This window comes from Lathamus discolor, unplaced genomic scaffold (genome assembly GCF_037157495.1).
Source record: "Lathamus discolor isolate bLatDis1 unplaced genomic scaffold, bLatDis1.hap1 Scaffold_104, whole genome shotgun sequence".
NCBI classification, from domain to species: domain Eukaryota; kingdom Metazoa; phylum Chordata; class Aves; order Psittaciformes; family Psittacidae; genus Lathamus; species Lathamus discolor.
Window position 1 is genome coordinate 13,467 of NW_027069122.1, and position 70,425 is coordinate 83,891.

The 70,425-nt window shown below is 52.8% G+C and overlaps 3 protein-coding genes across 3 annotated transcripts in view; all 3 read right to left on the reverse strand.

Moving 5' to 3' along the window:
- Positions 1 to 4,031: 4,031 nt before the first annotated feature.
- On the reverse strand, positions 4,032 to 6,547 carry LOC136006232 (acrosin-like). The gene is made up of 4 exons (XM_065664284.1): positions 6,369 to 6,547; positions 5,548 to 5,813; positions 5,011 to 5,159; positions 4,032 to 4,391 (listed from the first exon to the last, which is right to left on the reverse strand). Exons 1-4 carry the CDS (start codon positions 6,545 to 6,547, stop codon positions 4,032 to 4,034), a joined length of 954 nt encoding a protein of 317 aa, XP_065520356.1.
- An 8,339-nt stretch (positions 6,548 to 14,886) lies between these two features.
- LOC136006231 (olfactory receptor 14A16-like) lies at positions 14,887 to 35,463 on the reverse strand. Its single transcript, XM_065664283.1, has 2 exons — positions 35,429 to 35,463; positions 14,887 to 15,824 (listed from the first exon to the last, which is right to left on the reverse strand). Exons 1-2 carry the CDS (start codon positions 35,451 to 35,453, stop codon positions 14,899 to 14,901), a joined length of 951 nt encoding a protein of 316 aa, XP_065520355.1. The 5' UTR covers positions 35,454 to 35,463; the 3' UTR covers positions 14,887 to 14,898.
- A 33,724-nt stretch (positions 35,464 to 69,187) lies between these two features.
- LOC136006233 (keratin-associated protein 5-3-like) overlaps positions 69,188 to 70,425 on the reverse strand; it is a 1,953-nt gene continuing 715 nt past the window's right edge. Inside the window, exons 3-6 of the mRNA XM_065664285.1 lie at positions 70,253 to 70,373; positions 69,727 to 69,938; positions 69,501 to 69,621; positions 69,188 to 69,241 (exon numbers count right to left, since the gene is read on the reverse strand). Of these exons, the coding sequence (XP_065520357.1) occupies positions 69,188 to 69,241; positions 69,501 to 69,621; positions 69,727 to 69,938; positions 70,253 to 70,373 (508 nt within the window). The remainder of the gene's footprint in view (positions 69,242 to 69,500; positions 69,622 to 69,726; positions 69,939 to 70,252; positions 70,374 to 70,425) is intronic.

Below are 70,425 nucleotides of genomic sequence, written 5' to 3' on the forward strand. Positions count from 1 at the left end.
TGGCCTCCAGCTGGGACCTGAAGCGCTAGAGCCAGTTGTCCCCCCACTGCAGCACCATCTGCAGCGAGAAGTTTGTTCTGTTGAACCTCAAGTGGCTCTCGTAGGGGGAGCGGTGGTGCTGGCTCCATCAAAAGCATAAGTGAGGATGGCTCCCTCCTGCTGGGCAGTTTTGTATTCCCAGATGACAGCTCTGCCTCCCTGCAGCGGTGGAACCGTCAGGCACACGGTGCAGCCCATGGCCGAGACGAGTCGCTCTGACGCCGGCCTGAGGTCAGCGGAGCAGCAGGGAGGGAGCGTGTGGCCTGCAGGAGAAAGGAGACGTTAGCGCACAGCTCCTGAGGGGCAGCTCCTGCCACCCGGCAGCGCTGGGTACTTGAGGGTGTCACAGAAGCATGGAATGCTTTGGGTTGGGATGGACCTTAAAGCTCATCTAGCTCCAACCCCTGCCACAGGCACGGACACCTTCCACTAGAGCAGCTTGCTCCAAGCCCCTGTGTCCAACCGGGCCTTGAACACGGCCAGCCATGGGGCAGCCACAGCTCCTCTGGGCACCCAGTGTCCCAGATGGATTCCATTCTGGGCAGCCTGTGACAGTGTCCCACCACACTTACAGGGAAGAGCTTCCTCCTAAGGTCTCATCTTATTCACCCCCCTTTGGCAACTTAAAGCCGTTCCCACTTGTCTGATCACTACATGCCCTTGTAAAGAATCCCCCTCCAGCTTTCCTGTAGGCATCAAACAGATATTGGGAGGCAAACTCATTGTCTAAGTCATCATCTAAATTATCATTTGTATCATCTTCAAATCATTGTCAATTAACAGTTGAATTGAAAGTTAATTATTGCTAAATCACCATTGGATTCCCATTTGATTTTAATTCAGTCCCTGATTAATTACCATTGGTCATTAACAAGGCCCTTATCCCCACAAGGATGACTTCTCTGAACCATTCCCCTGTGAAGCACAGTGAGGCACAGCTCCAAGTCCATTTCCCTTCAGGTATGCAGCGTCAGATCCAGCAAGTGCCCTCGCTCCGCACTGAGGGCCATGGCAGATGGAGGTAGCCCAGTGCAACCGGACGGGGTACAAAGAGAGCTGCAGATAAGGTTCCCAACAGCAGGACAGCTCCTGGCACAAGGACTATCCCAGCTCCAGGGCCAGCCTGCACCGGACGCCCTGTGCTTCCTGCCCTTGGCGGCAGGGTCACAGCGGCGCCCTCTGTGACCCGGTCTGTGACACTCCCCGATTTGGTCACATCTCTTGTGCTGCCCTTCCCTTCCCCTGCCCGCATCCCTCTATCCTTCAGGGGGGCACAGAGACCCCACAGCCGCCCCAGGGGGAAACTGGGAGGAGTCCATCGGGAGGCCCAGATCCCTGCTCAGGGCAGGTTGGGTATCAGTTGATGGGTGGTGAGCAACTGGATTCTCCCCCCTTGTTATTCACATTAGCATTATTATTACTGGTGGCAGCAGTAGTGGTTTTGTGTTATACCTTAGCTACTGGACTGTTCTTATCTCAACCCATGGGAGTTACATTCTTTCCATTCTCCTCCCCTTTCCTCCGAGAGCCAAGGGGGGGAATAGGAAGGAGAGTGAGTGAGCGGCTGTGTGCTTCTGAGCTACCAGCTGTCCTAAACCATGACAGCACCTTTAGCTAAAGTCCCCAGGTCCCAGTGGCACGTTTGAAACCTCTGGTGTTATTAGGACATTGCTAGTGATCTGCCGCAGTACTGACTGGCATCTCTCCGTTTTTTGGGGAGGAAGGTAAAAGCAAGATAGACAGAGCTAAGGGGCAGATAAAATACATCCTTCAAGGGGTTTTAGAAGGCCACTCAAAGGAAAAATCTAGTCTCTGATGGAAACTGGAGTGACATGCCCACTCCATGTGGCAGGGCAAGCTCATGGCTGGAGCTGAGCTGGCACTGGAATTGGTTCCAAGTCTAGAACCCTTCTAGTCACAGCCAGACATTGCTGGATACCCCTACTCTGCCCCCTGATCCCCAGTGCACGAGAAAGGTCTGATCCAGGGTCTGCTTATGCCTTCCCAACAGCTCGTCATGTGTGAGCAAGTGTCAGCTTTCAATAGCTGAGCTAGTGGAGAGGCAAAGATGTGCTCCTTGGCCTCCCTCTGCTCAGCTTTGGGCCAAGGCAGGAGAGCAGGCCTGCTGTTCTGTGGCTGGTCACTGCGCTAAGGTGGTCGTGTGTTCTCAGAAGCCCCAACAGAAAGCAGGGAGGCTCAAAGGCTGGTAGTTGCAAAGCAGAGGAGGAGACATGGGCAGGCTGCCTTACCTTTCCTGGGAGGTAGTCTGCTGACCCTGGCTTCCCTGTTTTGTCTCCTCCAAGGCTGCTTTTGGTTCCATCCTGTACATGGGAGCTCCTTTATTGCAGACGTCCAGTTCCACCTTGGGGAATGCAGCAGGACCTGGTGTCTGTAAGAGTGCCAGGGAGGTTGCTGGGTACGCAAGTGTTCTGCTGACAGGCAGGCTACTCCACAAAATGATCACACATGTGGTTTAAACAAAGTCACCCATAAATCATACAGTCGCTCTCTCACTCCCCCTACTTCTTGCCCTCCCCCTGCTCCCAGAGGGACAGAAAGGAGAATCGAAAAGAATGCAACCCTCACGGGTTGAGATAAGAACAGTTTAGTATCTAAGGTATAACACAAATCACTACTGCTACCACCAATAATAATAATGATGAAGGAAATAACAAGAGGAAAGAATACAACACCTCAACACCAGCCGACCAATAACTCGCCCCACTCCCCCCAGCTGAGCACCCACCGATACTCGTCCAACCTTGCAGTCCCTGCCCTTCCGGGTAACTCCGCATTGAATCCTGCCCATGACGTGCTGTGGTATGGAACACCTCTTTGGTCAGCTTAGGTCAGGTGTCCTGTCTCTGCTTCCTCCCAGCTTCCCCTCCTCCCTGGCAGAGCAGGAGGCTCACAAAGTCCTTGGGCAGACCAAACATTTGAGCAGCAGCTGAAAACATCGGCGTTATCAGCACTGTTCCCAGGCCAAAAAATGAAAACACAGCACTGCACTAGCTACTAAGAAGGAGAAAAATGACTGCGACTGCTGAACCCAGGACAGATGGATACAGCCTTGAAGCTTGTTAGGTCCTAAGTGAAGATCCCAAGCCTGGAAGCAGGATGCTCCAGCTGGATGCAGGGATGAAACAGAAGCATGGAAGGCTGGGTTCTCCTTCATCATTTGGGCGTGGAGAGGAGCCTTCAGCATGGATTGGAGCCATAGGACAAGGGGAGATGGGTTCCAACTACAACAGGGTGTCGTGAAAGGAAGACTTGGACGACTCAATATGAGTTACCAGCAAGCTTCGTTTATTGGGCTTCTACCTTCGGTTAATATAACAGTGAATATGCAAATACTAGGCACTTGATTGGTTCTGGCACAAATAAGGCATTGTGTAAGCTCTATACTTTTGCAGCTACACTGTGCACACCCCCACCATCCTCCTTCTCATGCACTTATCACTTAGTGGCCTTGGCTGTGATTGGTCATAGTATGTTGCTGTTTGCCGGTGTCCTTCATTTCCTCATTATCTGGCGTGAGAGGTTTGCACCATGTTCTACACAGATGTCTTGTTTCAGCTCGTTGATGGGAACGTAACCTTTTGACCTTTTTTGACAAGCCAATCCTCCACAACAGGGAAGTTCAGGTTAGAGATAAGGAAGTGAGGGTGCTGGGACACTGGGATGGGTTGGATGGAGAAGGATGATGGATGGGGCTTGGAGCAATGTGGTCTAATGGAAGCTGTCCCCCCTCCTTCTTCATGCCATGGCTTAATGGTAGGGCAATGATTGGACTTGATGCTCCTGAAGGTCTTTCCGAACCTGGCTGATTCCCTGATTCCCAGCTCCTGCTTCACACTGTTCCCTGCCCTCCATCCCTCATCCCCATCCATCCCCATGGACCAGAAGAAGACGTGGGCGTGCAAAGCATCCTCTCTATGGGAAAACAAGGCAACTTTATCGAAGTTCGAGACAACTGCAAGCGATGCCGCTCCTCAAGTCTTCTTCCCCCCTAGAGCCTGCAGTAACTCCCGCACCCGAGTGGTGAATTCCACCAGCACCCGAACTGGGAAGGAGCAGAAGCCACTGATGCTGGAGGCCGTGGGCGCCGGCATTGTCTCCTGGATGGGAGTATGGGAGACGTGCTGGTGGCTCCATGTCGGGGGCGTGGCAGAGGCTCCCGCGGAGCGGAACATCCCCAGCTGGTAGAGGATCCACTCATGGAAGTGCTGCGTTGAGGTGTAGACCCCCGGATGGTTGGCCCTGGCACAGCCACGGCCCCAGCTCGTCAGCCCCACAACCCAGAAGAAGTTGGCACGCTTGTCCCGGCACATGAGGGGACCACCGCTGTCACCCTATGGAGGAGAAACAGAGAGGATGAGGATGGGGATGGGTCGACATGGGAACAGCAGAGGGGACCGCCACTGTCACCCTGTGGAGGAGAAGGAGAGAGGATGAGGATGGGGATGGGTGGCCATGGCAATGTCGGAGGGGACCACCACTGTCACCCTATGGGGATGGAAGGGCTCTCCTTCATCATTTGGGTGGGGAGAGGGTCCTTCAGCATGGATTGGAGCCATAGGACGAGGGGTGACGGGTTCCAACCGGAACAGGGGAGTTTGGGTTGGAGATAAGGAGTTGTTTCCTATGAGGGTGGTGGGACACCGGCATGGGTTGGATGGAGAAGGATGGATGGGGCTTGGAGGAACCTGGTCTAATGGAAGGCGTCCCTGTCCCTAGCTTCGAACTGGATGCTTTAAACTCCTTCCCAACCTAACCCATTCCATGAATCCATGCTCATGACATGGTTTAGTGGTGGAATCTCAATGCTCTTAAAGCTCCAACCTCCATGGTCTCCGCGCAGGGATGATGGATCAGGAGGCGGATGCGCTTCCGAAGTTAGGATAAGGGGGGATGCAGAGCAGGGCCATGCAGATGGGAGAGGAGAAGGGAGCCCCAGTGGCACATCCCTACCTGGCAGGTGTCGATGCCACCCTGCGGGTACCCAGCACAGAGGTTGTGTCTCTTGATGGCCCCTCGGTACCATTGGCTGCTGTTGCAGAGCTTGACATCGATGAGGCGGACCTTGGCCTCCTGCAGGGCTGATGGGGACGATGCCCCCGCTGTGGGGACACAAAGGGGGTCAGGACTGGGGGCACAAGGACTGGCTTTGGGGGTATTGGGGGCTGAGAAGCTCAATGGGAGCCATCAACATCCCCCCATGTCCTGGGCTGCATCCCCTTTGCTCTGTATCCTCAACAAAAGGAGGACATGGAGGGACCTTCAGCGATGGGACAAGGGGTGATGGGTTCCAACTCAACCAGGGATGCTCAGGCTGGAGAGAAGGAAGTGGTGGGACACTGGGAAGGGCTGGATGGAGAAGGCTGGGATGCTCCATCCCCAGTTGGAGCAATCTCCAATAGACCTGGATGAGCTTTACCCTCCCTTCCATCCCATTCCATGAATCCATGGCCCAGCATTCCAAGGCCAACGGGGCCATCGGGCACTCACTTCTGGCCTCCCTTGCGCCCCATCCGCTGATGAAGCACTCGGAGAGCTGGGATAACCTGAGCGTCGCATCGGGTATGCAGGCCAGCTGCACGTGGTACCCGCACTGCACTGGCTGGTCCAGCTCCACCAAGGCAATGTCGAAGCCGCCGGAGATGCCCGTGTAATATTCATGGACCACGACCTGCCGTATCCAACGCTTCTGGGTCTCGGCATTGGCCCAAGCCAGGTCCGTGATTCCAACCATCACGAACCAATCCTTGGTGAAGCTGGGAGGGAGTGGAAGAGCAGGGATTGGAGCCATAGGACAAGGGCTGATGGGTTCCCACAGGGAATTGCAGGCTGGAGATAAGGAAGGGATTCCCTAAGAGGGTGCTGGGGCACTGGGATGGCATGGATGGAGAAGGTTTGGATCTCCATCCCTGGCAGTGCTGCAGGCCAGCTTGGAGCAAGCAGCTCTATGGAAGGCATCCCTGCCCATGGCAAGGGGTTGGAAATGGATGATCTCAAGCTCCTTTCCAACCCACCCCACTCCATGATCCATAACCATTGCATTCTATTGCATTCCATTCCATCTCATTCCATAACATTCCATTTTAATCTATTCTAATCCATTTTATGGAGAAGAGGGATGGGAAGGAGCCACATTCCTGCTGCTTCCCAAAGGAAAGCACTGCGCCAGCGTGCCTTAGGCTCAAGGGCTGTCAAGCTGGAATCAGCCTTCTCCTGAGCGCTCTTCCCAGTGCATCCAGGATGGGGAACGGGACGGGATGGGAGCTGCTCCTTGGCTATTCCCTACGGCTGGAATCCCTTCTCCCCCTTACTTTTGCCCGACGAAGCAGTGAGCGGCCGTGAGGACCCATTGAGGGGTGATGAGGGACCCCCCGCAGATGTGCGAGAATCCGGTGGCTGTGGGGAACTGGATGCTGACAATCCATGGCCAGGCGCCCTGGTGCGCATCCATGCCTCCGACAATGCGCGACATCCCATAAGAATCAGCCATGGGACGGGTACCGCAGGTCCCTCTGGAAGCAGAAGCCCAACACTTGATGGTTAGGGATGCAGGGCGAGCATTGTCGTGCCCCATTGGGTGCTGCAGGGACAAGGGACCCTATGGGGTGTCCCAGAGATGAGCATCATCCTGCCTCATAGGGTGCTGCAGGACAAAGGACCCTATGGGGTGACCCATAGCTGGGCTGTGCCACCACATGGGGTGATGGCAAGCAAGTGGGGCTCCCCACATCCCACCTCCCCATTGGTGTGACCGTGGCTGGGAGCGGCAGCATCTCCCTATGGAATACCAGGAGCCCCGGAGCCTGGAGCCACTCACCCACAGCTGTCCCAGGAGCCTTGCACCAGCCAGGCCGAGGCCAGCAGGATGATGACAAGGAGCAAAGCCATCGCTGCCACCACCGCTAAGAGTGACACCAAGGAGCTGCTTCCAAGGAGCTGCAACCAAGGAGCTGCAAGCACCACTGCACCCAAAGCGCAACTGCCCCAGGGATACGGGTGCTGGATGCAGGTCCCTTGGAGCTGGGGCTGATGTCATAGAGAGGCAGGTTCCATGGGGTGAGGTCCATGGGGAGGGGGGCGGGTCGGGGGGGGGTCGATGGGGGGTTCCATGGGGAGATGGGGGCGTTCTGATGCGCGTGGGGTGATCTGAATCCCTGTGGGATGCTCTGGAGCTCTGTATGATGCTGTGGTTGTGGGATGCTGTGAATCTCTGTGGGGTGCTCTGCTTTGTGGGATGCTCTGGAGCCCTGTGGGATGCTCTGAATCCCTATGGCATGCTCTGCTTGTGGGATGCTGTGAATCCCTCTGGCATGCTCTGGAGCTCTATGGGATGTTCTGAACCCCTGTGGGATGATCTGCTTGTGGGATGCTGTGAATCCCTCTGGCATGCTCTGGAGCTCTATGGGATGCCCTGAACCGTTATGGGATGATCTGCTCATGGGATGATCTGAATCCCTATGGGATACTCTGCCTGTGGAATGCTCTGAATCCCTATGGGATGCTCTGCTTTTGGGATGCTTGGAACCCCTATGTGATGGTCTGCTTCTGGGATGCTGTGAATCCTTGTGGGATGCCCTGCTTGGGGGATGCTCTGAACACCTATGGGATGCTCTGCCTGTGGGATGATCTGAATCCCTATGGGGATTTAAGGTCCCTTCCACCCCACACCACGCTGTGACTGTCTGACTGTAAAGTACGATCTGCATTTGGCTGCAGAAGAGCTCTCAGCACTGAGTCAGGCCCAGGAGCAGGTGCAGACATTTGTGCAGAACATCCTGTCTCTGCTGCTGGCCTCGCCAGAGGCCACTGGAGACCGCTGAGGGCAGGTGAGGCCCGGAGAACAGCCAGGATCAAGGGCAGCACCGCCACCTCCTCTGAAGGAAGCCCAAGGGCTGAGGCTCTGCAGTCTCTCCTTTCCCCGGCACCACCCTTGGCTTTCAGCCCCACAGCAGAGCCCTTCTGCAGCTGCTTCTCAGCTCTTGTTGTTCGCTGGCAACTTCCAAAGGCACTTGTGCCTCTGCCGGAGCCAGAGCAATGGCCCAGCCCGTGCTGCAGTGTGTGGGGCGCTCTGATGGCACCATCAAGTGAGTGCAGGGCTCGGCAGCGCTGGCAGGAGCAGAGCTGTGGGGCCTGACCCTGCTCCCGGGGCAGACGCGGGTGAGCTCCAGCACTTGGGGTTTCTCGGCAGGAAACCGGCCCCGGCTTCCCCTCCGCCTGCACGGCCGCCATGACACCGGGCGGCGCGGGGGGATGATGTCAGAGGCGGCGCCACGGAGGGGAGGGCGGGAAGGGGGCAGGCGCGCGGCGTCTGTGGTAACCTGTGGGGGTGGAGGGATGTGGAGAGGAGAGGGCGGGATGGAGCCGGGATGGAGCCGGGATCGGGGCGGGATGGAGCTGGGATCGGGGCGGGATTGAGGCGGGCAGGAGTGGGGTGAGCGGGGCTGTGGCAGGGATTGAGTGGGAAGGGCAGGGGCTGGGCTGGGCTGGAGCCGGGGGGCAGGGGGTTGGGAGCAGGGATGCAGTGGGGGGGTCAGGGCTGTGGGGCGGGGTGGAGCGGGGTGGGCAGGGGGCACAGCAGGGGTGCAGTGGGGTGAGGTGGGCTGGGCTGGGCCAGGAGCGCACGGGAAGCGGGGCCTGACCCAGCAGGGGAAGTGCAGGCAGGGCTGGAGCCCACTTGGAATCCCTCTTCCAGGGAAGGAGAAGCATGAAGTAGGCAGGAATACTCTTGTAGAAATGAAATCAGGTCTGAATAAGAGCTTTGAATCCAGGTGAAAACTTCTCTTATGCGTTCATGTGAAACTTTGAGCCTCCAGACTTTTGTTTGCGTTTCATGACGATTTTCATGAGGGTGCATTTCAGTAAGGAACTTAGAGAATTAACCAAGATGTTTAAATACACCAACTCTACCTGCACTTAATTTGATGCAGCCAAACAACATTACTGACATGTGAGTTGTTTCATACATGGCAGCAGTCTTGATTGCTTCCAAGATCAAGCTCTTAAACCGTTGCATTTTGCTTTGACTACAAAAACCAGTGTGTGAAAGTAGAGTATATTTGATGAATTTCCCATCCACGTCCTCTGTGGATCATTGGCCTTCACCCACAGCCCAGGAGATAAACATCCAAGGCTGAGAGAGCTGGGCTTGTTCAGCCTGGAGAAGAGAAGGCTCCTTAAGGGGAGACCTTAGAGCAACTCCAGAGCCTAAAGGGTCTCCAGGAAACCTGGAGAGGGGCTTTGGACAAGGGCCTGTAGGGACAGGCCAAGGGGAATGGCTTTAACCTGCCAGAGGGGAGACTGAGCTGAGCTCTTAGGCAGAAGGTCTTCCCTGTGAGGGTGCTGAGGCGCTGGCACAGGGTGCCCAGAGGAGCTGTGGCTGCCCCATCCTCTGTGGGATTCTGTGGTTTTTGTTCAATACCTTTAGCACTGCATGTAATTGTTAGATGATGGGCAAAATGAGCCATAGATTCCTTCGAGTGCCAGATATGTTAGTAAGGGTAAGAATGGAAAAGTAAATTGTGGTTTTTTCACCAGTGTCAGGAAACATGACCAAATTCAGGTTCCTCTTCATCCTGCAACAACAACCACTGCATCCTCAGGACCTGCATATGCATCTTGTTCCAGTGCTAACTAGGGCAGTTAGCTGGTAACTACTGCTTGTGTCATAGCTGTGAAAGATCCATCACACCCGAGACCCTAAACGGTGGCAGGTGTGGGCATATATGTAAGAGCAGCAAGTTTTTACAGTGATGCCTCTTAACTGTTGTCTCTAAGCTCAGCCCAAGAGATAATAATCTGCTCTAACATGGCAGTGGTGTCATTTTTCCACAGGTACCCTCAGAAAGATGTCTTCTCTGGGGCAACGCTGTAGCTTCAAGTGATGACAGGATATTCACCACCCCCTTAGGCTGGGTTCATAATCAGGAGGATTTCAACACCTACAATTCATAGCAGCTTTTTAATTTTACTGAAAGCTAACTTAGTGCCATTCTGGCCCAGGTTTAGTTGTCGGTAGTCACTCCAGTTGTCTTCGTATCTTCTCCGTAGCCTTTGGTCTGTAAGGATTAGTACCAGCAGCTGTGGCTATCAGCTGCTGTGTTTCTAGTGACTTTGCTGCTGCAGACCCTAACCAGGAAAATACTGAAAACCTCTTGACAGTCTTAATGACATGATGTGATGTGGCTTTTTCTTCAGATGGCACCATGTCTTGAATGCAGACATCTGCTGCCAGTTTCTTAAACAGGTCCTCATTTCCCTGCTTCCCTGGGTTGATTGTAAGTTGAAAATGAATTGTCACCCAGATCCATGGATTTGTGATGGGCAGGCACTATGGCCTAACTAAAACCTGGAGCCCCCAGCACAGACTGGAATGATCTCTTCTATCTGCAGGGATGAATAAGCACAGCACTTTCTAAGATCAAGTCCTCTTCTTATTACTGTTGATGATAGTTTGCAGATACCATGTGAAACATATTCTGTCTCTGTTTCAAAGGGCAAAGTAATTTGTCAGGCGTGTGGCACAGGAAATCTTCATCATAAACACTGTGTGACTGGTGCAAGCACGCTGCCTGAAATACAGACACTGAGGATTCTTCCATCAATCACCCTAGGGTTAGTCAAACCAAAGCACAACATTTTTTTTCATAGCCCTGTGTCCCTGCACCTCTTTCTGTTACACAGCTGATAGGTTCAGTTGGTTTGAACATCTCAGCAACAATCTGGGTCTTTTGCTCCGCTCGAGATGAGTAAAAGAAGTAATTCTAAAAACCTTCTTGACCATTTTCCCGTTTCTTCTGGAAGCAGCACTTAAAGGCTGGAGGTCAGATTTATTCTGAGCCGGGCTTGCACAAGAAGCCTTCTTGTGGGATGAACCTGAGTGTCTTAGAGTGCTTCCTACGATTCCATTTCTGTTTCATTACGTTTATGTGTACAAGGCATTAAGTCTGTTCAGGATGGAGCATCTGCCTTTTACCACGTCCCCTCCCCAGCATCCTCACTGCTGCAGAGTGCAAAGCTCTGTCTCTGCATACAAAGAGGCGAGGATCTTGACTCCAGACTGATCCAAGAGGCAAACTAAACAAACCCATCCTTCTGGCTAGGCAAAAGTCATTGCGATTTCCTAACACAGCAAAGCAGCTGCAAATCCAGTGCCTGAGCAGTATGATCTGAGTGGTCTCTTTCAGGTAACGTGGGGGGCAGTTGTAGGTCTGACGGGGGTCTCTTGAGGCATAGGTGTGGGTCTGGGTGGTAACTGGGGGGACAGCTGTGGGCCTGGGGAGTGACTGGGGGTTCACCTGGGGGCAGCTGTGGGTCTGGGTGATCACTTGGCAGTAACCTAGGGGGCAGTTGTAGGTCTGGAAGGTCACTTGGGGTGCAGTTACGGGTCTGGGGGGTTACAGGGGGGATCCCTCGGGGGGCAGCTATGGGTATGGGGGGTCACTGGGTTACCCCTTGAGGGGCAGTTATGGGTCTGGGGAGTTATGGGGGGGTCACTTGCAGGTCAGTTATGGGTCTGGGGGGTGACTTGGGAGGCAGTTATGGGTCTGGGGAGTTATGGGGTGGTCACTTGCGGGGCAGTTATGGGTCCGGGGTGTCACTTGGGGGCAGTTATGGGTCCCGGGGGTTACAGGAGGGTCCCTTGGGGGGCAGTTATGGGTCTGGGGTGTCACTGGGGGTCCCCTGGGGGGCAGTTACGTGTCTTACAGTGTCTTGAGGTCACTTCCCTTTGATAGCAATGTGCCTTGGGAACCTACCTGAATGCAGCACTGGGATGTGCTTCCTCGAGCCAAGGTCCCCGTTCCCATTCCTTGTGCTGCTGGGCCCCCAGGTGAGCGGCAGGGCGGCAACAGCGCAGGGCTGAGGTGCCTCCAGCCTCTGGCAGTGGCAGCAGGAGGCCAGAGAGACGCTGCTGCTGCAGTGCAGGGCTCTGTGTGTGCACGGGGAGGACTCGTGTCCCTGAACAGCCCTGAGTGTATGAGGCTGAGCTTAAACCATGACAGGAGTGCATGAGGACAGCTCGGATGTGGACACCAGGGCCCTGCCATTGCTGGGTGTGACCCCAGGAACAGCCCCCAGTGTCCCAGCGGGATTTTTCTCACATGCCTTGGGCAGGCCCATGGCGAACGCTCACATCATCCTTTCTGGATTGTGCCCTCAAACGTGTCAGAGCCATCAGAGAGCTTCTGGGGTCCTTGGAAAAGGCGGACATCAAACCTTTCCTCACAAAGGGCAAGAAGGAGGCTCCTGGTAATCCCAGGCTGGGCAATTCAGCCCAGTCCCTTGGAAGGTGATGGACCAAATACACCTGCAGCCACTTCTAGGTGCTTGTAGGACAAGAAAGCGATTGCCAAACCTGTGTGGGTAGGGGAAAAAAGGGCATGTTTTGTACCTGGATCATTAATAATCTCTTTATAGCCAGTTGGTGATCTCTGGGCTGAAGAAACGAATGATGGAGTGAGTGGGAAGCGGGCTGGTGGATCAAGCCCAAATGTCACCAGTGGTAGATTCCTCCTGGCAGCCACTTACCAGTGACACCCCTCAGTGCAAGCAGCTGGGCCAACACTGTTGATTGTCTTTATTAGCTCCCTGTCTAATATGATGGAGTGCCTTTTCAGCTGCTTGGTGGATGACAGCAGGAAAGGAAGAGCCTTTGAATGATCTCACCCGGTTAACCCTGCCTTGAGCAGGGTAGGCAGACAAGACAATGTTCAGGGGTCTTTTCCAAACTGAGTTATTCCAGGATTCAATGAATCTTTTCTTTGGAGAGACGGAATAGACAGAGGAAGAAGGAAGAGCAAAAAGGCAGGTTTCTTTCTTTTTACTGAATCTGTGTTTTTTTTGAATTTATGTCCTGGGTTCAGCAGCAGCAGTCATTTTTCTCCTTCTTAGTAGCTGGTGCAGAGCTGTGTTTTGACCTTCAGCCTGGGAACAGAGCTGACAACACCAATGTTTTTAGTTGCTGCTCAGTGATGTTTACTCTGACCAAGGACTTTCTGAGTCTCATGCTTTGCCAGGGAGGAGGGGAAGCCAGGAGGAAGCAGAGACAGGACACCTGACCCAAACTAGCCAAAGAGGTATTCCGTACCACAGCACGTCATGCCCACTATATAAACTGGGGGCAGTTACCCAGAAGGGTTAGATCACTGCTCGTGCTGGGCTGGGTATCGGTCAGCAGGTGGTATACTCTTCCCTTGTTACTCACCTTATCATTAGCATTACTGGTGGTAGCAGTAGTGGTTTGTGTTGTACCGTAGTTACTGGGCTGTTCTTATCTCAACCCGTGGGAGTTACATTCTTTCCATTCTTTTCCCCATCCCTCCGGGACTGGGGAGGAAGAAGGGGGGGATGTGAGAGAGCAGCTGCATGGCTGACTGAGCTTAAACCACGACAGTGCTTTTTGGTGCCCAACGTGGGGCCTGGCAAGCTCAGTCAGTAGAGCATGGGACTCTTAATCCCAGGGCATGGGTCAGAGTAAACATTACTGAGCAGCAACTAAAAACATCGGTGTTATCAGTGCTGTTCTCAGGCTGAAAGTCAAAACACAGCACTGCACCAGCTACTAAGAAGGAGAAAAATGACTGCTACTGCTGAACCCAGGACACTTCATTTTTTATTTTATTTCAGCATAATTTTCATTACATTCTATTATAATATTATAACATTATAAAAACAAGTGAGGATTAGGGTCAGGAACAGGGGTTTACGTCAGGGTTTGGGGTTAGGGTTTAGGGTTTGTTTCAGGCCACAGCATCACAGCAGGGGGAGGACAAGGACATGAGGTGCTTGGGGGATGCCAGTGGTGTTTTGGGGGCTCTGGGGATGTTTTAGGGTGTCCATTAGGTGTTGTGCAGGTGGTTTGGAGGTTTTATTTAGGTCTCTCAGGGGTATTTCTGGGTGTTATGGTGGTGTTTTAGAGTGGTCCACTAGAGCACGTTGCTCCAAGTGCCTTCCAACCCGGCCTTGAACACAGCCAGCGATAGGACAGCCACAGCTTCTCCGGGTACCCTGTGCCAGTGTCCCACCACCCTCAAAAGGAACAACTTCCTCCAAATGTCCAACCTAAATCTCCCTTTTCTCAGCTTAAAGCTATTCCCCCTTGTCCTGTCACTGCACACCATTGTAAAAAGCCCCTCACCCAATTTCTTGTAGGCCCTGTTTAGATATGGGCAGATTGCTAAGACGTCTCCCTGGAACCTTCTCCAGGCTCAACACCCTCAGCTCTTTCAGCTTGTCTTCCCCAGAGACCTGCTCCAGCCCTCAGAGCACCTTTGTGGCCCTTCATAATCCCATCATTGTAGGATCAGAAGAGAACAGAGGCTGGAAGGGACCCCAGGAGGTCTCAAGTCCAACCTGTCAGAAAAAGGCTCAGAGCAAGTGGTTCAAGGCTTGATTCAGGCCGAGCTGGAAATCCCCAAGGCCAGAGACTGCACAGCCTCTCTGGGTGACCTGATGCAGCACTTGCCTGAGCCGATGGGAACAAGGTTTCCTTCTGTCCTGGCTGAACCTCTCCTCTGTCACTATCCCCCATCACCTTTAGTCCTCCCACCAGGCACCATGGACAGGAGCCTGGCTCTGTATTCAGAGCTGGAGCAGCCAGAAAGCTGATTTCATTCCCCTTCATTCCTGCCATGTGAGGACGTATCAAGAGAAGAAGTTTCTTCAGGATCATTTATTCCCCTTAAATAAAGTGAGAGACCACCACTGACACAAAGTGTGTGGCTCACACAACACGAGTGGCTACTTAAGCAGGAACAGATGGAAACTGACATTTCTATGAAGACAACATCATCACAAATTGAACCAGGAAAACAAATGTAAAGCAGCAAAGACAGACTTGGCTTCTCATGAACTACACTGGGAGCCCTTTGCAGAGGACAGCAGGCAGTGTGTGGCTGCTGAAACACATCCAGTCACCAGCTTCCTCACAGCATCCTTGAGCGCCTGGTTCCTCAGGCTGTAGATGAGGGGGTTCAATACTGGAGGCACCAGTGAGTACAGCACTGACACCACCAGATCCAGGGAAGGGGAGGAGATGGAAGGGGACCTCAGGTAGGCAAACGTGCCAGTGCTGACAAGCAGGGAGACCACAGCGAGGTGAGGGAGGCACGTGGAAAAGGCTTTGTGGCATCCCTGCTCAGAGGGGATCCTCAGCACAGCCCTGAAGATCTGCACATAGGACACCACAATGAACACAAAACAGCCAAGTACCAAACAGACACTTAGCACAAGGAGCCCAACTTCCCTGAGGTAGGAATGTGAGCAGGAGAGCTTGAGGATCTGGGGAATTTCACAGAAGAACTGCTCCACAGCATTGCCTCGGCAGAGGGGTAGTGAAAATGTATTGGCTGTGTGCAAAAGAGCACAGAGAAACCCAGTGCCCCAGGCAGCTGCTGCCATGTGCACACAAGCTCTGCTGCCCAGCAGGGTCCCATAGTGCAGGGGCTTGCAGATGGCCACGTAGTGGTCATAGGACATGGCAGTGAGGAGAAAATACTCTGCTGAAATGAATAAGAGAAAGAAAAAGACCTGTGCAGCACAACCTGTGTAGGAGATGGCCCTGGTGTTCCAGAGGGAATTGGCCATGGATTTGGGGACAGTGGTGGAGAAGCAGCCCAGGTCCAGCAGGGAGAGGTTGAGGAGGAAGAAGTACATGGGGGTGTGGAGGCGCTGGTCGCAGGCTGTGCTGGTGATGAGGCCGTTGCCCAGGAGCGCAGCCAGGGAGATGCCCAGGAAGAGCCAGAAGTGCCAGAGCTGCAGCTCCCGCCTATCTGCAAATGGCAGGAGGAGGAAATGGGTGATGGAGCTGCCGTTGGACATCTGGTGCTTCTGGGCATGGGGCACTGTCAGAGGAGAAACAGGCAGTGACAGGTTACAGGAGACTGCTCAGGATAAAACCAGTTCATTTCCCATAAGATTTCTACAATCCCCTCAAGTTCAAATGCATTTCCCCATTCCTGGTGCTGGTGGCTGAGTGTCCTGGCAGAAGCACTGTGGCTTCAAGGACTCAGCTCTGTGCCGCTGCAGGGATTTTACAAAGCTGCTTTGTGAAAGCTCCTATACCCACGAGGGATGTCAGATGTATCAGAGGTTCAGTGCCTGCACTCACAACTATGAAGATGCTGGCTGCAGAGCAGAGCCTCAGCGTGACTTTGTTAGGAATTTCTCAGAAGTTTCTCATCTGACAAGTGCTATTGTAGGTGTAGAAATCCTATTTTTTGTAACTGCCCATGTGGTCAGTATTAGGACAGGACAGATGAAAGGGCTCAGCAGACCGTGGATTAGTGCATAGTCTGGAGAGCTGCAGAGTCCATCACTCTTGTTCCCAGCTGCCCTGCACTTGTCCTATTACTGCGCACACAGATAAATAGAGAAAAGGAGAAAGAATGAGATAAAGAACAACTGGTAGGGAGCCCTGCTGACTCAAAGGGCAGAACTTCACACTCCCAGCCCTTGGTGCAGCTGTGATAAACAGAGCAGGAAGCCAAGGACTCTGATGGCAGAGTGCCGACCCCAAGGGAAGGCTTTGTGCTCCCAAGGACCCTATGGGAGACCTGTGCCTGTCTGGGGGCAGGTCGCAAGCCCAGCAGGACAGGCAGAGCAGACAGGGAACTGCAGAGGAGATGTTCTAGTGAGACAGTCAGCTCCTTGCCCAGCACAGCATGGCCAGCAGCCACCTCCAGTGCCAGCCACCAAGAGAGCTGCCTGAACGTACCCTCGCCAGGGCCGGGCTGCACTTTCCCCCCACTCCCTGCCCATGTCTCTGCTGCCTGGAGCTGTCCCTGCCAGCAGCTGCTGCTCTGTGCCCAGCTCTGCTGCCTCTCAGGGCTCCCAGAGCCCATCCCATGGGCTGTGTGCTCAGCTCTGCCCTGCACACCCCTCCCGGCAGCAGGGCTCTGCCCAGGGGCATCTCTACCTGGGCAGCGGCTCAGGAGCAGCTCACACAAGTCCTGACAAGACGCTTGCTGCCTCCTCCAAAGCAGAGAAGTAAATTCCCAGCTCCCACTGCCCAGCCTGCCCACCAAGAGGGAAAAACATCAGAGCTCAGGATCCTTCCTTCTAAGGCAGACGGTGCCTCAGTGTCTTTCAGAAGGACCCTCTGCAAACGTGCTCAGAGCGATGTGGAGCTCTGAGCAGCCCTGACCCACCCAGCACCCTCTCCAGTGCACACAAATACTTTTCCTTTCCTGACAGGGGTTGTTCCTTCTCCCCCAGCTTCTCCCCCAGCGCCGTGGTGAGCTCCCGGGCAGGCTGAGTGCTTGCCCTGGCAGGCAGCAGAATCCCTGCCCAGCACACAGGGACCCTGCTCGCAAGGGCAGCGCTGGGCACCCCTGGCTGCACACCCACATTCACACCCTGCAGCCAGCCTTGGGACAAGGGACCTGCCTTGTCCTGGCCCTCGCAGGGCGCAGAGGGAAGCCCTGCTCTGCAGCACATCCTCCTTATCTACACAGAGAAACCAAGAGAGTGCTCCTGACAGATCCCATGGACTGTCCGAGGCAGCAGCTTGAGGAGATCCCTCCAGGAACCGCAGCTGCACTGCCCTGCACCCAGAGCCTTACCATGCACAGGGCTGGGAGTGTTTCTCCTGCAGGGAGCTCTCAGCATCCTCCACTGCCAAGTGCCTTTAAGCTCTCTGAGGCTCTCAGGTCTCCCCTGAGTGCCTGCAGGCAGTGCCCCAGCCCTGCTCCTGGGCAGAGCTGTCTCTCTGCAGCGCTGCCTGCTTGCCAGCATCTGTCTGCGTCCCAGGAGCCCGGCCCAGCTCAGCAGCAGAGGCCCAGCCCAAGGTGGCTCTGCCTCTGCCCCTCTGAGGTTCATCCAGGGCTCCCTGGGGCTCCAGGGGAACCCTATGGGAAAGAGCCTGAAGCAAGCACTGATGCTCCCTCCGTCAGCTGGAGACACACTGCCTTCCTGCAGTGCCGTTTCTGTGATGAGAGACAGACTTTGGTCTGAACATCAGCTTTTCTTAGAATTACAGAATCATTTAGACTGGAAAAGACTCTTAAGAACATTGAATCCAACCAATAACCAAACACTGTCAAGTCCACCACTGAGCCATGTCTTTAAGTGCTACACCTACATGTCTTTTAAATATCTCCATGTATATAAAAAGTCTTTTTATATACCTAAGAGGTCTTTTATATACCTCCAGGGATGGTGACACAACCACTTGTGCGGGCAGCCTGTTTCTTGTCCCATCATCAGACAGCACAGCCAGGCCAGCCCACGCTGGCATCTCCTTTACCCCTGCTGAAGGATGGGATTCAGCCCGGTTAGCTGAGGCATCTCATCCTGGGATTGTAGCCCTGAGACTGGAAGGGGTCTCAGCTCCCTCCCATGAACACCACAAACCCACACGAGGTCTCACTTCCTCCGAAGGTGAAATTGTACCACTGTGTAGATGAGGTCTTCATCAGAGGAGATTGCCCCACAGAGGCAGGGGAAGCAGCAACAGCACTGTGGGAAGCACTACACGATGTCAAAGTTCCACCTGGGCAATGTCAGAAACCAAGCAGAAAGCAGCAGATCAACGCTCCCACCCAGCTGGGTGTTGGCCACAAATTTACACATCCCAGTAGGGAGCAGCATGCACCAGTTTGAACCAGTACAGACCAATATAGGCCACTATGGCCCCAGATACTGCTGGGGGTTCAATAGACCCTACCGCAGGTCTTCCTGTTTGCAGCTGTGCTCAACTCCCAATCCCTCCCAGTGCTGCCACTACCTGCTGCAGGTGCTCCCAGTCCCTCCCAGTGCTCCCAGTCCCTACCACAGGTGCTCCTGCTCATCCCCCACACGGGCTGGGGGGATGCTGGAGGCTATGGGGGAGCTCATCCCGGTCTCTTTGGATCACAGCCCTGGAACCGCTGCTGCATGAGGTTGGTCCCTGCCTCTGTTCCCTGGCGGCACAGGCCGTGCTCATCCTCAGCAGCGCACCAGAGCGGCGGAGCAAACAAACCTGGACCAAGAAGCTCCGGAGACTGAAGGGCAGTGCCTCCACCGCCCCATTCCCTGCTCTCCATCTCCATCTATAGCATCCAGGCAGCACGGACACCCCAAACTCACCTTGCCCTGCTTCTCCTATGGGATACAGGGTCAGAGCCCCAAAAGAGAACAAAACCAGGCCCAAAAACACCCAAAACACCCCACACCCACTTTGCCCTGCTTCTCCTATGGGATACAGGGTCAGAGCCCCAAAAGAGAACAAAACCAGGCCCAAAAACCCCCAAAACACCCCACACCCACTTTGCCCTGCTTCTCCTATGGGATACAGGGTCAGAGCCCCTAAACACCCCAAAAAGAGCCCCAAAACAACCCCAAAACACCCCAAAACCACCTTGTCCCTATTCTCCTATGGGATACAGGGTCAGAGCCTCAAACCAGCCCCAAACCAGTCCCAAAACAGCCCAAAACAGCAAAAACAAAACATCCCCAAAGCATCTCAAAACCACCCACAAACCACAACAAAAACACCCCCAAGCCAGCTTGTCCAGCTTCTCCTATGACATACAGGGTCAGAGCCCCAAAACAGCGCCGAAACAGCACAAAGACAGCCCTCAAACACCCCCAAAACATCCCAAAACCACCACAAAACACACCAAAACCACCTTGTCCTACTTCTCCTATGGGATACAGTGTCAGAGCACAAAATCACCCAAAAAACACCCTAAAACACCCCTAAACCACCTTGTCCTCCTTCTCCTACGGAATACAGAGTCCAAAATGGGCCCCAAACCAACCCCAAACCAGCCCCAAAACACCCCAAAACCACCCCAAAACGACCTTGTCCTGCTTCTCCTATGGCATACAGGGTCAGAGCCCCAAAACAGCATCAAAACACACCAAAAAATCCCCCCAAAACCACCTTGACCAAAAAAATCAAATCCTCAAAACACCCCAAAAACACATTGACCTGCTTCTCCTATGGAATACAGGTCATAGCCCCAAAACAGTCCCAAAACAGACCAAAACCACACCCTAAAACCACCTTCTCCTGCTTTTAATATGGGATACAGGGCAGAGCCCCAAAACAGCATCAAAACACACCAAACCCCCCCCCCCAAAACCACCTTCTTCTGCTTCTCCTATGGTATAGAGGGTAAGAGCCCTAAACAAGCCCCAAAACAGCCACAAAACAAACTAAACACCCCAAACCAAAACCAAAACCACCTTGTCCTGCTTCTCCTATGGGATACAGGGTCAGACCCCAAAACAGCCCCAAAGCAGCACAATACAGCTCAAAACCTCCACCAAACGACCCCAAAACACTGCAAACCACTCCAAAACAACCTTGTCCTGCTTCTCCTATGGGATACAGGGTTAGACACCAAAACAGCACCAAAAAAGAGTCAAAACAGCCCAAAACAATACCCAAGACACCCAAAACCACCCCAAACCTCCTTCTCATGCTTCTCCTATGGGGTACAGGGTCAGAGCCACGTAACACCCCATAAACACACCAAAAACACACTAAAACATCCCAAAACAACCCAAAACCACCTTGTCCTGCTTCTCATATGGGATACAGGGTCAGAGCCCCAAAACGGCCCCAAAAGACCCCCCAAACACGCTAAAACACACCAAAACCACCCCAAAACCACCCCAAACCCACCTTGTCTTGCTTCTCGTATGGGATACAGGGTCAGAGCCCCAAGACAGCCCCAAAACTGCTGCAAAACAGCCCAAAACAGCTCAAAACCAAAACCACACCACCCCAAAACCACCTTAAAAAACACTAAAACACCCCAAAACCACATTCTCCTGCTTCTCCTATGGGATACAGGATCAGAGTCCCCAAACAGCCCCAAAACACCTCCAAAACACCCAGAAACCATCCCAAGAACACCCCAAAACCACCACAAAATTATCTTCTCCTTCTTCTCCTATTGCATAAAAAGTCAGAGCCCCAAACCAGCCCCAAACCAGCCCAATACCAGTCCCAAAACTCCCTAAAACTCCCCAAAACCACCTTGTCCTGCTTCTTTTTGGAATACAGGGTCAGAGACCAAAACTGTTCTGAAACACCCCAAAAACACTGAAAAAAATCCCCAAAACTCCCTAAACCACACTAAAAAAGCCTTGTCCTACTTCACCTATAGGATAAAGGTTCAGAGCCAGAAAATGCACCAAAACACCCCAAAACATCCCAAAACCACCCCAAAAACATCTTCTCCTGCTTCTCCTATGGGATACAGCTTCAGAGCGCCAAAACAGCCCCCCAACACACTAAAAAACTCCAAAACACCCCAAAATCACCTTGTCCTGCCTTTCCTATGGGATACAGTGTCAGAGCCCCAAAACATTGACAAAACAGCCCTAAACCACCCCCAAAACACCGCAAAACCACCTTGTCCTGCTTCTCCTCTGGGAAAGAGGTTTAAAGCCCCAAAACAGCAACGAAACACCCGAAAACACCCCAAAAACCACCTTGTCCTGCTTTTCCTATGGATTACAGGGTCAGAGAACCAAAACAGCCGCAAAACAAACCAAAATCACCCCAAACACCCCAAAACCACCCCAAAATCACCTTGTCCTGCTTATCCTATGGGATACAGGGTCAGACCCCCAAAAAAGCCCCCAAAACACCCCAAAACCAGCTTGTGCTTCTTGTCCTATGGGAAAGAGGGTCAGAGAACCAAAACAGCCCCGAAACACACCAAAACCACCTTGTCCTGCTTCTCCTATGGTTTACAGGGTCAGAGAACCAAAACAGCCGCAAAACAAACCAAAACCACCCCGAAAACACCCCAAGATAACCTTGTCCTAGGGTCAGAGGCCTAATAGAGCCCCAAAACACTCCAAAACACAGCAAAATCAACTTGTCCTGCTTCTTCTCTGGGATATAGGGTCAGACCCCCAGAACAGCCCCAAAACAGCCCCAAAACAGCCCAAACACACCCCCCAAAACCCCCAAACCACCTTGTCCTGCTTCTCCTATGGAATACAAGGTCAGAGACCAAAACTGTTTCAAAACACCACAAAAAAAAAAAGAAGCCCACAAAAATGCTCAAAACACCCCAAAACACCCCAAATTCACCTTGGCCTGCTTCTCCTATGGGATACAGCTTCAGAGCCTCAAAAAACCCCAAACCACCTCAAAACCATCTTAATCTTCTTCTTCCATGGGACACACTTTCAGCACACCAAAAAAGCCCCGACACACCCCAAAACATACCAAAATCCCCTAGTCCTCCTTCTCCTACGGAATACAGGGTCAGAGCCCCAAAAGAGCCCCCAAAGAGCCCAAAAGATCCCCTAAACAACCCCAAACAAACCCAAAACCATCCTAAAACACCACAAAAAAACACCTTGTCCTGCTTCTCCTATGGGATACAGGGTCAGAGCCCCAAAAGAGCCCAAAACACCTAAAAACCAACCCCAGACCACCCCAAAATCACATTCCCCTGCTTATGCTATGGCATACAGAGTCAGAGCCCCAAAACATTACTGAAACAGCCCAAACCCACCCCAAACCCACCCAAAAACCACCTTTTCCTGCTTCTCCTATGGGATACAGGGTCAGACCACAAAACCATGACAAAACCACACCAAAACCACCCTAAAACACACCAAAACTACCTTGTCATGCTTCTCCTATGGGATACAGGCTCAGAGCCCCAAACCAGCTCAAAACAGACCAAAAACACACCCAAACACCCCAAAACACAGCAAAAACCCCTCCAAACTACCTTGTTCTGCTTCTACTATGGGATACAGGGTCAGAGCCTCAAAAGTGCCCCAAAACAGCCCAAAATAGCTCAAAACAAACCCCAAAACACCCCAAAACAAACCAAAAACATCCTAAACCATAGCAAAACCATCTTGTCCTGCTTCTCCTATAGGATAAAGGGTCAGAGCCCCAAAACTGCCCCAAAACAGCCCAAAAGAGCTCAAAACAAACCCCAAACCACCCCAAAACATCCTGAAACACCACAAAAATCCACCTTGTCCTGCTTCTCCTATGGGATAAAGGGTCAGAGCTCCAAAACAGACCCAAAACACCCCAAAACTGCTCAAAATCAACTCTAAACCACCCCACAATCACCTTGTCCCGCTTCTCCTATAGCATACAGGGTCAGAGCCCCAAAACATTGACGAAACAGCCCCCAAAACCACCCCAAAACCACCCCAAAACCACCTTGCCCTGCTTATCCTATGGGATACAGGATCAGGACACAAAACCACGCCAAAAACACCCCAAAACCAACCTAAAACGTCCCAAAACTACCTTCTTCTGCTTCTCCTACAGTATACAGGATAAGAGTACCAAAACAGCCCCAAAACGCCACCAGAAAACTGAAAATCCACGCAAAAAACAACCCAAAACACACCAAAATGACCTTGTCATCCTTCTCCTATGGGATACAGGGCCAGAGCCGCAAAACACCCCATAAACTCCCCAAAAACACACTAAACCACCCCAAAACCACCTTGTCCTGCTTCTCCTATGGGATACAGCGTCAGAGCCCCAAAACACCCTAAACACACAAAAAACTACATAAAAAAAATCAAACACCCCAAAACCATGCCAAAACCAACCCAAAACAATCTTGACCTGATTCTCCTATGGGACACAATTTCAGTGCACCAAAGAAGCCAGAAACACCCCAAAAACACCTTGTCCTGCTTCTCCTATAGGATACAGGGTCAGAGAACCAAAACAGCCCCGAAACACCCCACAACACCCCAAAACCACCTTGTCCTGCTTCTCCTATGGGATACAGGGTTAGACGCCCAAAACAGCACCAAAATGGACCAAAAACAGCCCAAAACAACACCCAAAACACACAAAACCACCCCAAACCCTCCATGAGTCAGTACAGAGATAAAGTACTGGCCACTTTTCTCGTTCAGCGATGCTCAGGGCCAGCTGGTGGCTTTCACCTCGGCAAACTGACTCGATTCGCCCTCTCCTTCAGCAGTTCCTGCAACCTGTCGCCGAGGACTCCATACGGCTGCCTTCCATCTCCGATGCTTTCCCACAATACGGCAGGACCCATCAGTAAACAAGGCATACTGTTTTTCACTTTCTGACAGTTCGTTATATGGTGGGGGCTCTTCAGCACGCATCGCCTCCTCCTCTGCTGACATTCCGAAATCTTTGCCCTCTGGCCACTCCATGATGACTTCCAGAATGCCTGGACGACTGGGATTTCCTATTCGAGCGCGTTGTGTAATTAGTGCAGACCATTTACTCCACGTAGCATCAGTTGCATGTCTCTTTTCCTTCGTCTCTGATCTTCACCTGTGGCTGGAGTCTAAAAGAGGGTAAGAGCTTCTTTGCAAATGATTTTCTGCCTTTTGCGTCATGCAGATTTTTAATTCTTTATCGCTTCATCCATTATTTTCTCTTTTTGACAGCCTGTGCCTGCCTTACACGATCTCTATTTTAAAGCATGGCAAAATAAACAGCAGTTCCTCATTTGCATGAGCTTCTAGGACAGTGACAGATACTCTTGAGCTCTGAGACCTGTGCTTGTCTACTCAAAAGCCCCTGCTGACCACAGTGACAAAACCAGCTTTTTGTCCCCTTAATTCCTCTGCCGCCCTGCACAGGCAGCACTATGTGCAGCACCGAAAAGCAAGGTGCCCTGTAACTGGGCTCAAGTACCACAAGAACTTCAACAGCTGCCCAGATGAGCCTTTCTGCCGTCGTGGCATTTCCTTCATGTCAACAGCTTGGGCTGGGTTGGGTGCTCACAGGTTTTGGAAGGCACAGTTTGCGCTGTAAAGCATTTCTTATCAGTGATGATTCAAGAGCAAGAAAGAGCTCAGCTTGACCCAATCACACTCCAAGTGTCCATGGATGGCTCTCCAGAAAAAATTATGATAAATCTTTATACTTTCAAACTGTTTAAAACTGAATGGATGCCACTGCCAGGTAAGAGCCAGCACCTTGCGATCTTGCCACAGAACACTTTTCAGACTGGGGTTGTGATTTCACGGGAATGCTTACAATCTGCTAAGGTGTGTGTAAGAAATAGAACCACTCACAAGGCCTGCTTGGAATGATCATCGAAGGACAATCGTCATCACGTAGGGCTTCACCAACAGACTAAAAAGAGGAAAACCGGGAACGCTGAATACGTAGCAGAATTAACTACGTGGGTTTTGTTTCCCACACACTCTGAGAAAATGCCCCAAACTGGACTCTGTAGCCTCCTCCCCAAACTTGACTGGTGGACCTGCAAGACACAGTCATGATGTGAGAATCCAGCCTCTCAGTGTGATTTGGGAAAAGACTATTCTTAACTTTTCTAGTGACAAAAAAGAAAGACCTCTTCACTTTGCATCGGCAGATAAGGCAGTAATGACTGGGCGATTGCTCCTTGCCTCGCCCTTACTTTTCTCTTAGAGAGTAAGAATTTAACACAACTAACATAGCTGAATTGCAGGGTGGTTTAGAGATGGGAGAAATAACACAGTACATTTGAGTCCAAAATCAGTTCCACGAAAGACAGACTTCTTTTCCTAGCTAAATTACTGAGGAGCTCTACATAACACAGGAGCCTTAAGAACTGGTTTGAGACACTACTCGACTGCTGTGGAGCACTTAAGTACTAAAGGATACTTGCCACAATACCGCAACCACATGGGTAGCTGCAGATTCTCTTTAAGCAAATAGTAATCACTGAAAGAGTTAGGGATCTGATGTGCATACAAGACCTTCATCCCTTACCAAATCACTGAAAACATATGTATGGGACAACTCCTTATATGGTGAAATCAGAATAATTCAAAGCTTTGCTGTAGCTCAGGAAAATCATGCGTATTACACATTGCTTGATGAAAACACATGTATTCCATCACCTCCTGATACACGCAGACCTTGTGAGGACCCCTAAAACCAGGTCTGCAGAACTGCCTCAAGTAATTCCACTGATCGCGTTTGTATCTGTAGGAAGCCTGAACATCAGTGTAGGTCACAAACCTGCCTGGGAACTTTGAGACACAAAGCTGCAAGAAAAGAAGGGACACGGGGGTAGAGAAGGGTAAGGAAAGTCAGCGCAATCAAAAAGCAAGAGAAAAGGCCACCTGCAAAACTGCCCTCTTTTATGGAATTGCCTTCAGTAATGCTTACTGCAGCATTTGGGAAGGGACACAATGCACTTGCGAGTGCATTTTGAAGGATATGAATTTTTAAAACAAACAAACGTATGTCTACCTCTTAAGCACCATGATTAAAAGGCAATCTCGGTATTTCACTCACCTGTCTTATAGGGCACTGTAGGTTTATTAACACTACGGGGCTGGCACATTCCAGAATGCTGAAGTGAAACAAAATGGTCTTGTTCCTATGGAAGTGGACCTAAGTAATGTTATGATTAAGGGTGCTTGTACATCCTACCATTCAAAACCTGACAGCATGGATTGATATTTAAATTCTACCATTGTGATTGGTGATACTGCCCACACAAAACAAACAAACAAAAACAAACCCAAACAAATCCCAAGCAGACCCTGGGTCTTTCATGCCAAGACATCTCCAAAACCAGAAGCATTTGGTCTAAAGAAGTATGTGAGCTAAAGACTGCTAACTTTTGAGAAGGTGTTTTCACAGAACGCTTTTAAGCTGAAACAACCCAGGCACTGTTACAGGCATCTGTAGCCCTGCCTCTGAGAAGTGAGGTCTGTAAAACACCCCCGCAAAAACTCTGGGGCTCCCCTGCTTGCACTGAACACACTGCGTGTGCACTGCGGGCAAAATCACTATGGGCAAATGCTACACTGTGAAAGCTGCCTGTTTCTGCCTGGTCAGAAGGAGGCACCAAAATCAACCAAAAGCTCTTTACGGCTGAAACCTTAAAGCAGCTGGCCAGGAAACAGAACCATAATAATAGCATCTGCTCCTAACCCTGACAAACCTCCTGTGATGGAAAGTAGGGACAGCCTGAGGACTTTGCACCCCAGATCCTCACACTTGACAGCTTCAGGAATTTCACTGCACAGTCAAGTTCCCTTTAAAACTGGGGTTAGCTCAACTGCCTGACATTTTACAAGGTCAAACTGTTTTCACCAGGGTCCGTTCTACGGTGCACTGGTAACAAACCACGCATCCTGCCAAAACCGGTTTCACTAACATTAGCTGTGATTTCTTCAAATCCACAGAGTAAACTTTTGGACTGAAATGTCAGCGCTCTTCAACAGCTTCTTCACAGTGCTCATGACTACTCCTCAGTGAGACTGCTCTGAATGCTTGCTCCAAGCACAAGACTCAAAACACAGAGACTGCGACCACTTTCCCAGGAAAACTTCTCACACTAAAGCCTTAGAGACGCAGGAAAACCATAGTCCTGGGTTAGCCTTTCACAGTGCTTACTTTCCGGACGTCAGAAAGCCCTGACAATGGCAGCAGGGAAGGCACGACGAGCGCATCCCACACCTCCACTTTCAGGGACCAGAGGGACTTGTTCAGAGGGGCCTCCTGGCCTACTGCCACAAACACTCCTGCTTTCCCAGTAGGATGCGGTATGTCTCTTTTGGCCTGTATTTTTATGAGAAACTCCTCAACGTAGCCAGGACGCGCCAAATTGCAGTCTCAGCAGCTGTACTATTCTCCAGCTATCGTAGAGATGGAGGGACATTTGTGGATAGGAACTGGAAATCACATTGTAAAAAACAACCAAAGGGAAGTCTTGATTAACAAAGAGAAAGAAGGAATGGGAGTGTAACAAAGCAGAAGAAGGAATGGGAGTGGATGATAACAGAGACGCACGTCTGGCTACACACCACACAGTGCACGGACACTGTGGGTCTGAGGCTCCCAAACCCACCTGCCCACTGCTTCGTACTGACCTCAGAGGGCAGAAGGGCAAATTGGGAGTGAGAAGGGGAGCAGAGAAGGGGTGCAGTGAGGGGAACACACAACACAACTTTTGCTCCTAGTTTTTCCTCTTCAGGAAGCTGGCCTCTCCAAAACCTTCTGTGAAGAATCTCAGAGGGTGGAACAGGTCTTCTTACACCATTTAGTCTCTTTCCTCTGTAACAAAAAACTTGGGAGGATATGAAGTCCTAGCTCTGCCTCTGTTCCACTCCCCATCTCCTGCTCCTTCCCTTCTGAATGCCCCTTGGACAGAGGCTTCCTCATGTTTTCTCCCCCTTAGTAAACTACATGGGAAAAGAAAGAAAAAGCAGAGAGCTGTTGCCAAACACTAGCTTCAGGTTTGCTTCCAGCAGAGCCTCCAGCTTCCTGACAGAAACAACGGCATAAAGGGTGCCTAATACTTACTTTCTAAAAGGGAGAAGTTGAGGGGAAAAAAACAAACTGCCTTTACAATTCTGTGTCATAAAGCACTTATATTTTCCAGAGGAAACATCGATGCAACATCTTTCCTTCCTGAGCAGCTATTTCCATGCAGAAGGGCTCTGTTGAGATCAACGGATTCATTTCACTCTCACAATTCAGGATTTAAAAGCACTGGGAAAGAGAGACAAGCAAAGCAAGCCACTCAGCAGGTATCCCAGGGAAGCTGTGCTTACAGCTGCCTGCTCCCACACCTCTCAGTCTCCTCTCTACTGCCACTGCCTAAACACCAGAAATAAAACCCCAAGAGCTTCTCCTTCTGGTCTTTTCTGTTACTTGGTGCATGTTGAGAACAAGTAAGAACCAGGCAGCAACGCTTTAGGACTACTCTTGCTCCATGGTGGATAAACGAATTCATGATCCAAACTTGGGTAGTTAGAAGCTGTGCCCTTAGTGATGTCATCTATAAGCTACGTTGATCCTTTACCAAAAAGATCCTCTGAATGATGAAAACAACTGCATTTACTGTGAGGGTGGGGAGGCCCTGGCGGTGTTCAAGGCCAGGTTGGACGAAGCCTTGGGTGGCACGGGCTACTGAGTGGTGTCCCAGCCTGTTGGAAGTGGATGATCTTAAGGTCCTTTCCAACCAAAACCATTCTATGATTCTATGAAAAGAAAATGGCAGGTTCCCAACGGGGAAAAATCAGGCATGAGAGAGAAACACTGCTGGCTTTGCATATTGGGGATGAGGCTTTGCAGTATTAATGTTTTGTAATACTAAGACTTTGAATATTGGGGCTGGGGCTAAGTTGCTAAGGGAACGAAACAAAGGGTTTGAAATACCATGACTTAAACAGGCACGCTCTGTGCTTAAAGACAACGTCATCTTTGGGCAACAGACATGCTCTGTGGTGCAAAAGAACGCTATTCTTGTACAGCCTATGAAGCTAAACCGCTGCAAACTGCTGGTTTAATATTCACAATATTAAAGCTTTAAGATCAATATTAAGGCCTTGCAATACTAAGATTTTTCAATACTGGCCATGGGGCTAAGTTACTAAGGGAACAAGACAAAGGGTTTGAGACACCATAACTTAGAAAGACACACTCTGTGGTTAAAGACAGGATCGTCTTTTGGATGAAAGACAAACTCTGTGGTTAAAAACAATGTCTTTGTACAGCCTGGGAAACTAAGCAGGTGCAGGCTGGTTACACAGGAAGTTGGGGTACCACATCTCTGCCAGAAAGTTACCAAATCAAACCATAAAAGGAGATAAATAAATAAGAGGAAGGGGCGTACGAAATCGAGTAAGGGACCTTCAAGCTCCTCCAGCTCCAACCCCTGCCACGGGCAGGGACACCTTCCACTGGAGCAGCTTGCTCCAAGCGCCTGTGTCCAACCCGGCCTTGAACACTGTCAGGGATGGGGCAGCCATAGCTTCTCTGGGCACCCGGTGCCAGAGCCTCACAGGGAAGAGCTTCTGCATCATATGAAATGAAATTAAATCCTGTTTCCACTTGTTACCTTTGTGTGTCTTGAAATTGTTTCTGGAGCTGAAAAAACACTTGAGCTTTCAGGCAAACAACAGCCTCATCATGCGATTCATGGCAGTGAAGGGAACGGCACAGCCCAGCACAGCCCAGCAGAGAAACATAGAATAGTTTGGATAGGGGGGGACCTTAAGATCATCCAGTTCCAACCCCCTGCCATGGGCAGGGACACCTCACCCTAAACCATGTCACCCAAGGCTCTGTCCAGCCTGGCCTTGAACACTGCCAGGGATGGAGCATTCACAACTTCCCCAAGCAACACATTCCAGTGCCTCAACACCCTTACAGTAAAGAACTTCCTCCTTATATCTAACCTGAACTTCCCCTGATTAAGTTTGAACCCATCACCCCTTGTCCTGTCACTACAGTCCCTAACGAAGAGTCTATCCCCAGCATCCTTATAGGCCCCCTGTAGATACCGGAACGCTGCTATGAGGTCTCCACACAGTTTCTCTTCTCCAGGCTGAACACCCCCAACTTTCTTACCGTCTTCACAGAGGAGGTGCTCCAGCCCCTGATCATCCTCACAACCCTCCTCTGCACTTGCTCCAACAGCTTCATGTCCTTTTCATCTTGAGGACACCAACACGTGCTGTAGCACAGCATAAGACAGCACAGCACCTCATGGAATGTGATGGCATAGCAAAGCATGCCATAGTACAGCACAGCACAGAACAGCATAGCACAGACCAGCAAAGTATAGCATAGAATCGCATGGGATGGCATAGCACAACATAGCACAGCAGAGCAGAGCAGAGCATAGCACAGACCAGAAGAGCATAGACTAGCTCATTGGAAGGGACCTACAACCACCACCTAGTCCAACTGCCTGACTAATTCAGGGCTGACCAAAAGCCAAAGCATTGTCCAAATGCCTCTTCAACACTGTCCTGGGTTTACCAGGAGCCGTTTTGCTCCTTCTTAGTAACTGGTGCAAGCTCTGTGTTTTGACTTCCAGCCTGGGCAGAGAGCTGACAGCCTTGGGGCATCAACCACCTCTCTAGGAAGCCTGTGCCACCCCCTGAACACCCTCTCTGTGAAGAAATGCTTCCTTCTATGAAGTGCGAACCTCCCCTGACTCCCAGGTCTCCTGTCCCTGGATCCCAGGGAGAAGAGATCAGCACCTCCCTGGGCTTTTAGATCCTGACAACAGTTTTGCTTCTCTTCGTTTACCAGCATGTGTATAAACTCAAACCAGTGTTCATAGACAAAGTACGCATTCATTTAGCCTTGTGGATTCCCTGGCATGCCTGGATTCCATTTCTAAGTAGCATCTTGCCATAAGGTGACACAGAGGTCTCCAAAAAAAAACCTGAAAAGAAGGAAAAGCTCTGGAGTCAAAGGGAACACACAGTTAGAACTGACTGAAGTAAGTGAAAGGCAGAGCAAAAGCATCCCCTTCCTGTCTGCTCCGACTGTACCTGGTTCGGGTTATGGGGAGCCACAGGGAGGGTGGAAGCCTCTCATCTCTCTTTACAAGTGTTCTCTCTCTTGCTGTAAAAGCACTGCAGGCTCAGGTGCTTCTGGTGTCAGAGCCACACTTGGTGTGATTCTTAAAGCCAATCCGCATCTGGTCTGAAGTGGGGGGAGTAGATTTTAGTTTTCTTTCTAATACACATATTTCTGTATGTGTTTTAGAGCAGAACCTGGAGCTTGGTGTGGTGGGCATAAATCCCTGGAAAGCTTGCCAATTATTGCTGCACAGCTGTCCTGGGTTCAGCTCTAACAGTTCTCTTCCTCCTTCTTAACAGCCAACCTCAAAGGAGTTCAGATTTTTTTATAAAGGGTGCACAAAAGCTTTGATTATTTTTTCATTGTCTCACCTTTTGGTGTTTAGGTTTTGTTGTTTTGTTTTCTTGGGTTTTTTTTTTTTGTTTGTTTGTTTGTTTTGGTTTCTTTTGTCCCAATTCTTGTGCAGTATTATCTTAGGGTTGTATGAAACCTTCATGGAGATCCTACTGCCCTGACAGCAGAGTATCCCCAGATGCGCTGGGGAATCCCAAATGTGGTTGTACACAGGGTTCTCACACCCTTCAAACAGTCACATACCACACACTTGGACTAAGCACTAGCACCCTCACTACCAACTACTAGTCCTAGTCAAAGTCTGCCAGGCGCTCATGCTGCTTCTGCTGCGGTCCTGCTCTTGTCTAGTGATGCAGATGTCCCTGGACCAGTCCTGCAGGAGATACTGATTAATGCTGTGCGGGACTGTGGGAGGGTTTCAAAGTCATGCTGGAGGGGCTGGGACTCTGCCACTGTTTCTGCTGTGCTGCAAAACCCCTTCTCCTTTACAGACAGCTCTAAGATACCCGAAAGAAAAGTCCTAGATCCAGGGCTGGCCTGAAGCTTCCAGTAAAAATCCACTGCCTCGTCACGTTACAGTGCACATGGAAACATATAGACACACATATACAAATAAAAGAGATGTGGCACTGCAGCCACTCCAACCCCTACAACAGGCACCGCAACTACTACCTCAGCAAGAGGTGGCACAGCTATTTCAATGCCAGCAACAGGCACTGAGGCTACTCCAACGCCTGTGACAGGCACTGCCCAAAGGTGACTGACGAGCTTTTGGTAGCGCTGTCTTGGAGACAGAGGAAATGCAGCAGCTCTCCGCCTTGCCTGGTCTCTCACAGGATCCTTCTGTGGTGGGGTTGATGAAGGTAGAACAGCAAGTGCCCATCACCACCACAGCAGTGCACCGGCGGCAATATGGCACCAACCGATACTCCCTGATTGCCATCCAGGAGCTGATCCATTGATTGGAGAGCCCAGGAGTGCTCAGCAGGTCCCACTCACCCTTTAATAGCCCCACAGGGCCCGTGCACAACCCACATTACAGTCTGATTGTAAGCTCTGTCAAGTGACCCAAGGAAGAACAATTTCAAATGGGGCCCTGAGCAACAACAAGCCTCTGAACAAATTCAACAGGAGATAGTTTATGCCCTTGGGCCAGTCCGGACTGGGCAAGATGGGAAATGTGCTCTGCACCCCAGCCGCGCAGAATGGGCCTACCTGGAGCCTCTGGCAGAAAGCTCCAGGGGAGACTCGAGGTCGAACCCTCGGCTCTTGGAGTCGGGGACACACAGGATCCAAGGCTGGTTGTAGCCCACCTGAACAAGAGATACTGGCAGCCTCTGAAGGGGATCGAGCTGCTTCAGAAGTGACTGGCGCTGAAGCACAGCTCCTCCTGGCACCCCGCTTGCCCGTGCTGGGCTGGATGCTCAAAGGGAAGGCCTACACGTCATACAACTGATGCTACAGGGATTAAGGAAGGGGGTTGCACTGATGACACAACGAGCTCAGATAGAAATCCCAGTTGTCCAGGAATCCTGGAAGTGACCGTGGACTGGCCAGAAGGCACCGATTTTGGAATGTCACCAGAGAACAGATGCTGAAGAAGCCCCACCACATAATGAATGAGAAAAATCTCCAGTGCTTTATCTCTACTTCCTCATGGATGGTGGCAAGTGCCCTGTGGGGGTGGTTGCAGTAATGGAAGCAGAGCAACTGGCAGCGCAGAGGGAAACCCATCTGGGCTGCTGCACTGTGGCAAGATATCGCTGCCCAGATGCAGAACCTGGTGGTGAAGGTATGCCATGGAGATGCTCATGTACCCAAGAGTCGGGCCACTGAGGATTATCAGACGATGGCTGAAGTACAAATACGGGGAGGCCTGGCACATTCGCTGTATCACACTCCCACCAACCCACCAAGGCAAGCGCCGTGTGCTTACCGTGGTGGAAGCAACCACCGGGTGGCCGGAAACATACGCTGTGCCCCACAACACTGCCCGGAACACTATCCTGGGCCTTGAGAAGCAAATCTCGTAGCAACACGGCACCCCAGGGGGAACTGAGTCAGACAATGGGACTCATTTCCAGAACAACCTTAGACACACCTGGGCCATGAGCATGGCATTGAGCGGCTATATCACATCCCCCACCATGAACCAGCCTCTGGGAAAGTCCAGTGGTACAATGGGCTGCTGAACACCACACTGAGAGCAACGGGTGGTGGGACTTTCAAACACTGGGATACACTTAGCAAAGGCCACCTGGTTGGTCAACACCAGAGGAGCTGCCAACAGGCCTGACCCAGCCCAGTCACAACTTTTACATACCATAGAGGGAGATAAAGTTCCCGTGGTGGCATAAAGGGTGTGCTGGGGCAACCAGTCCTGGTTATCGCTGCTTCGAGCAAAAGAAAACCCGCTTGTGGGATTGCTTTTGCTCCAAGAGCTGGGGGCATTTGGTGGGTATTGCAGGAGGATGGGGAAGTCCGGTGTGTACCTGAAGGAGATCTGATTTGGGGTGAAAAGAGCCAGTGAATTGAACTTTATGATGCTGTCTAATACTGAATTCCGTGATCGCCTCCATGGCGGCTGAACACCCATCACTGCGCGGGACACCTTGTGGCCTCTGTCCCCACTGCTCTGGGTTTGAGGATCTGAACCTGACTCCCTTGATCACCACACTGATGAAGAATGGACTTTGATCCGAATGGACAGGTGCCGCGGTGATGGAATCGGAACTGGCTTCAGCATCCAACAACCCAACACCACACCCCATCCATCTTTCCTGCCTGGAGACACTGCTATGGCAGATGGAGCCCCAAGCCATGGCCTGAATGAATTCAACGGACTTTTGTAGGGATGGTCCGTAGACTAAGGGAGTGATATCTCTGTGGGGGTGTGTAGATATATGTATATGTGTAAGTCTCAAAAGACGGGAAAGATGACGGTGGGAAGCGGGAGGCCCGGCATGACACAAATGCTGTGGAATAAGGGGTGGATACTGTCCTGGTTGTGGCTGGGACAGTGCTCGTTTGCTTTCTAGTACCTGGTGCACTGCTGTGTTTTGGCTTTATTCCAAGAGCAATGCTGACAACACACTGACCTTTTAGTTGTATATAAACCGGGGGGAGTTATTCGGAAGGGGAGGATCACTGCTCGGGTCGGGCTGGGTATCAGTCAGCGGGTGCTGAGCAAGTGTCTTGGGCATCACTTGTGTTTATTGGGCTTTTTTTCCTTTTCCCTTTCTTTCCTCTCCTCTTGTTTTTCCCGTTACCATTATTACCACTATTACCAGTACTAGTGCACTGTGCTTCGGTTATTAAACTGTTCTTATCTGCACCCTCGGGGTTTTCATCCTTCCGTCCCTCCTCCCCATCCCGCCCCAGGAGCCAAAACCTGGCTCAGGGTCAGCGGCACCTCTGCCCCCTCCTGGGTGCCGGGGATCGGCTGCCCCAGCAGCACCTCCCCCCGGGGGGAAACAGCCCCCAGGCCCTCCACAACAGCCCCGCTCCATCCCCAGGGCCGTGTGGCCGGGGCGGGCACGGAAAGGTCCGGGAACCCCCACAGCTCCAGCCCCCACGGCCCGGGCTCGCAGCACCCCATACTCCCAGGCAACTCGCAGCCCCACTGCCCAGCGCTCGCACCCGCCCCCCGCATTCCCCAGCACCCCCGCAGCGCCCGGCCCCACTGCCCAGAGCCTCGGGGGGCCGCAGACCCCAGCCCCGCTCCCCGGGCTCTGCAGCGCCCCCCAGACCCGCGCCGCGCCCGCTCGCCCTCACCCCGCGCCCGCTCGGCCGCCGCCATTGCCGGGAGCAGCTCCGCCTCACGCCCTGGGCCCGCCTCCGCCAATCAGCGCACGGCTCCCCGCGCGGGGCGCGCTGGGAGCTGTAGTCCGGGATCCGGCACATGCGCAAGGCGCAGCCGGTACGAGGCAGAGGGGAGGGGGCGCAGCTGGACCCCCGAGCGGGATCCCACAGGCACCGGATGGGCTGGGGCGAAGGGACCTGGAAGCTCCTCCAGCTCCAAGCCCCTGGGTCCAACCTGGCCTTGAACACTGCCAGGGACGGGGCAGCCACAGCTCCTCTGGGCACCCTGTGCCAGCGCCTCACACCCTCACAGGGAAAACCTGCCTGAGATCTCATCTCAATCCATCTTTGTGGAAAGGAAAGGAGGAAAGGAGGAAAGGAGAGGACAGGGGAGGACAGGGGAGGGGAGGGGAGAGAGGAGAGGGAAAGGAAAGGAAAGGAAAGGAAAGGAAAGGAAAGGAAAGGAAAGGAAAGGAAAGGAAAGGAAAGGAAAGGAAAGGAAAGGAAAGGAAAGGAAAGGAAAGGAAAGGAAAGGAAAGGAAAGGAAAGGAAAGGAAAGGAAAGGAAAGGAAAGGGTGAAATAAGAACTCACTCCTCTAAACAAGATAAGAAGGTTTTATTGAGGGACAAAGTCAATAAAGCAAAAGCAACAGTGCTGGGCGCATGACAGTAACCAGAGGCACAAGTGATTAGTATTTGTTACAGGTTTATATACTTTCACTCTTACGTTAGTCACATACATATTCATAATTCCCGTGTACAGGCAAGGAATATTATAACTAGCTCCAAGAACTTGTTATCATAGGTCTCCTCCTCTTGGTGTCTGCGCACTGCTCTGCGGTGATTGTGGGCAGGGCTCTTGAGGATGAAGCAAGCAGTCTTCCTCTTGTGAGTAGGGGTCTTCAAGATGAAGTAAGCAGTCTTCCTCACAGCGTACTGTTCACCTTTGGCACAGTTGGACGCCCCAGTAACCACACAAGTAGCCGAAACCAGCCATATCTGTAATTCTTCTGACAACTAGCAAAGATTTAAAAGTGTGATCTTCCTGCAAAATTTATTGCAGGACGGGCAGACAAGGAGTATCCCAAGCTAGCAGATGTTTGGGAGGCTCTGTCTCTAAACTAACTAACAAGTGGAAGGATGGTGTGAAATAACTCATTCATGCTTAGTGGGGCCGCTAAATCCTGTTAGCTCACCACAGACTTACAACACAAACACTGTTCTTTAAAACTAAAGACACTTTAGAAGTCTGGTGTGAAACCATTAACTCATGTTTAGTGGGGCCACTACATTCCACAGACTTACAACATAAACATTGTTCTCTCTCTACAACCTAAGTGAAGCTAAAAAGTACTTTATGTTGTCCAGGCACTAGCTTTTCTTATATCAGGACCCCCACCTTCTTTCTTTTACCTTTACAAATCCTTTTGCTATGTGACTTCATTTTGCTTAAGAGTTCTGGTCCTTTTTAACTTGTCGTCTGATCTTATGTCTTTAGCGAGCTTTGTTTCTGTTGCCGTAAACTCGTACAGTTATAGCCACATAACCACACCTATGACTTGCGAACGCCAATACATTTATGTGTTTATCACGAAAGGAAAGGAAAGGAAAAAGGAAAGGAAAGGAAAAAGGGGATAAAATAAGCAGTAAAATGAAGCCTCCTTTTGACTTTCCAAAGTCTCCGGTCTCATTTCTAAAGCCTCGCTCGCAGGGTCCCAAGGCTCGGGTTCAGTTTACAAAGGCTCTGCCGTGGGGACGCTGCGGCCGGGCGGGGGGCGCACGGGCCCGGCCGCGGGGCTGGGCAGGACCCGCTCCGCCGTTCCACGGGCTCCCGCGGCCGCGAGCCCCCCCCCGCCGGCCGCTCCGGCCGCTGGCAGCGGGCGCCCGGGGCGCGCGTGGACAGAGCCGTTGGGAGCGAGGCTGCGGCGGCGGCAGCAGCAGCGGCTTTGGAGCGGCTTTGGAGCGGCAGCGCCGTTGGCAGCAGCGGCAGCAGCGGCAGCAGCGGCAGCAGCGGCAGCACCAGGCGCGGCGGCGGCGGCAGCTCTCGGCGGTCCGGAGCCCTCCCTCCGCCGCTCCCCGCGATGGTGCCCCCCGCCTCCCCCCAGCCCCCCGCCGGGGCTCGCGGCGCCGCTCGGCTCTCCCGGTACTGGCAGTGGCGGCGCTGGGCGAGCCGCCGCCGCTGGGTCTGCCGAGGCAGCACCGCCCCCTGGCGCTCCCCGGCCCGCCCCCAGGCCCCGCCCCGCCCGGCAGCCGCGACCCCCGAGACCCCGGTGCGCGGGGCGGCTGCGGGGGTGCCGGCCCCGGGAGCGCGGTCGGGCAAGGTGCCCGTGGTGCTCCTGACCCGCATTGACCCGTCGGCCTATCTGCGCTCCGGGACCGGCGGGGAGCGGCACGCCGCGGAGCCTCGGCCGGGAAAGGCCGGGAAGGATGCGGCGCCGCTCGGCCCGGAGCGGCCGGTGGGGGCCGGCGGGGACCCCGCGCGCAGCGATAGCGGCCGCGTCTGTCGCGCGGGGCATGACAAGGAGAGCTTCGAGCGGCTTTACCGCGTGGGACCGCGGCTGGGGAGAGGCGGCTTCGCGGCCGTGTACGCGGGGGTCCGCCTGAGTGACAACACCCCGGTAAGGGGCGGGGCCGGCGGCGGGGCGGGGAGGCGGCGGGGCGAGGCGAGGCTCAGCCCAGCGCTGCCCTTGGCTTGCAGGTGGCGATCAAACAAGTGGCTCGGGGGCGCATCTCCTCGTGGGGCGAGCGGGTGAGTGCGCGGGGGCAGCGGGACGGTGCCTGGTACCGTTGGGGCATCCCAGGCAGGGAGGCACAGGACCCCCGGGCCAGCATCAGCCCTGCTGACGGTGCCCTGGTCCCCCCGCAGCCCAGCGGCACTCGCATTCCCATGGAGATAGCCATGCTGAGGAAGGTGCGCTCCGGCTGCAGTGCCATCATCCAGCTCCTCAACTGGTTTGAGCTGCCCCACTCCTTTGTGCTGGTTCTGGAGCGTCCGCAGCCATCGCAGGACCTCTTTGCCTTCATCAAAAAGCGGAGGTTCCTGCCCGAGGATATGGCGCGGGGCATTTTCCTCCAGGTGCTGGTGGCTGTGCGGCACTGCCACAGCCGCGGTGTCCTGCACAGGGATATCAAGTCCAATAACATCATCATCAACTTGGCCACCAGAGAGGTCAAGCTTATTGACTTTGGTTGCAGCACCTTCCTCAGGGACACGGTCTACACCAAATTTAGCGGTGAGCCCACAGCCCAGGGTGCTTCCGGTACCGGGCAGTTTGTGAACCAGAGTCACGTGCCGGTGACGAGGTGGCGGGTCACACCGAGTGCGTGTCCCCACGTCCATGGGGCCGCCGCTGCAGCCCCTGCAGCCCTGGGGATGCGCGGGCGAGGATCCGGGAGCAGGTGGCATCCGCCTGATGAGCTGTGCCTGTATCCTGTTGTAGGAACAGCTTTGTACTACCCGCCGGAGTGGTTCCGCTACCACTGCTACCACGGCCGTCCGGCGGCGATCTGGTCCATGGGCGTGCTGCTGTATGAGATGGTGTGCGGGGTCCTCCCCTTCCAGTGCTGCAAGGACATCATTGGCGGGCAGCTCTTCTTCCAGCGCCAGATCTCTGTCGGTAGGTGCCCGGCTTTGCGGCAGCAGGGGGAGGTCGGGATTTACGGGGTGGCAGCCGATCTCCCTTGCTCAGCTGGAGGAGATGGCCCATGTCCTGCCATCCTGCTCTCCTCCAAACCGGATGGTGGAGCAGGAGGTTTGGGTGAGGCTCTGAGCACACCCAGGCCTGGGCGCTGCGGACGGTGGCACAAGGTGGGCAGGAGCCTCCTGCAACTGAGCGGTGCTTCCCGCATTCTCCCCAGAATGCCAGCACCTCATTGGGTGGTGCTTGTCCATGCGCGCTTGCGACAGACCATCCCTGGAGGATGTGCTCAACCACCCTTGGCTGCAGACATCCCCTGCCCCAGGAGACGGCTGCCCCTCCACCCGCACAGCCTGAGCCAGCAGCCGCGCAAGTAAGCCGGGGGTGCCTTCTGGGGGGAGTGTGCTGTTTTTGGGAGGTTGGGTGCTTTTGTGGGGATTCGGGCTCTTGGCAGCTTGGGATGGATTTTTGGGGCCTGTGGGGATTTTTTGGAGACTTTGAGGGTTTGGGGCTTGGTTTTTTGGGGGGACGTCGAGGGTTTTGAGGAGAGTTGGTGGTTTTGGGTGTTTTGGGGTTTGGGGAGTTTGGTGAGGTTGGGTGTCTATTGGGGGATTGGGTGTTTTGGGGGGACTTATGCATTTATTGGGGGGGTTGTGGGGACTGGTTTCTGGGTTCTTTGGAGGGCAATAGGTGTCAGAGGGACACCTCATGAGAGTTCATTCTCCTCCTTGCAGCTGGGGCAGTGCTGAGGTTGGGCTTTAGTCTGAGGATAACGCTGATAACATACCGATCGTATAGTGGTTTCTGATTAGCCTGTACCCTGAGCAAGGCTGATTCAGTCTCTCATGCTCTGCAGTGAGGAGAGACAAGACCTAATATTGCAAAGCAACAGACAATGCGGCTACTCCAACACCAGCCACAACCACTGCGGTGACACCGACCATGGCGCCAGGCACTGTGGCTACTCCAATGGCAAGGACTGTCATTACAGCTACAACTCCAGTGACATGCACTGCTGCTGTTCCAACCAGGGCAAAAAAAGCAGTGCGGCTACTCCAAACACAGAGACAAGCAGTGAGGCTTCTTAAACCCAAGCCACAAGCACTGCAGGACTACAAATGCAGCGACACACATCGGCCACTAGAACGCCCAGGACAGGCACTGTGGCTACTACAACCAATTCAACATGCCCTGCAGTTACTCCAGCCCCAGGCACAAGCACTGCAGTTACTCCACCACCACTTTAAAGCTCTGAAGCCACTCCACCTCTGGGAAGGAGCAATGGCGCTACTCTAAGGCCTGCTATGCATACAGTGGCTACGTCAACCCCAGCCACAAACACTGCAGCTACTCCAGTGCCAGCCACAAACACTGCGGCCTGTCCAACGCCAGTGACACACACTGCTGCTCCTCCAGCCCCACCAACAAGCAGTGAGGCTTCTCCAACCCAAGCCCTAAGAACTGTGCCTACTGCAACCATGGCCACAGGCACATGGGCTACTCCAGTGCCAGGGACAGGTGCTGTGGCTGCTGCAGCTCCAATGACACGCACTGCAGGTATTCCAACCACATCAACAAGCAGGGAGGCTTCTCCAGTGCAAGCCACAAGCGCTGCGGCTGCTGCAACCCCAGTGACTGGGACAGTGCCTACTACATGGTAATGACAGGCATAAACACTGCAGCTGTTCCAACCACTGCAACCAGCACAGCAGCTACTGCAGTGCCAGCCACAGCAGTGCAAGTACTCCAATGCCTGAGACAGACACTGCCGCTGCTCCAACCTCATTGACAAGCAGTGAGGCTTCTCCAAACCAAGCCACATACACTGCAGGTACTCAAAGTACCGTGACAGACACATCGGCCACTCTAATGCAAAGGACGGGCACTTTGGCTACTCCAGCCCCTTCAACAGGCACTTTGGCCATCCAAACCCAAGCACAAGCACTGCAGTTACTCCACCACCAGTTTTCAGGTCTGCAGCTATTCCAATGCAGGGAAGGAGCACTGCCGCTACTCAATGGCCTGCAACATGTATAGCGGCTACGTCAACCCCAGCCACAAGCACTGCACTTACTCCAGTGCCAGCCAAAAGCACTGCGGCCTGTCCAACGCCAGTGACACACACTGCTGCTCCTCCAGCCCCACCGACAAGCAGTGAGGCTTCTCCAACCCAAGCCCTAAGAACTGTGCCTACTGCAAACATGGCCACAGGCACATGGGCTACTCCAGTGCCAGGGACAGGTGCTGTGGCTGCTGCAGCTCCAATGACACGCACTGCAGGTATTCCAACCACATCAACAAGCAGGGAGGCTTCTCCAGTGCAAGCCACAAGCGCTGCGGCTGCTGCAACCCCAGTGACTGGGACAGTGCCTACTACATGGTAGTGAGAGGCATAAACACTGCAGCTGTTCCAACCACTGAACAAGCACAGCAGCTACTGCAGTGCCAGCCACAGCAGTGCAAGTACTCCAGTGCCTGAGACAGACACTGCCGCTGCTCCAACCTCATTGACAAGCAGTGAGGCTTTTCCAAACCAAGCCAAATGCACTGCAGGTACTCAAAGTACGTAAGAGACACATCAGACACTCAAATGCAAAGGATGGGCACTGTGGCTCCTCTATCCCCATCAACAAGCACTTTGGCCAATCCAACCCCAGGCAGAAACACTGCAGTTGCTCCACCAGCACTCTTCAGGTCTGCAGCAATTCCAGCTCTAGGAGGGAGCACTGCTGCTACTCTACAGCCTGCAACGTATGCAGTGGCTACGTCAACCCCAGCCACAAGCACTGTGGCTACTCCAAACCCTGCCAGAAGCACTACAGCTACATCAGTGACAGGCACAAGCACTGCGGGCTGTCCAACGCCAGTGACACACACTGCTGCTCCTCCAGCCCCACCAACAAGCAGTGAGGCTTCTCCAACCCAAGCCCTAAGAACTGTGCCTACTGCAACCATGGCAGCAGGCACATGGGCTACTCCAGTGCCAGGGACAGGTGCTGTGGCTGCTGCAGCTCCAATGACACGCACTGCAGGTATTCCAACCACATCAACAAGCAGGGAGGCTTCTCCAGTGCAAGCCACAAGCGCTGCGGCTACTGCAACCCCAGTGACTGGGACAGTGCCTACTACATGGTAGTGACAGGCATAAGCACTGCAGCTGTTCCAACCACTGAACAAGCACAGCAGCTACAGCACACAGCAATGCGGCTGCTCCAATGCCTGAGACAGACACTGCCGCTGCTCCAACCTCATCGATGAGCAGCGAGGCTTCCCCAAACCAAGCCACATGCACTGTGGGTACTTCCCAGTCCCACAACTGCTCCCAAGTGAGCCCCCAGTGACTCCCCAGACCCACAATGGTCCCCCAGGTGATCCTCCTGTAACTCCCCAGACCCACAACTGCCTCCAGAGTGCTGCCCCAGACCCACAATTGCCCCCCAAGTGACCCTCCTAGACCTACAACTGCCCCCAAGTGACCCCCAAGACCCATAACTGCCACCCAAGGGACTACCCAGTGCCACCCCTCAGACACATAACTGCCCCCCAGGGTACCCCCAGTGACCCCCCAGACCCATAACTGCCCCCCCAGGGACCCCCCCGTAACGCCCCAGACCCACAACTGTCCCCCAAGTGACCCCCCAGACCCAAAACTGCCCCACAAGGGACCACCCAGTCCCCCCCAACCCAGACACATAACTGCCCCCCCAAAGGACCCCCCAGTGACCCCCCAGACGCATAACTGCCCCCCAAGGGACCCCCTTGTAACTCCCCAGACCCATAACTGCCCCCCAAGGGACACCCCCGCAACTCCCCACACCCACAACTGTCCCCCAAGGGATCCCCCTTTAACTCCCCAGACCCACAACTGCCCGCAAGTAATGCCCCAGACCCACAATTGCCCCCAAGTGATCCTCCTAGACCTACAACTGCCCCCAAGTGACCCCCCAAACCCATAAGTGCCCCCCAAGGGACCCCTCAGACCCATAACTGCCCCCCAATGGACCAGCCAAGTGACCCCCCAGGCCCATAGCTGCCCCACAAGTGACGCCCCCATAACTACCCAGACCCATAAATGCCCCCCAAGTGACCCCCCAGACCCATAAGTGCCCCCCAAGGGACCCCTTAGAACCATAACTGCACACCAAGGGACCACACAGTGCCTCCCCCCAGACCCATAACTGCCCCCCAAGGGACCCCCCCGCAACTCCCCCGACCCACAACTGTCCCCCAAGTGATCCCCCTTTAGCTCCCCACATCCACAACTGCCTAAGTGCTGCCCCAGACCCACAATTTCCCCCCAAGTGATCCTCCTAGACCTACAACTGCCCCCCCAAGGGACCCCCCCGTAACATCCCAGAAACATAACTGCCCCCCAAGTCAACCCCCAGACCCATAAGTGCCCCCCAAGGGACCACCCAGTGCCGCCCCCCAGACACATAACTGCCCCACAAGGGACCCCCAGTAACCCCCCATACCCATAACTGCCCCCCAAGTGACCCCGAAGACCCATAACTGCCCCCCAATGGACCACCCAAGTAACCCCCAGACCCATAGCTGCCCCACAAGTGACGCCCCCATAACTCCCCAGACCCATAAATGCCCCCCAAGTGACACCCCAGACCCATAAGTGCCCCCCAAGGGACCCCTCAGACCCATAACTACACACCAAGGGACCACACAGTGCCTACCCCCCAGACCCATAACTGCCCCCCAAGGGACCCCCCCCCGCAACTTCCCAGACCCACAAATGCCTCCAAATGCTGCCCCAGACCCACAATTGCCCTCCCAGTGATCCTCCTAGACCTACAACTGCCCCTCAAGTGACCCCCCAGACCCATAACTGCCTCTCAAGGGACCACCCAGTGCCGCCCCCAGACACATAACTGCCCGCCAAGGGACCCCCAGTAACCCCCCAGACCCATAACTGCCCCACCAGGGGACCCCCACGTAACACCCCAGACCCGTAACTGCCCCCCAAGTGACCCCCAAGACCCATAGCTGCCCCCCAAGGGACCCCTCAGACCCATAACTACACACCAAGGGACCACACAGTGCCTCCCCCCCAGACTCATAACGACACACCAAGGGACCACACAGTGCCTACTCCCCAGACCCATAACTGCCCCCCAAGGGACCCCCCCCGCAACTTCCCAGACCCACAAATGCCTCCAAATGCTGCCCCAGACCCACAATTGCCCTCCCAGTGATCCTCCTAGACCTACAACTGCCCCTCAAGTGACCCCCCAGACCCATAACTGCCTCTCAAGGGACCACCCAGTGCCGCCCCCAGACACATAACTGCCCGCCAAGGGACCCCCAGTAACCCCCCAGACCCATAACTGCCCCACCAGGGGACCCCCACGTAACACCCCAGACCCGTAACTGCCCCCCAAGTGACCCCCAAGACCCATAGCTGCCCCCCAAGGGACCTCCCCGTAGCCCCCCAGACCCATACCTGTCCCCCAAATGACCCCCCCATAACTCCCCAGACCCATAAATGCCCCCCAAGTGATCCCCCAGACCCATAACTGCCCCCCAAAAGACCCCCAAGACCCATAACAGCACCCCAAGGGACCCCCAGTGACCCCCCACACCAATAACTGTCCCCCAAGTGAACCCCCCATAACTCTCCAGACCCATAACTGCCCCCCAAGTGACCCCCAAGACCCATAACTGCCCCCCAAGGGACCCCCCCCGCAACTCCCCAGACCCACAACTGTCCCCCAAGTGATTCACCTTTAACTCTCCAGACCCACAACTGCCTCCTAAGTGCTGCCCCAGACCCACAACTGCCCCCCAAGTGATCCTCCTAGACCTACAACTTCCCCCCCCAGCCTCCCAGACCCACTACTGCCCCCCAAGTGACCCCCCAGACCCATAACTTCCCCCCAAAGGGACCACACAGTGCCGCCCCCCAGACACATAACTGCCCCCCAAGGGACCTCCAGTAACCCCCCAGACCCATAACTGTGCCCCAAGTGACCCCCCCATAACTCTCCAGACCCATAACTGCCCCCCAAGTGACCCCCAAGACCCATAACTGCCACCCAAGGGACCCCCCTGTAACTCCCCAGACCCATAACTGCCCCACAAGTGACCCCCCCCATAACTCCCCTGACCCATAAAGGCCCCCGAAGGGAACCCCCAGACCCATAACTGTCCCCCAAAAGACCCCCAAGACCCATAACTGCCCCCCAAGGGACCCCCAGTAACCCCCCAGACCCATAACTGCCCCCCAAGTGACCCCCAAGACCCATAACTGCCCCCCAATGGACCAGCCAAGTGACCCCCCAGACCCATAGCTGCCCCACAAGTGACGCCCCCATAACTCCCCAGACCCATAAATGCCCCGCAAGTGACACCCCAGACCCGTAAGTGCCCCCCAAGGGACCCCTCAGACCCGTAACTGCACACCAAGGGACCACACAGTGCCTCCCCCCCAGACCCATAACTGCCCCCCAAGGGACCCCCCCCGCAACTCCCCAGACCCACAAATGCCTCCAAATGCTGCCCCAGACCCACAATTGCCCACCAAGTGATCCTCCTAGACCTACAACTGCCCCCCAGTGACCCCCCCCAGACCCTCTACTGCCCCCCCAGTGATCCTCCTAGACCTACAACTGCCCCCCAAGTGACCCCCCAGACCCATAACTGCCCCCCAAGGGACCCCCCCGCAACTCCCCAGACCCACAACTGTCCCCCAAGTGATTCACCTAGATCTACAACTGCCCCCCAAGTGACCTCCCAGACCCATAACTGCCCCTCAAGGGACCACCCAGTGCCCCCCCCAGACACGTAACTGCCCCCCAGGGGACCCCCAGTGACACCCCAGACCCATAACTGCCCCCCAAGTCACCCCCCAGACCCATAACTGACCTGCAAGTGACCCCCCCATAACTCCCCAGACCCATAACTGCCCCTCAAGGGATAACCCAGTGACCCCCCATACCCATAGCTGCCCCCCGAGGGATCCCCCCTGTAACCCCCCAGACCCGTAACTGCACCCCAAGTGACCTTCCAGACCTACAACTGCCCCCTAGGTTACTGCCAAGTGATCACCCAGACCCAAGGCTGCCCCCAGGTGAACCCCCAGTCACTCCCCAGGCCCACAGCTGTCCCCCCAGTTACCACCCAGACCCACACCTATGCCTCAAGAGACCCCCGTCAGACCTACAACTGCCCCCCACGTTACCTGAAAGAGACCACTCAGATCATACTGCTCAGGCACTGGATTTGCAGCTGCTTTGCTGTGTTAGGAAATCGCAATGAATTTTGCCTAGCCAGAAGGATGGGTTTGTTTAGTTTGCCTCTTGGATCAGTCTGGAGTCAAGATCCTCGCCTCTTTGTATGCAGAGACAGAGCTTTGCACTCTGCAGCAGTGAGGATGCTGGGGAGGGGACGTGGTAAAAGGCAGATGCTCCATCCTGAACAGACTTAATGCCTTGTACACATAAACGTAATGAAACAGAAATGGAATCGTAGGAAGCACTCTAAGACACTCAGGTTCATCCCACAAGAAGGCTTCTTGTGCAAGCCCGGCTCAGAATAAATCTGACCTCCAGCCTTTAAGTGCTGCTTCCAGAAGAAACGGGAAAATGGTCAAGAAGGTTTTTAGAATTACTTCTTTTACTCATCTCGAGTGGAGCAAAAGACCCAGATTGTTGCTGAGATGTTCAAACCAACTGAACCTATCAGCTGTGTAACAGAAAGAGGTGCAGGGACACAGGGCTATGAAAAAAAATGTTGTGCTTTGGTTTGACTAACCCTAGGGTGATTGATGGAAGAATCCTCAGCGTCTGTATTTCAGGCAGCGTGCTTGCACCAGTCACACAGTGTTTATGATGAAGATTTCCTGTGCCACACGCCTGACAAATTACTTTGCCTTTTGAAACAGAGACAGAATATGTTTCACATGGTATCTGCAAACTATCATCAACAGTAATAAGAAGAGGACTTGATCTTAGAAAGTGCTGTGCTTATTCATCCCTGCAGATAGAAGAGATCATTCCAGTCTGTGCTGGGGGCTCCAGGTTTTAGTTAGGCCATAGTGCCTGCCCATCACAAATCCATGGATCTGGGTGACAATTCATTTTCAACTTACAATCAACCCAGGGAAGCAGGGAAATGAGGACCTGTTTAAGAAACTGGCAGCAGATGTCTGCATTCAAGACATGGTGCCATCTGAAGAAAAAGCCACATCACATCATGTCATTAAGACTGTCAAGAGGTTTTCAGTATTTTCCTGGTTAGGGTCTGCAGCAGCAAAGTCACTAGAAACACAGCAGCTGATAGCCACAGCTGCTGGTACTGATCCTTACAGACCAAAGGCTACGGAGAAGATACGAAGACAACTGGAAAGAGTGACTTTACCGACAACTAAACCTGGGCCAGAATGGCGCTAAGTTAGCTTTCAGTAAAATTAAAAAGCTGCTATGAATTGTAGGTGTTGAAATCCTCCTGATTATGAACCCAGCCTAAGGGGGTGGTGAATATCCTGTCATCACTTGAAGCTACAGCATTGCCCCAGAGAAGACATCTTTCTGAGGGTACCTGCGGAAAAATGACACCACTGCCATGTTAGAGCAGATTATTATCTCTTGGGCTGAGCTTAGAGACAACAGTTAAGAGGCATCACTGTAAAAACTTGCTGCTCTTACATACATGCCCACACCTGCCACCGTTTAGGGTCTCGGGTGTGATGGATCTTTCACAGCTATGACACAAGCAGTAGTTACCAACTAACTGCCCTAGTTAGCACTGGAACAAGATGCATATGCAGGTCCTGAGGATGCAGTGGTTGTTGTTGCAGGATGAAGAGGAACCTGAATTTGGTCATGTTTCCTGACACTGGTGAAAAAACCACAATTTACTTTTCCATTCTTACCCTTACTAACATATCTGGCACTCGAAGGAATCTATGGCTCATTTTGCCCATCATCTAACAATTACATGCAGTGCTAAAGGTATTGAACAAAAACCACAGAATCCCACAGAGGATGGGGCAGCCACAGCTCCTCTGGGCACCCTGTGCCAGCGCCTCAGCACCCTCACAGGGAAGACCTTCTGCCTAAGAGCTCAGCTCAGTCTCCCCTCTGGCAGGTTAAAGCCATTCCCCTTGGCCTGTCCCTACAGGCCCTTGTCCAAAGCCCCTCTCCAGGTTTCCTGGAGACCCTTTAGGCTCTGGAGTTGCTCTAAGGTCTCCCCTTAAGGAGCCTTCTCTTCTCCAGGCTGAACAAGCCCAGCTCTCTCAGCCTTGGATGTTTATCTCCTGGGCTGTGGGTGAAGGCCAATGATCCACAGAGGACGTGGATGGGAAATTCATCAAATATACTCTACTTTCACACACTGGTTTTTGTAGTCAAAGCAAAATGCAACGGTTTAAGAGCTTGATCTTGGAAGCAATCAAGACTGCTGCCATGTATGAAACAACTCACATGTCAGTAATGTTGTTTGGCTGCATCAAATTAAGTGCAGGTAGAGTTGGTGTATTTAAACATCTTGGTTAATTCTCTAAGTTCCTTACTGAAATGCACCCTCATGAAAATCGTCATGAAACGCAAACAAAAGTCTGGAGGCTCAAAGTTTCACATGAACGCATAAGAGAAGTTTTCACCTGGATTCAAAGCTCTTATTCAGACCTGATTTCATTTCTACAAGAGTATTCCTGCCTACTTCATGCTTCTCCTTCCCTGGAAGAGGGATTCCAAGTGGGCTCCAGCCCTGCCTGCACTTCCCCTGCTGGGTCAGGCCCCGCTTCCCGTGCGCTCCTGGCCCAGCCCAGCCCACCTCACCCCACTGCACCCCTGCTGTGCCCCCTGCCCACCCCGCTCCACCCCGCCCCACAGCCCTGACCCCCCCACTGCATCCCTGCTCCCGACCCCCTGCCCCCCGGCTCCAGCCCAGCCCAGCCCCTGCCCTTCCCACTCAATCCCTGCCACAGCCCCGCTCACCCCGCTCCTGCCCGCCTCAATCCCGCCCCGATCCCGGCTCCATCCCGGCTCCATCCTGCCCCGATCCCGGCTCCATCCCGCCTCCATCCCGGCTCCATCCTGCCCCGATCCCGGCTCCATCCCGGCTCCATCCCGCCCCGATCCCGGCTCCATCCCGGCTCCATCCCGGCTCTATCCCGCCCCGATCCCGGCTCCATCCCGGCTCCATCCTGCCCCGATCCCGGCTCCATCCCGGCTCCATCCCGCCCCGATCCCGGCTCCATCCCGGCTCCATCCCAGCTTCATCCCGCCCCGATCCCGGCTCCATCCCGGCTCCATCCCGCCCTCTCCTCTCCACATCCCTCCACCCCCACAGGTTACCACAGACGCCGCGCGCCCGCCCCCTTCCCGCCCTCCCCTCCGTGGCGCCGCCTCTGACATCATCCCCCCGCGCCGCCCGGTGTCATGGCGGCCGTGCAGGCGGAGGGGAAGCCGGGGCCGGTTTCCTGCCGAGAAACCCCAAGTGCTGGAGCTCACCCGCGTCTGCCCCGGGAGCAGGGTCAGGCCCCACAGCTCTGCTCCTGCCAGCGCTGCCGAGCCCTGCACTCCCTTGATGGTGCCGTCAGAGCGCCCCACACACTGCAGCACGGGCTGGACCATTGCTCTGGCTCCGGCAGAGGCACAAGTGCCTTTGGAAGCTGCCAGCGAACAACAAGAGCTGAGAAGCGGCTGCAGAAGGGCTCTGCTGTGGGGCTGAAAGCCAAGGGTGGTGCCGGGGAAAGGAGAGACTGCAGAGCCTCAGCCCTTGGGCTTCCTTCAGAGGAGGTGGCGGTGTTAGCGTAGGAACAAACACATAACCACCGGCATGGTTATATGAGGTGCTTTATTGCAGCGCTGGGAAACCAGGGGTACGCACCCAAATCTGGTTCCAACCTGGTCACATCGCGTTCGCAATTTATACACGTTTAGCACGGAGTACAACATTAGCTAATGCATATGCATTAAGGATTGCCACATCAGTCTTACTACATCAGCCTCTTCTACGCTTGCGCAGCCCCCTCTGGTGGTCGCCTGGTGGTCGTTCCGATGAAGTAAGGAGTCTTCCTCAGGTTGTCCTCTTCACCTTTCCCTTACTTGGACATATTCCAACCCTTGTGTGGACGCTAGCATTTTCTTATCTTCCTTTGACTGCTTCTGGCATGCTCTTCTGGCTATCTTATGCATAGGTTCTACCTGGGTATAGTCTCCAGTACATACTTTTCTAAATCCACCCATACACCTTTCACCGTATATGGTTATATTAGGTTTTTTACTAAGACTACCATTGTTAGCGTAAGAATAAACACATAACCACCGGAATGGTTATATGAGGTGCTTTATTGCAGCGCTGGGAAACCAGGGGCACTCGCCCAAATCTGGCTTCAACCTCGTCACATCGCGTCCACAATTTATATCCTAAAAGTTTCACCGTTAATACATATTCATCATAGGTTACAACATTTAACTAATACATATGCATTAGGGATTGCCATATCCATCTATTACGACATCAGCCTCTTCTGCGCTTGCGCGGCCCCCTCTGGTGGTCGTCTGGTGGTCGTTCCGATGAAGTAAGAGTCTTCCTCAGATGAAGTAAGAAGTCTTCCTCAGGTTGTCCTTTTCACCTTTCCCCCACTTGAGTATATTCCTTGTGCAAACGTTAGCACCCTCTTATCTTCTTTCTGGTATGTTCTTCCAGCTATCTTATACACAGGTTCCACTTGGGTATAGTCTCCAGTACATACTTTTCTAAATCCTTTTATACTCCTTTTACCATATTTGGTTATGCTATGTTTTTGTAGCATTGGGTACAAGACAGCTGTGATATATTGCAACATTAGAACCGCCGTGATACAAAACCACGAAGTCACAGCATTTTCTAATATACAAAACCTCACTATTAATTTATAAATTTCTCAAACATAATAATTTTTACTATTTTATACAATTGTTTTATCATACAAAATTCTGCTCTTTCGAACATTTCCCCCCTTTGAAAATACTTCACTTATTTAAGTAAGTATTTTCATTCTTTTAGATAGCTGTTTCCTAATAAGTAGGAGGAGGTGTCAGATATTTTGAGTGGTCTCTGGTCACTGCTCCTATAATTCGATGAGTCCATGCGTTGTTCCTGGCTATTTCCTTTCGGATACACAGATACATTAGGTAGATCATCAGAAATACAATTAGTACCATGATTATGGTCTGCACGAGGGAACGAACCCATCCCGTGAGGTGAAGGCCCAAACCATCAAACAGTGCTCCAACCCAATTTTGTTCAATATATTCCTTTTGTTTTTCTATTTCTTGTTCAATGCTGTTTAGTTGGGAGATGTCATGTTCTATATCTGCAGTCACATTAGGAATGTGAATACAGCAGTGATCTACTCTATCTTTTAAATATCCACAAACACCATGTTCCTTAAGTAACAACATGTCTAGTGCCATTCTGTTCTGCAAGGTCATTTTGGTTGTTGCCTGCAATTGTAAATTCAAATCTCTGAATCCTTTCTTTGTTGGCATTGGTCCTGTCAGAATGGTATCTGTGAACTTGCAAATCAGAATGGCATCCTGCTTTAAGTTGTGTCAAAACATCTTTTCTACCTGTCCACTAGATTGGGGCCTCCAAGGAGTGTGTAAGTTCCATAATATTCCTAATAGTTTACTAACTTTTTGTACTACGGTTGCAATAAAATGTGAACCCCTATCTGATGATATACCTAAAGGGACTCCAAATCGCGGGATGATTTCTCTAAGCAACCATTTCACTACTTCTTTTGCATGATTGGTGCGACAGGGAAAAGCCTCTGGCCATCCAGAAAAAGTGTCAACCCCTACTAATAGATATTTGTACCCTTGTACCTTTGGTAGTTCTGCAAAATCAACCTGCCAATAATCTCCTGGTTCCATTCCTATCCTAATTCTTCCCATCTCAATTTGTCTTTTTACTACTGGATTGTTTTTCAAACAGATTTCACATTTTGATCCCACTGATTTTGCCATAGTTAACATCTGTGTGGAAATTATTCCTCGTTTTAGATAAGTTACCAATGCTTCTGCACCCCAATGACATTTTTGATGTTCAGTTTGTAGAATCTTTCGCATTATTGCAGGTGGCACTATTACTTGTCCCGTTGTTGTTACATACCACCCTTCAGAATTCTTTTGGGCCTTTAAGAGTCCTGCTAATTTTTATCTTCTGTTGAATAGTTTGGGCTTTGTGAAAGATAGGTGTGGAGTGGGCTTACCTTCAGAGGTATTAAAGCCATCATATTCCACACCTCCCGGGCTACTTGGCGGGCTGTCCGATCTGCTAGTGTATTTCCTTCAGATACCTTTGAAGTTCCGCCTTGATGTGCCTTGCAATGCATGATGGCTACTTGTTTAGGTCTTTGCACAGCAATTATTAATTCTAAAATTTCTTTCTGATATTTTATGTTAGTCCCTTGTGAAGACAAAAGTCCTCGTTCTTTCCATAATGCTCCCTGAATATGTACTACACCAAATGCATATTTTGAGTCTGTCCATATATTTACCTTTTTGTCGTTGCTCAGCTCCAATGCTCTTGTAAGAGCTATCAATTCTGCTTTTTGGGCTGACGTTCCTTCGATTACCTTTTGCTGAGTTGTCACAGCATATCCTGCGTATCGTGTCCCGTTCTCCACAAAGCTGCTGCCATCTGTAAAGAGTTCCCAGTCCGGTTGTTCTAGAGGTGCATCCTTCAAGTCTGCTCTGGTTGCATATGTATGTTCAATGATTTCTACACAGTCATGTTCGAGGGTTCCTTCTTCTAGGTCTGTTCCTAGAAAAGCTGCTGGGTTTAACAGGTTAGTAGTTTTCAAGCTTATATCATCCTGTTCCATTAGGATTGCCTGATATTTCATCATCCGGCTAGGAGACAACCAATGCCCCCCTTTTTGTTCCAAAACAGTGGTTACCATATGTGGCACAAATACATCAATGTGTTTTCCCAGGGTTAATTTCCTAGCTTCTTGGATTAAAATAACAGTTGCTGCTACTACTCGCAAGCATGAAGGCCATCCTGCATTCACTGGATCCAGTTGTTTTGAGAAATATCCCACTGGTCTTTTCCAGTTCCCAAGTTTTTGAGTTAGTACCCCCAGTGCCAATTTTTGTCGCTCGTGGACAAACAATTGGAAATCTTTTGTCAAATCTGGGAGTCCCAATGCTGGAGATTTTGTCAGTGATTCCTTCAATTTCTGAAAGGCTTCTTTCTGTTGTTTTTCCCAAACAAAGGCATGTGATTTTTGGGCCTCATACAGGGGTTTGGCAATCAGTCCATAGTCCATTATCCATAGTCTGCACCACCCTGTCATACCCAAAAATATTCTTAGGTCATGCAAGTTTCGTGGTTCTGGGATAGCACAGATTGCCTCTATGCGATTTATTCCCAGCTTCCGTTGTCCTTGTGAAATTTCACATCCCAGATACAACACAGTCATGCATGCAATTTGTGCCTTTTCTTTTGAGACTTTATAACCCTTTAAGCCTAGTTGATTCAGAATTTCAATTGTCACTTTTATGCACAGAGATTTTTGTTCTGTCGCAATAAAAATGTCATCTACATATTGTAGCAAAAGGTATTGTGATCTCGGTACCTGTATCTTTCCTTGGGTAGTCCATGTTTCCAATTCTTTGGCTAGTTGGTTTCCAAATAGGGTCGGACTGTTTTTGAATCCTTGTGGAAGTCTGGTCCATGTCAGTTGTGTTTTCCGTCCATTCTGTGGATTTTCCCATTCAAACGCAAACAGTTTCCTGCTACTTTTGTCAAGGGGAATGCAGAAGAAGGCATCTTTTAAATCAATCACCATAAACCATTTATATTTTTCCTTCACAGATGTTAGCCATGTATATGGGTTTGCCACCACTGGGTGGATATCTTTTGTTATTTCATTTATTGCCCTCAAATCTTGCACCAATCTATACTCACCGTTTGGTTTCTTTATTGGGAAGATTGGTGTGTTATATTCTGATTCGTATTCTTCTAAAATTTTATATTTTAAGAATTTCTCAATTGTTTTTATGATCCCATATCTTGCTTCTAGCTTCAATGGATATTGTTTAACCCTTACTGGTCTAGCCCTGTCTTTTAACTCCACTATTATTGGTTGAGCTGCTTTTGATTTTCCTGGGATTTCTGTTTCCCAAACTGTTGGTATTACAGCCTGTTCCACTTCTTTTGGGATTTGTGGAATAGGTTTGTCTTTAAGGACTAAAATCTGTCCTGTTTTGGATTCAGGGATTTGCATTATCAATTTACCATTTTCAAAAAACAATCGTAGCATCCAGCTTACTCAATAAGTCCTGTCCTAATAGAGGCTTGTATATCATCCCAGTCTGGGTTTTCATAATCATCTTTATCACTCAAGCTACTTTATCAGGATTTTCTCTATATGTTCCTGCTGATTGTTTCCATATAACCAAATCCCCACGGGAGAAAGGTATTTTAACATACACTGGTCCTTCAACTCCAACCCCCTGTCTTAAAGGGGCAAGGACCGCACTAGCTGCTTGAAGCTGTGTGTTTCCTTCTCGCCCTCCCCTCCGGCGAGTTCTGTGTGAGACTGGGGTGACGGGGGAATTTCTCTCTCGACCTCCTCCATTTTCACACTCTTCTTCACTCTCGAGATCGCTATCACTTTCCTCCCCCTCCCCCCTTTCCTCATTTATCACTAGTGGAGCTACTAACAAACCAGGATCTTCCTCGTCCCTTTGATGTCACCGACTATTTCTCATGGCAAGGCATTTCACACATTCCTTTTCTCCAGCACCCTCCCTGCATTTTTCAGCATTGCTTGTTTTAACAACCATTATTCCGCAAGATTTCTGCCATTTATCATTGTTTCTTGAGATAAAGAAAAGATCCACATACGGTACTTCATCCCATTTTCCTTCCCTTTTACAATATAACACCAACTGCAAAATAGTATTATATTGTAAGGTTCCATTTTACATGCCTTAGTCGTCATGGGGGACTTTAACTACCCCGATATTTGCTGGAAGACTCACACAGCCAGTCATTCACAGTCTAGGAGGTTCCTCGAGTGCATTGATGATAATTTCTTAATGCAAATGGTGGACGTACCAACTAGGAGAGGAGCGCTGCTAGATTTAGGACTCGCCAACAAGGAGGGTTTGGTCGAAGTGGTGACGGTCAATGGCAGCCTTGGCTGCAGTGACCATGAGATGGTGGAGTTTAGGATCCTGTGTGGGAGGAATAGAATACCTAGCAAAGCCACAGTTCTGGATTTCCGAAGGGCCAACTTTGGCCTCTTCAGTCAACTGCTAAGGGAAGTCTCATGGGAAAGTGTACTAGGCGGTAAAGGGGCTCAAGATAGTTGGTTAGCATTCAAGGACCGCTTCTTCCAAGCTCAGGATCGGAGCGTCCCAATGAGTAGGAAATCAAGTAAGGGATCTAGGAGACTGGCGTGGTTAAACAAGGAGCTGCTGGGCAAACTCAAGTGGAAAAGGAGAATCTATGGATTATGTAAGGAGGGGCTGGCCGCTTGGGAGGAATATAGGACAGTTGTTAGAGGATGTAGGGAGGCAATTAGGACAGCTAAGGCCTCCTTGGAACTCAATCTTGCTAGTCGGGTTAAAGACAATAGAAAGGGCTTCTTCAAATACATAGCAAATAAAACTAACACAAGAGGCAATATAGGCCCACTGCTGAACGAAGTGGGTGCCCTGGAGACAGAGGATATAAAGAAGGCAGAGGTGCTGAATGCCTTCTTTGCCTCTATCTTTACTCCTGCAGACTCTCCCCGAGGGCCCCGGATTTCTATAGCCCCAGAAGGAGTCAGGACAAAGGAGGAGTTTGCTTTGGTAGATGAGGATTGGGTTAGGGATCAGCTATGCAATCTGGACATCTGTAAATCGATGGGTCCGGATGGAATACACCCACGGGTGCTGAGGGAGCTGGCGGAGGTCATTGCTAGGCCACTCTCCATCATCTTTGGTAAGTCGTGGGAAACGGGCGAGGTGCCTGAGGATTGGCGGATGGCAAAGGTCACACCAATCTATAAGAAGGGCAAGAAGGAGGACCCGGGTAATTATAGACCGGTCAGCCTTACCTCCATCCCTGGAAAGGTGATGGAACAACTTATTCTTGACTCCATCACTAGGCATATCAAGGATGAGGGGGTCATTAAGAACAGCCAACATGGTTTTATGAGGGGGAAGTCATGTATGACCAACCTTATAGCCTTCTATGAGGAAGTGACTAGGTGGAGGGATGATGGTAGAGCGGTAGATGTAGTTTTTCTTGATTTCAGTAAGGCATTTGATACTGTCTCCCACAGCATCCTCATAGATAAGCTAAAGAAGTGTGGGCTTGACGATCAAGTAGTGAGGTGGATCGAGAACTGGTTGAAAGGAAGAAGGCAGAGAGTTGTGGTCAATGGCGCAGAATCTAGCTGGAGCTCTGTGACTAGTGGAGTTCCTCAGGGGTCGGTGCTGGGACCGGTGCTGTTTAATATTTTCATCAGTGACCTGGATGAGGGAACTGAGTGCACCATCAGCAAGTTTGCTGATGACACAAAACTGGGAGGAGTGGCTGACACACCAGAGGACTGTGCTGCCATTCAGCGAGACCTGGACAGGCTGGAGAGTTGGGCGGGGAGAAAGTTGATGAAATTTAACAAGGGCAAGTGTAGAGTCTTGCATCTGGGGAAGAACAACCCCATGTACCAGTACAGGTTGGGGGTTGACCTGCTGGAAAGTAGCGAAGGGGAAAGGGACCTGGGGGTCCTGGTGGATAGGAGGATGACCATGAGCCAGCAGTGTGCTCTTGCGGCCAAGAAGGCAAATGGCATCTTAGGGTGCATTAGAAAGGGAGTGGTTAGTAGGTCAAGAGAGGTTCTCCTCCCCCTCTACTCAGCCTTGGTGAGGCCGCATCTGGAATATTGCGTCCAGTTCTGGGCCCCTCTGTTCAAGAAGGACAGGGAATTGCTTGAAGGAGTCCAGCGCAGAGCCACAAAGATGATTAAGGGAGTGGAACATCTCCCTTATGAGGAGAGGCTGAGGGAGCTGGGTCTCTTTAGCTTGGAGAAGAGGAGACTGAGGGGTGACCTCATCAATGTTTACAAATATGTAAAGGGTAGGTGTCAGGATGATGGAGCTAGGCTTTTTTCAGTGATATCCAGTGATAGGACAAGGGGCAATGGGTGTAAACTGGAGCATAGGAAGTTCCACGTTAACATCAGGAAGAACTTCTTTACTGTGAGAGTGACAGAGCACTGGAACAGGTTGCCCAGGGGGGTTGTGGAGTCTCCTACACTGGAGATATTCAAGGCCCGCCTGGACAAGTTCCTGTGTGATGTACTGTAGGTTACCCTGCTCTTGTGGGGGGGTTGGACTAGATTATCTTTTGAGGTCCCTTCCAACCCTTGGGATTCTGTGATTCTGTGATTTTCAGGCCATTTTTCCTGATCTTCTAATTCATACTGCGTCCACCATACATTGCAATAATCAATTAGTTTGCTTTTCCGCATACTCTGCCCAAATCCACCCTCCTTCCAATGGCTTAAAATACAACCTAAAGGAGATGATTTAGGAATTGGTGACATTTTATAATTACAAGATGATTTCTAAACAGGCTCCTCTCTCACACACACACACCACTATATTACAAAACTTATACAGACAGATGCTGATCCCACAGCACAAATACCAATACCATAACCACGTTTGCCGAACCTGCAGAGCTTTCGCTACTGTCTAACGGTCGGCGCCTAGGCTTTTACCCCGAGAGCTCTCTAGCCCCAACCAAGCGCAGCTTTCACCGCGTCTAACAGGCAGGCTTTACTACTAGCCCAGCCAAACGCAGCTTTTCGCTGCGTATAACAGGCAGGCTTTTACCAGACCTTACCAAAGGTCAATACACCATACTTTTACTAGAAACTGGTTCTGTAACTTAAATAAAGCACCTTTCTTACCGTGTCAGAGGTCCATCGTGAGCAGCAGAGGTCGGTCGTGGTCGATAGCTCCCCGAGAATCTCTCGGTGCCGGCTGGAGCGGGGTCGAAACGCGATCCGCCTCAGCAATGCCCACGAGGTCCCACCTGGGTCTCCAAAATGTTAGCGTAAGAATAAACACATAACCACCGGAATGGTTATATGAGGTGCTTTATTGCAGCGCTGGGAAACCAGGGGCACTCGCCCAAATCTGGCTTCAGCCTCGTCACATCGCGTCCACAATTTATATCCTAAAAGTTTCACAGTTAATACATATTCATCATAGGTTACAACATTTAACTAATACATATGCATTAGGGATTGCCATATCCATCTATTACGACATCAGCCTCTTCTGCGCTTGCGCGGCCCCCTCTGGTGGTCGTCTGGTGGTCGTTCTGATGAAGTAAGAGTCTTCCTCAGATGAAGTAAGAAGTCTTCCTCAGGTTGTCCTTTTCACCTTTCCCCCACTTGAGTATATTCCAATCCTTGTGCAAACGTTAGCACCCTCTTATCTTCTTTCTGGTATGCTCTTCCAGCTATCTTATACACAGGTTCCACTTGGGTATAGTCTCCAGTACATACTTTTCTAAATCCTTTTATACTCCTTTTACCATATTTGGTTATGCTATGTTTTTGTAGCATTGGGTACAAGACAGCTGTGGTATATTGCAACATTAGAACCGCCGTGATACAAAACCATGAAGTCACAGCATTTTCTAATATACAAAACCTCACTATTAATTTATAAATTTCTCAAACATAATAATTTTTACTATTTTATACAATTGTTTTATCATACAAAATTCTGCTCTTTCCAACACCATTGCAACACTGGTTACAGAGCAGCCATGATACAAAACTGCAAAGTTACAACATTTTCTAATATACAAAACCCCACTATTGATTTATAAATTTCTCAAACATAATCATCACTACTATTTTATACAATTGATTTATCATAAAAACTCCGCCCTTTTTCAACAGCGGTGCTGCCCTTGATCCCGGCTGTTCTCTAGGCCTGCCCTGCCCTGCAGAGCAGAGCCTCAGCGTGACTTTGTTAGGATTTTCCCAGAAGTTTCTCATCTGACAAGTGCTATTTTAGGTGTAGAAATCCTAGTTTTTGTAACTGCCCATGTGGTCAGTATTAGGACAGGACAGGGCTCAGCAGCCCGTGGATTAGTGCATAGTCTGGAGAGCTGCAGAGTCCATCACTCTTGGAGCGCTCCGATGGCACCATCAAGGGAGTGCAGGGCTCGGCAGCGCTGGCAGGAGCAGAGCTGTGGGGCCTGACCCTGCTCCCGGGGCAGACGCGGGTGAGCTCCAGCACTTGGGGTTTCTCGGCAGGAAACCGGCCCCGGCTTCCCCTCCGCCTGCACGGCCGCCATGACACCGGGCGGCGCGGGGGGATGATGTCAGAGGCGGCACCATGGAGGGGAGGGCGGGAAGGGGGCGGGCGCGCGGCGTCTGTGGTAACCTGTGGGGGTGGAGGGATGTGGAGAGGAGAGGGCGGGATGGAGCCGGGATGGAGCCGGGATCGGGATAGGATGGAGCCGGGATCGGGGCGGGATGGAGCCGGGATCGGGGCGGGATGGAGCCGGGATGGAGCCGGGATCGGGGCGGGATGGAGCCGGGATGGAGCCGGGATGGAGCCGGGATCGGGGCAGGATGGAGCCGGGATGGAGCCGGGATCGGGGCGGGATGGAGCCGGGATGGAGCCGGGATGGAGCCGGGATCAGGGCGGGATGGAGCCGGGATGGAGCCGGGATGGAGCCGGGATCGGGGCGGGATGGAGCTGGGATGGAGCCGGGATCGGGGCGGGATGGAGCCGGGATGGAGCCGGGATCGGGGCGGGATGGAGCTGGGATGGAGCCAGGATCGGGGCGGGATGGAGCCAGGATGGAGCCGGGATGGAGCCGGGATCGGGGCGGGATGGAGCCGGGATGGAGCCGGGATGGAGCCGGGATCGGGGCAGGATGGAGCCGGGATGGAGCCGGGATCGGGGCGGGATGGAGCCGGGATGGAGCCGGGATGGAGCCGGGATCGGGGCGGGATGGAGCCGGGATGGAGCCGGGATCGGGGCGGGATGAAGCTGGGATGGAGCCAGGATGGAGCCGGGATGGAGCCGGGATCGGGGCGGGATGGAGCCGGGATGGAGCCGGGATGGAGCCGGGATCGGGGCGGGATGGAGCCGGGATGGAGCCTGGATGGAGCCGGGATCGGGGCGGGATGGAGCCGGGATGGAGGCGGGATCGGGGCGGGATGGAGCCGGGATCGGGGCGGGATGGAGCCGGGATGGAGCCGGGATCGGGGCGGTATGGAGCCGGGATTGGGGCGGGATGGAGCCGGGATGGAGCCGGGATCGGGGCGGGATTGAGGCGGGCAGGAGCGGGGTGAGCGGGGCTGTGGCAGGGATTGAGTGGGAAGGGCAGGGGCTGGGCTGGGCTGGAGCCGGGGGGCAGGGGGTCGGGAGCAGGGATGCAGTGGGGGGGTCAGGGCTGTGGGGCGGGGTGGAGCGGGGTGGGCAGGGGGCACAGCAGGGGTGCAGTGGGGTGAGGTGGGCTGGGCTGGGCCAGGAGCGCACGGGAAGCGGGGCCTGACCCAGCAGGGGAAGTGCAGGCAGGGCTGGAGCCCACTTGGAATCCCTCTTCCAGGGAAGGAGAAGCATGAAGTAGGCAGGAATACTCTTGTAGAAATGAAATCAGGTCTGAATAAGAGCTTTGAATCCAGGTGAAAACTTCTCTTATGCGTTCATGTGAAACTTTGAGCCTCCAGACTTTTGTTTGCGTTTCATGACGATTTTCATGAGGGTGCATTTCAGTAAGGAACTTAGAGAATTAACCAAGATGTTTAAATACACCAACTCTACCTGCACTTAATTTGATGCAGCCAAACAACATTACTGACATGTGAGTTGTTTCATACATGGCAGCAGTCTTGATTGCTTCCAAGATCAAGCTCTTAAACCGTTGCATTTTGCTTTGACTACAAAAACCAGTGTGTGAAAGTAGAGTATATTTGATGAATTTCCCATCCACGTCCTCTGTGGATCATTGGCCTTCACCCACAGCCCAGGAGATAAACATCCAAGGCTGAGAGAGCTGGGCTTGTTCAGCCTGGAGAAGAGAAGGCTCCTTAAGGGGAGACCTTAGAGCAACTCCAGAGCCTAAAGGGTCTCCAGGAAACCTGGAGAGGGGCTTTGGACAAGGGCCTGTAGGGACAGGCCAAGGGGAATGGCTTTAACCTGCCAGAGGGGAGACTGAGCTGAGCTCTTAGGCAGAAGGTCTTCCCTGTGAGGGTGCTGAGGCGCTGGCACAGGGTGCCCAGAGGAGCTGTGGCTGCCCCATCCTCTGTGGGATTCTGTGGTTTTTGTTCAATACCTTTAGCACTGCATGTAATTGTTAGATGATGGGCAAAATGAGCCATAGATTCCTTCGAGTGCCAGATATGTTAGTAAGGGTAAGAATGGAAAAGTAAATTGTGGTTTTTTCACCAGTGTCAGGAAACATGACCAAATTCAGGTTCCTCTTCATCCTGCAACAACAACCACTGCATCCTCAGGACCTGCATATGCATCTTGTTCCAGTGCTAACTAGGGCAGTTAGTTGGTAACTACTGCTTGTGTCATAGCTGTGAAAGATCCATCACACCCGAGACCCTAAACGGTGGCAGGTGTGGGCATGTATGTAAGAGCAGCAAGTTTTTACAGTGATGCCTCTTAACTGTTGTCTCTAAGCTCAGCCCAAGAGATAATAATCTGCTCTAACATGGCAGTGGTGTCATTTTTCCGCAGGTACCCTCAGAAAGATGTCTTCTCTGGGGCAATGCTGTAGCTTCAAGTGATGACAGGATATTCACCACCCCCTTAGGCTGGGTTCATAATCAGGAGGATTTCAACACCTACAATTCATAGCAGCTTTTTAATTTTACTGAAAGCTAACTTAGCGCCATTCTGGCCCAGGTTTAGTTGTCGGTAAAGTCACTCTTTCCAGTTGTCTTCGTATCTTCTCCGTAGCCTTTGGTCTGTAAGGATCAGTACCAGCAGCTGTGGCTATCAGCTGCTGTGTTTCTAGTGACTTTGCTGCTGCAGACCCTAACCAGGAAAATACTGAAAACCTCTTGACAGTCTTAATGACATGATGTGATGTGGCTTTTTCTTCAGATGGCACCATGTCTTGAATGCAGACATCTGCTGCCAGTTTCTTAAACAGGTCCTCATTTCCCTGCTTCCCTGGGTTGATTGTAAGTTGAAAATGAATTGTCACCCAGATCCATGGATTTGTGATGGGCAGGCACTATGGCCTAACTAAAACCTGGAGCCCCCAGCACAGACTGGAATGATCTCTTCTATCTGCAGGGATGAATAAGCACAGCACTTTCTAAGATCAAGTCCTCTTCTTATTACTGTTGATGATAGTTTGCAGATACCATGTGAAACATATTCTGTCTCTGTTTCAAAGGGCAAAGTAATTTGTCAGGCGTGTGGCACAGGAAATCTTCATCATAAACACTGTGTGACTGGTGCAAGCACGCTGCCTGAAATACAGACGCTGAGGATTCTTCCATCAATCACCCTAGGGTTAGTCAAACCAAAGCACAACATTTTTTTTCATAGCCCTGTGTCCCTGCACCTCTTTCTGTTACACAGCTGATAGGTTCAGTTGGTTTGAACATCTCAGCAACAATCTGGGTCTTTTGCTCCACTCGAGATGAGTAAAAGAAGTAATTCTAAAAACCTTCTTGACCATTTTCCCGTTTCTTCTGGAAGCAGCACTTAAAGGCTGGAGGTCAGATTTATTCTGAGCCGGGCTTGCACAAGAAGCCTTCTTGTGGGATGAACCTGAGTGTCTTAGAGTGCTTCCTACGATTCCATTTCTGTTTCATTACGTTTATGTGTACAAGGCATTAAGTCTGTTCAGGATGGAGCATCTGCCTTTTACCACGTCCCCTCCCCAGCATCCTCACTGCTGCAGAGTGCAAAGCTCTGTCTCTGCATACAAAGAGGCGAGGATCTTGACTCCAGACTGATCCAAGAGGCAAACTAAACAAACCCATCCTTCTGGCTAGGCAAAATTCATTGCGATTTCCTAACACAGCAAAGCAGCTGCAAATCCAGTGCCTGAGCAGTATGATCTGAGTGGTCTCTTTCAGGTAACGTGGGGGGCAGTTGTAGGTCTGACGGGGGTCTCTTGAGGCATAGGTGTGGGTCTGGGTGGTAACTGGGGGGACAGCTGTGGGCCTGGGGAGTGACTGGGGGTTCACCTGGGGGCAGCCTTGGGTCTGGGTGATCACTTGGCAGTAACCTAGGGGGCAGTTGTAGGTCTGGAAGGTCACTTGGGGTGCAGTTACGGGTCTGGGGGGTTACAGGGGGGATCCCTCGGGGGGCAGCTATGGGTATGGGGGGTCACTGGGTTATCCCTTGAGGGGCAGTTATGGGTCTGGGGAGTAATGGGGGGGTCACTTGCAGGTCAGTTATGGGTCTGGGGGGTGACTTGGGGGGCAGTTATGGGTCTGGGGTGTCACTGGGGGTCCCCTGGGGGGCAGTTACGTGTCTGGGGGGGCACTGGGTGGTCCCTTGAGGGGCAGTTATGGGTCTGGGAGGTCACTTGGGGGGCAGTTGTAGATCTAGGTGAATCACTTGGGGGACAGTTGTGGGTCTGGGGAGTTGCGGGGGGGTCCCTTGGGGGGCAGTTATGGGTCTGGGGGGTCACTTGGGGGGCAGTTGTAGGTCTAGGAGGATCACTGGGGGGGCAGTAGAGGGTCTGGGGGGGGTCACTGGGGGGCAGTTGTAGGTCTAGGAGGATCACTTGGTGGGCAATTGTGGGTCTGGGGCAGCATTTGGAGGCATTTGTGGGTCTGGGGAGTTGCGGGGGGGTCCCTTGGGGGGCAGTTATGGGTCTGGGGGGGAGGCACTGTGTGGTCCCTTGGTGTGCAGTTACGGGTCTGAGGGGTCCCTTGGGGGGCACTTACGGGTCTGGGGTGTCACTTGCGGGGCATTTATGGGTCTGGGGAGTTATGGGGGCGTCACTTGTGGGGCAGCTATGGGTCTGGGGGGTCACTTGGCTGGTCCATTGGGGGGCAGTTATGGGTCTTGGGGGTCACTTGGGGGGCAGTTATGGGTCTGGGGGGTTACTGGGGGTCCCTTGGGGGGCAGTTATGGGTCTTGGGGGTCTTTTGGGGGACAGTTATGGGTCTGGGGGTTCCCTTCGGGGGCATTTATGGGTCAGGGGAGTTATGGGGGGGGTCACTTGTGGGGCAGTTATGGGTCTGGGGAGTTACAGGGGGGTCCCTTGGGTGGCAGTTATGGGTCTTGGGGGTCACTTGGGGGGCAGTTATGGGTCTGGAGAGTTATGGGGGGGTCACTTGGGGCACAGTTATGGGTCTGGGGGGTTACTGGAGGTCCCTTGGGGTGCTGTTATGTGTCTGGGGGGCGGCACTGTGTGGTCCCTTTGGGGGGAAGTTATGGGTCTGGGGGGTCACTTGGGGGGCAGTAGTGGGTCTGGGAGGCTGGGGGGGGAAGTTGTAGGTCTAGGAGGATCACTTGGGGGGCAGTTGTGGGTCTGGGGCAGCACTTAGGAGGCAGTTGTGGGTCTGGAGAGTTAAAGGTGAATCACTTGGGGGACAGTTGTGGGTCTGGGGAGTTGCGGGGGGGTCCCTTGGGGGGCAATTATGGGTCTTGGGGGTCACTTGGGGGGCAGTTATGGGTCTGGAGAGTTATGGGGGGTTCACTTGGGGGACAGTTATTGGTGTGGGGGGTCACTGGGGGTCCCTTGGGGTGCTGTTATGGGTCTTGGGGGTCTTTTGGGGGGCAGTTATGGGTCTGGGGGATCACTTGGGGGGCATTTATGGGTCTGGGGAGTTATGGGGGGGTCATTTGGGGGACAGGTATGGGTCTGGGGGGCTACGGGGAGGTCCCTTGGGGGGCAGCTATGGGTCTTGGGGGTCACTTGGGGGGCAGTTACGGGTCTGGGGTGTTACGTGGGGGTCCCCTGGTGGGGCAGTTATGGGTCTGGGGGGTTACTGGGGGTCCCTTGGCGGGCAGGTATGTGTCTGGGGGCGGCACTGGGTGGTCCCTTGAGAGGCAGTTATGGGTCTGGGGGGTCACTTGAGGGGCAGTTGTAGGTCTAGGAGGATCACTGGGAGGGCAATTGTGGGTCTGGGGCAGCATTTGGAGGCATTTGTGGGTCTGGGAAGTTGCGGGGGGGTTCCCTTGGGGGGCAGTTATGGGTCTGGGGGGTAGGCACTGTGTGGTCCCTTGGTGTGTCGTTATGAGTCTGGGGGGGAGGCACTGTGTGGTCCCTTGGTGTGTAGTTATGGGTCTGAGGGGTCCCTTGGGGGGCACTTATGGGTCTGGGGTGTCACTTGGGGGGCATTTATGGGTCTGGGGAGTTATGGGGGCGTCACTTGTGGGGCAGCTATGGGTCTGGGGGTTACTTGGGTGGTCCATTGGGGGGCAGTTATGGGTCTTGGGGGTCACTTGGGGGGCAGTTATGGGTATGGGGGGTTACTGGGGGTCCCTTGTGGGGCAGTTATGTGTCTGGGGGGCGGCACTGGGTGGTCCCTTGGGGGGCACTTATGGGTCTGGGGGTTGACTTGGGGGGCAGTTATGTTTCTGGGATGTTACGGGGGGGTCCCTTGGGGGGGCAGTTGTAGGTCTAGGAGGATCACTTGGGGGGAAATTGTGGGTCTGGGGCAGCACTTAGGCAGTTGTGGATGTGGGGAGCTAAAGGGGGATCACTTGGGGGACAGTTGTGGGTCGGGGGAGTTGCGGGGGGGTCCCTTGGGGGGCAGTTATGGGTCTGGGGGGAGGCACTGTGTGGTCCCTTGGTGTGCAGTTATGGTTCTAAGGGGTCCCTTGGGGGGCACTTATGGGTCTGGGGGGTCACTTGGGGGGCATTTATGGGTCTGGGTAGTTATGGGGGCGTCACTTGTGGGGCAGCTATGGGTCTGGGGGGTCACTTGGCTGGTCCATTGGGGGGCAGTTATGGGTCTGAGGGGTCCCTTGGGGGGCACTTATGGGTTTGGGGGGTCACTTGGGGGGCAGTTGTAGGTCTAGGAGGATCACTTGGGGGCAATTGTGGGTCTGGGGCATTACTTGCGGGCAGTTGTGGTTCTGGGGAGTTAAAGGGGTATCCCTTGGGGGACAGTTGTGGGTGTGGGGAGTTGCGGGGTGTCGTGGTTTAAACCCAACCACAAACCTCGTCCACTCACTCCCCCCCCCTTCTTGCCCTCCCCCTGCTCCTGGAGGGACGGAGAGGAGAATCAAAAAAAAATGCAACTCCCACGGGTTGAGATAAGAACAGTTCAGTAACTAAGGTATAACACAAATCACTGCTGCTACCACCAATAATAATAGTGCTAAAGGAAATAACAAGAGGAAAGAATACAACACCTCAACACCAGCCGACCAATAACTCACCCCACTCCCCCCATTCAAGCACCGACCGATACCTCCTCCAACCCTGCCGTCCCTCAACCCTTCCGGGTCACTCTCCGTTACATCCTGGGCATGACATGCTGTGGTATGGAATACCTCTTTGGTCAGTTTGGGTCAGGTGTCCTGTCTCTGCTTCCTCCCAGCCTCCCCTCTTCCCTGGCAGAGCATGAGGCTCACAAAGTCCTTGGCCAGACCAAACATTCGAGCAGCAACTGAAAACATCCACGTTATCAGCACTGTTCCCAGGCCAAAAGATCAAAACACAGCACTGTACTAGCTCCTAAGAAGGAGAAAACTGACTGCTGCTGCTCAAACCAGGACATTATCCACCCCTTATTCCATACCATTCACGTCATGCTCAGATACCACATCTTCAATATGCCATCACTCTTACATATATATACATCTACATATACACAGAGAAAAAACATCATTTCTTAGTGCATGGACCTATAAAGCTGCTGAGTCTATCTGGTCCATGATGTCAGGCTCCATCTCTTGTAACAGTCTCTCAGAGAAGGAGAGGCTGTGTGCAGTGTTCACACTAGTGAATAACCTGGGCAATAATGTCCATTGCTAAGTCCACCCCTCGATCATGAGTCCATCTCTATGTTGCATCTCTGCCCTGATGGCCTGAAGTGTCATGGCCCACCAGGCTCAAAATAATTCACTGTCCCCTTCAGCAGTTTCTGCAGCTTGTTGCTGGGGACCCCATAGAGCCACCTTCCATCTCCAATGCTTCCAAAGCACTGGAGGGGTCCAGTGGACCAGATACTCGCTCATACTGCCCCACACACCCTGCCACTCATGGCTGTCCAGCCTTGGGGAGTATCTCTTGTTCCTCCCATATTGTTGTCTAACCCCAGACAAGAAGCAAACCTGACTCTGCTTAACTTCTGAGATCAGACAAAATGGCCGTGGGTAGAACACACTCTGTGTGTGCGCCAACATGGTGATCCCCGTCACAACCAGCAGGCAGGTCCCAAGGGTACCCACAGGCCATTCAAACCCTTCAGAACTCTCAAACGATGCTGCTGTGCTTGTCCTTGGGGCTGGTGCAGCTGCTGTGCTTGCCGGCTCTCCCACCACCAGCTTCTCTTTTCCTGGGTGCAGCTCTTCCTCCTCTGCCTTGCTGGGAAATGCTGCGTGCACTGCTGCGTCCTCATGGGGCTCGGCGGGCGGCTGCCGGGGGACGCTCTCGGCCTCCGCGGGACTGGGCTCGGCCGCGGGGCTCGGCTCCTCCGCGGGGCTCGGCTCCTCCGCGGGGCTCGGCTCCTCGGCCGCCCCCTCCCGCTGCTCAGCAGCCGCCTCCCTCCCGGCCTCGGGCCCCGCTCCCGCCGCCGCCTGGTCCCCGGGGCCGCTCTCCCGGGCCGCTACGGCCGCCGCCGGCTCCCGGGGCCGCTCCCCCTCGGCTCCCCGCAGCTTCACAAAGACGGAGGCGAGGACAAGGGCCAGGGCGCTGAAGAGCAGCGGGACGGCCCGGTACAAGTCCACGGCCACATCCATCTCTCCCTGCTGCTGGAGCCCAACCGTATTACAAGCCATTGCCATAAAGTACAGTGAAACAAAAACCTTAGCCCAAGCCCCACACTTGATAAACACGAACACAGGGAATACCGGCTCTATGTAATGTACTACATTCTGAAGCGCTGAGAGCAAGAGAAACAACTTTGAGAGCCAATAAATCAGCACTGTGAAGACTATTAATCTGATCATCTCCGTCGTTATCTCAACCCTTCGTGCCTCACGTTGGGCGCCAAAAAGAACTGTCGTGGTTTAAACCCAACCACAAACCTCGTCCACTCACTCCCCCCCCCTTCTTGCCCTCCCCCTGCTCCTGGAGGGACGGAGAGGAGAATCAAAAAAAAATGCAACTCCCACGGGTTGAGATAAGAACAGTTTAGTAACTAAGGTATAACACAAATCACTGCTGCTACCACCAATAATAATAGTGCTAAAGGAAATAACAAGAGGAAAGAATACAACACCTCAACACCAGCCGACCAATAACTCACCCCACTCCCCCCATTCAAGCACCGACCGATACCTCCTCCAACCCTGCCGTCCCTCAACCCTTCCGGGTCACTCTCCGTTACATCCTGGGCATGACATGCTGTGGTATGGAATACCTCTTTGGTCAGTTTGGGTCAGGTGTCCTGTCTCTGCTTCCTCCCAGCCTCCCCTCCTCCCTGGCAGAGCATGAGGCTCACAAAGTCCTTGGCCAGACCAAACATTCGAGCAGCAACTGAAAACATCCACGTTATCAGCACTGTTCCCAGGCCAAAAGATCAAAACACAGCACTGTACTAGCTCCTAAGAAGGAGAAAACTGACTGCTGCTGCTCAAACCAGGACACGGGGGTGTCCCTTGGGGGGCAGTTATGGGTCTGGGGAGTTACAAGGGGGTCCCTTGGGGGGCAGTTATGCGTCTGGGGGGTCACTGGGGGGTCCTTTGGGGGGGCAGTTATGTGTCTGGGTTGGGGGGGACTGGGTGGTCCCTTGTGGGGCAGTTTTGGGTCTGGGGGGTCACTTGGGGGACAGTTGTGGGTCTGGGGCGTTACGGGGGGGTCCCTGGGGGGGCAGTTATGGGTCTGGGGGGTCACTGGGGGTACCTTGGGGGGCAGTTATGTGTCTGAGGGGTGGCACTGGGTAGTCCCTTGGGTGGCAGTTATGGGTCTTGGGGGTCACTTGGGGGCAGTTGTAGGTCTAGGAGGGTCACTTGGGGGGCAATTGTGGGTCTGGGGCAGCACTCTGGAGGCAGTTGTGGGTCTGGGGAGTTACAGGAGGATCACCTGGGGGACCATTGTGGGTCTGGGGAGTCACTGGGGGCTCACTTGGGAGCAGTTTTGGGACTGGGAAGTACCCACAGTGCATGTGGCTTGGTTTGGGGAAGCCTCGCTGCTCATCGATGAGGTTGGAGCAGCGGCAGTGTCTGTCTCAGGCATTGGAGCAGCCGCATTGCTGTGTGCTGTAGCTGCTGTGCTTGTTCAGTGGTTGGAACAGCTGCAGTGCTTATGCCTGTCACTACCATGTAGTAGGCACTGTCCCAGTCACTGGGGTTGCAGTAGCCGCAGCGCTTGTGGCTTGCACTGGAGAAGCCTCCCTGCTTGTTGATGTGGTTGGAATACCTGCAGTGCGTGTCATTGGAGCTGCAGCAGCCACAGCACCTGTCCCTGGCACTGGAGTAGCCCATGTGCCTGCTGCCATGGTTGCAGTAGGCACAGTTCTTAGGGCTTGGGTTGGAGAAGCCTCACTGCTTGTTGGTGGGGCTGGAGGAGCAGCAGTGTGTGTCACTGGCGTTGGACAGCCCGCAGTGCTTGTGCCTGTCACTGATGTAGCTGTAGTGCTTCTGGCAGGGTTTGGAGTAGCCACAGTGCTTGTGGCTGGGGTTGACGTAGCCACTGCATACTTTGCAGGCTGTAGAGTAGCAGCAGTGCTCCCTCCTAGAGCTGGAATTGCTGCAGACCTGAAGAGTGCTGGTGGAGCAACTGCAGTGTTTCTGCCTGGGGTTGGATTGGCCAAAGTGCTTGTTGATGGGGATAGAGGAGCCACAGTGCCCATCCTTTGCATTTGAGTGTCTGATGTGTCTCTTACGTACTTTGAGTACCTGCAGTGCATTTGGCTTGGTTTGGAAAAGCCTCACTGCTTGTCAATGAGGTTGGAGCAGCGGCAGTGTCTGTCTCAGGCACTGGAGTACTTGCACTGCTGTGGCTGGCACTGCAGTAGCTGCTGTGCTTGTTCAGTGGTTGGAACAGCTGCAGTGTTTATGCCTCTCACTACCATGTAGTAGGCACTGTCCCAGTCACTGGGGTTGCAGCAGCCGCAGCGCTTGTGGCTTGCACTGGAGAAGCCTCCCTGCTTGTTGATGTGGTCGGAATACCTGCAGTGCGTGTCATTGGAGCTGCAGCAGCCACAGCACCTGTCCCTGGCACTGGAGTAGCCCATGTGCCTGT

Coding starts and splice junctions, on each gene's coding strand:
- LOC136006232 (XM_065664284.1), bottom strand. CDS start 6,547: ATGGCTGATTCTTATGGGATGTCGCGCATTGTCGGAGGCATGGATGCG. Junction 5,814..6,368: donor CACTGCTTCGTCGGGCAAAA/GTAAGGGGGAGA, acceptor ACTCCCTCCCAG/CTTCACCAAGGATTGGTTCG. Junction 5,160..5,547: donor GGGCGCAAGGGAGGCCAGAA/GTGAGTGCCCGA, acceptor GTGTCCCCACAG/CGGGGGCATCGTCCCCATCA.
- LOC136006231 (XM_065664283.1), bottom strand. CDS start 35,453: ATGGCGGCGGCCGAGCGGGCGCGGG. Junction 15,825..35,428: donor GGCGGCCGAGCGGGCGCGGG/GTGAGGGCGAGC, acceptor TGCCATTTGCAG/ATAGGCGGGAGCTGCAGCTC.